The following is a 72089-nucleotide window of genomic DNA, read 5'->3' as shown; positions in this document are numbered from 1 at the left end:
AGAATGCTGAAGAGCTGGTGAAGCAGACTTTAATACTGGAAAGAGCACAAACTTCAGCATCAAACAGAACAGCGTTTGAGGCCCATTCTGACACCTCCTGACTGTGTGAGCCTGTGGAAGTTACCTTAGTTTTCCAGACCTTCTTTAAATTGAGTTAATCAGGGGCACCTGGGTGGCTGAGTCAGGGAAGCATCCACCTTCAGCTCTGGTCATGATCCCGGGGTCCAGGAATCGAGGCCTGCATTGGGCTCCCTGCTCCATGGAGAGCCTTCTTCTCCCTCTCCCCGCTGCTCTTGCGCTACCTTCCTCATTACCTCTCTCAAAGAAATAAATAAAATCTTTGTTAAAAATTGACTTAATGAGACTTACTTATAATCTCGAGCTTAGCATATAAGTAAATGCTTAGCATAATGTCTTGCACACAGTAAATGTTCTAAAAAGACCTTTTTCTTTTATCACTGTCGTCGTCGTCATCACTGTCGTCGTCGTCATCACTGTCGTCGTCGTCATCACTGTCATCATCATACAATTCACTGGACTTTCTAGGCTCTCTCCTCATCTACATAGTGGAAACAGTTACATCTAATTAACAAGAGTGGTGAGAATGAAATGAGGCATTATGTGTAAATGCTCTTTGTAAATCTGTGAAGATCCACATCAATTTAAGATAATTATTTCTGTGACTCTATTGGTATAATTACCAAACTGATCATTACTACAAGTGATTCTATCGAGCTCCCTCATACCATCATTTCTAAATCCAAAGGTTACTTAGCAGTTATGAGGTTATAACTCTCTGCTGTTGAGCCCTCTTGGCTCAAAATCTGATTTCCCTTTTGCTTCTGGTCCCCGTACTCTTATTCTCCTTTTGCCTCCCTGGATGCTCATTCTTGGGCTTTCTGCAGCTTCCCTTCCGCTGGAGTTCCTCCATAAGTCTGGGCTCCTTGGGATGTTGTCTTCTCGTCTCCTTCAACTCACTCTGCATAGATGAGACCCCTGACACCTTTGGCTTTCACAGTTTCCCTGATGTTCCTGACCCCTGTGTCTTAACCTTCAGTCCAGACCCCACTGAGCATCAAAGCCACACTGGCTCTCTCCACCTGGGTTTCCCACAGATATTTCAAGCCCAGCGTGTTCAAATGTGCACCATCATCTTCCTCTACAGCCCATTCCATCTGGGTTTTGAAAAGTTATCGCTTCACAAATTTGCCCAAGCTAGACATTCAAAATTGTTCTTTAAGTCTCCCTTTCTCTCCTCATCTATATCCGATGATGTATTAGGATTTGTCGGTTCTTCCCCTGACAGATCTTATTTATATTTATTTATATAAGTAAATCTTTTTTATATTTATTTATATAAACAAGTCTTATTTCTATTTTTATATAATGAAATCTTATTTATATATTTTATATAAATAAATCTTATATTTTTATATAAAAATCTTATTTATATTTATTTATTTTTATTTATAGAAGTATAAATAAAACTTAGAGATGTAGGGAATTTTGTCCTATCAAAAGAAGCTTGTTTCTCCTTTAAATGGAAATGTTAGTAGTATTAAAAGTAAAGAAACAAGAACTCTATTTTTTATTTAAAGATTTTTTATTTATTTGAGAGAGCGAGAGAGAGCATGAGCGGGGGGGCATAAGAAGAGGGAGAAGTGGGCTCTTCACTGAGTGGGGAGCCCAGTGTGGGGCTCGATCCCCAGAGTCTCAGACCCCAGGATTCTGAGGTTAGACCGAGCTGAAGGCAGACACCTAACTGACTGAGCCACCCAAGCATCCTGAGAAGCATGCACTCCTTAAGAAAAGATCCTCTGATTACCAGGGAAGAGGAAAGGGGCAGTATTAGTTAAGGGCTCTAAAGTCTCGCTTATATAAGAAAAATAAGTCCTAGAGATCTCCTGCACAGCATGGAGCCTATAGTTAACAATATTGTGTTATATTCTTAGACATTTTCTGGAAGAGTAGATCTTATGTTAATTGTTCTTGTGACAAACAATAATAATTAATAATAGTAAATAAGGAGGGCAGGAGTGAACTTTTGGAGGTGACTGGTATGTTTATGGTACAGACTGGGGCCATGGCCTCACAGGTGTATCTTTTTCTCCAAGCTCATCAGGTTGTACACATTAAATATGCACAACTTTTCGTGTGCCAATCATACCTCAATGAAGTGGTCTAAGAAGAAAGAAGAAAAGTTCCCGGTGGGTTGGCCAATTCTAAAGACTGTTAAAAATACAAGTATCAAACAATGTCACTCGCATCTCCAGGGATCAGAAAAGCTCCCCTTGCAGCTGGCTGTGATGTGTGCATCAAACATGCCACATAAATAAAGTGGCCGAGGTCTAATCTGGAAAAAATAGGTGTGAATCAAAGGGGCTACAGAATCCAAATGGGAAACGCAGCAAATGCTTTTTACTGTCACTTTAGAACGGCAGTGGATTAACACACACTTCTCTTATTTCACTTGGCCATCACCCGCTAAATGAGAATAACACACTTGACATCAGAAGGGAAGTGCCAAAATATTGAGAACTTCTTTTATGACATCAACCCTAAGCTCATGGTCTCCATTATTCAGCCTTTTATTGTTCCTTGCAAAGAGATTTTATCCAGAGTCCACGACCTATAAATAAATGCAAAGGGCATGTGGCCTTCAGCTTGGAAAGTTCTGTACAGAGTGTCCTAATTGACTTGGATCCTTGAGACTGTCCACATTAGTGGCTAATTAACTTAAAAAAAAAAAAAGAAAAAGAAGGTAAGAAATCCAGGTTTGGCTTTAAGGAAAAAAAAAAAAAAAAAAACTCCACCAAGTCTACAGTTTATGTTCAGTCTAAAATCAAGGACGCACTTTTAACCTTTCACCTTCTGACTCTGCTGTGTACGGACGAGGTCAGTCTCCAGACAGGAACTCTTCCAAGTGGCTGGTATTTTTTATTGGTTTTCAGTATACGATGTTGAAGAACTTTATTGTCCAAAAGTAATTATATTTATTTAAGACTGTTACCAGAGGAGGGAAAATAAATATCCAGTGGGCCTTTTTAAAGTTTTTATGTAACTTTCTGTAAAATATTAAAAAGCTATACTTATCTCCACTTTCCATACTCTTTCTTGCTTACCAGTCATGTAAGAAATATTTATCCTTCCTATTTACATGTGCTAAAAATCCTTATGGTGCTAAGACAACAATCATTCTCTTTAAGAGATACTACTTTCAAAGACTTAAAAAAAAAAATCTTTCTTTAATCACCAATCACTCTTTCTGGCTCTCCTCTGGATATATCAGGCCTGGACTGAGCTAGATCAGACTTCATGATTTAGCTGCCTTAGTGAAAACAAAAAATGCTTAATAAAAACAAAATGTATTCTCTTTTCTTAGAACCTGTGTATATTGATCTTCTTACATAGTAATTGCTCCGAGCCTCATTTTTCTCATATTATTCCTATAAAGTAGGAATGAGAAGAGTGCCTATGTCAGCAGATGGTAGAGGAAACTCAATGTGTGAATGTGTGAAGACTCAGAGCCCTGCTTGGCACATGGTAAGTACTCTGTATATAAGCTATCATTATTATTGTTATCTTCCCACAAGGAACCAGTGATCTTGAATTTGGCTATATGCTAATACTGAGCTTTATAGGTCCCTGTTGGTACCACAGTGCTTGGTGGCTTCATTAATGGCTATGCCCTCGGACTGAATGAACTTCTGTACTCTGTGTGTCTATCCAAAACTTAACTCATCTTGAAACACTCTGTTCAGCTTAAAGATCACCTCTTCTGGGAAGGCCTCCTTGATACCATTCTCCCATCCCATGTGGAGATCTCGATCTCTTCCCACCAGGCTATTTCTTTACTTTGAGTCTGTTTCTACGATTGTTCTTATGATACTGAATTACGATTTATTGGTTCACATTTCTGTCTGCTTTCTTGAAGTTAGGGACTATATCTTATTTGTTTCTGCATCCCTTTTGCTTGGCACCAGGACTGCCTGATTCCTCGTAAGTTTTCAGTTTATACTTGCGGAATTGAAGTATTGCTCAAGTCACACAAGGTTCACATGAAGGAAAGAGAAATTAGATGCCATATGTTTTACAAAGAGTTGGATTTCAGAATGCCTAAAATTACAAATCAAGACAGGGAATGCCAGCAATTTGCAAAACTCTCACTCATCTTTAAAGTCATCTCATTTTATTCAACAATGTTGGCTACCTTCTCTAGGCCTAGCCCTGTCCTTGGAGTACAGAAGTGGGGAAAAAAAAACAAAGGCAATCCCTACTTTCATGGAGCTTATGTTCTGGAAGGAGGAATAAGACAATAAACAATAAATGTAAATTAAAAGTAAATTATATAATGTTAGAAGATGATAAATGCTATGGAAGAAAAGAGAAGGCAGAGAAAATCGTTAGGAGTCTAGGGATGCTGGTGTTAGGGTTCTGAGGCAAGAGAGAAGCAGTTTGTTAGATTAAGTAAGGTAGTCAACACTGGCCTTATTGGGAGACAAAATTTAACAAACATTTGAAAAAAGTGACGGAGGGAGTCAAGCGTGTATCTGTAGGAAGAGAGTTCTAGGCAGAGGAAGGCAGCCAGTACAAAGGCCCTGAGATAGGAGTGTGTTGGTATGTTCAAGGAGGCCTGTGTGGCTGGGAGTGCAGGGGGAGTGCAGGGGACCAGAGCAAAAGGTCAATGTATTTTTTTCATGAAAATTAAGTTTATGAAGGCTCAGAATGTTGTTTTGAAAAATACACTGCAGTTTATTAGAGCACTCAAGATTCCCAAAACAGTCTGGAGAAAGAGAAACACAGAAAGCAAGTTTAAAGGAAACAAGGCAGTGAAGGGAGAAATTTAATACACCACTTCTGTTATCTTTTTATCAGACCTGAAGGAAAACTTCGTTCATAGGGAGCCTTGTGTAGTTGTCTGTTGATGAAGTTTCTATCCTTGAGGCCTAATGGCTTCAAAACCAGAGCAAAAGCCAAACATAAATTGGAGGCTCTCACAGTCACACTTTGAAATTAGCCAGGCTGGGAGATGTCTGTTAGCCTAGAGATACTTCTGATTTTCATCCTGAGTCTATCAGTAGTGTGTAACAATGCCTGCATTTGGATAAGAGTAGTGGGCAAATGATTCCTCTTTAGTTTGAGTCGTGGAGACTCAGAGAACTCAAATAATATCTTACAATGAATTATTTAATCCATTCATTCAACAGTATTTATTAAGTGCCTACGATGTGTCAGGCACTGTTCTAGCCACTGGGGTTATGGTAGTGAATAAAATAACCCCCAATCTCCTTCCTTGTGGAATCAGTTAAAAAATGTCATATATATATATATATATATATATATATATATATATATATATGATGGTGGTAAGGCTGTGGAGAAAAATAAAGTAGGGTTAGAGAAAGAGCCAGAGCAGGGGAGTTGGGAAGCTTTTGCTCTTGTATACTAGAAAGCCAGAGAAGCCCTCTCTGTTAAAGTGACATTTGGCAAACATTTGAAGAAAGTAAGGGAACAACCATTAGGATAGCTAGGTGAAGAGTATTCCAGGCAGAGGAAAAGCTAGTGCAAAGGGCCTGAGGCAGAAGAGTGTGTGAATGCATAATGTTTTATGGTTTATTGATCACTTTCATATCCTTCCTCTTATGTCATCCCCACCAGATCCTTGGAAAATAGAAAAGATAAATATTTTTGGTTTTCTTTTACCAATGAATAAATGGAGGGAAACAACAGTGATTTGGTCAAGAAATGCTGAATTGGTAGTTCCTCCCCCTTGTTTGCAGAAGGATATGTTCTAAGACTCTTAGCACATAACAGAAATTATGGGTCTCATGTACACTGTTTTTTCCTAAACATATGTATGTACGACAAAGTTTAATTTATTATTAGGCACAGTGAGAGATTAACAACAATAACTAAGAATAAAACAGAACAATTCTGTGAAAAAAGTTATGTGAATGTGGTCTTTCCCTCTCAAAATATCTCATGGTGCTGTCTTCACTCTTGTTCTTGTGAGGAGGTGAGATGATAAAGGGCCTTCCTGATGAAGTGAGGTGAATGGCAGGCCTTGTGACACCAGATTAGGCTGTGACTAACCTGCCCATGCACCCAGAGGAGGTTCATCTGCTTCCAAGTTGAGGTTGGGCCCCAGGATAGGCAAAACCCCAGAAAGGGAGATGGTGGATAAGGGGGACCACGTTAAGTGATGTGAGTAAGAACTAGAACCCAAGGCCTTCCTAAATTAATGCTTGTGTGCACCACCTCCATGATGCTCTGGTAAAGCCAAACCTGAGGCAGGACCTCTGGTGGAGCCTGAGGAGTGAGGAAAGTTTGACGTGACTGTGATTTGTGTGTCCCCAATGTGTGATGTCAAAACTGCTTCTGCCACCGCACCAGCAATGCCCACAGACGCATCGCTGGGGCATCCGGCCTTCAAGGAATACCCTATTTAATACCCTCTTCCCCCGGCACATCCCCTGTCCCAGGAGCCAACCCTTACCAGGCCGCATGCAGTCCCCGGGCCCCTCCCCGCAGGCGAAATCTGACCTTTCCCCCACCAGAGTGTGGTCCCCCTGCTCTGACCCACCCTCACTGGGGCAATCACGTGAGATCGCAATATTCCAGCGGCAGGACCGCTCCCGAACCCTGGGGGACTGGGCCTTAAATAACACCATCTGTCGGCCCTGACCGGACAGTCGCGCGGCAGCTCGGCCCAGCCCGGCCCGTTCCCTTTTTATAGCGGGTTTGCCTGCATGAAGGGAAGGTTATGCCTGCACAGCCCTCCTGCGGCTTTATCAGTCTCCGGTCCCCCGCTCCTGTCAGCAGCTGCTCAGACAAGAACACACACAGATGGCCACGGCAGAGAGAGAGCGGGAGCGCACAGCAGCGCCGCCAACCCCAGGTACCGCCGGCTGAACCCGGCTCAGAGTTTCCCTCTCTGGTATCTGAGCGTGCGTCCAGGCACACGCGGCCCTATGCGCGTGCACGCCCGTCCACACGGACTGAAGGCGCCAAGCCTGTCTTACTGATTACATTTTAATGACTTAATATGGATCCTGTTCTCATGATTGGCATGGCGACTTGCTGATTTATGTGAAGGACTGTTTAGATGACCAAAAAAAGTCTTAAAAAAGAATTCTTGGACAACTTGCATTTAACAGGGGAATAAGGATATCAAAAATAGCTGAAACTGGGGCGCCTGGGTGGCTCCGTTGTTAAGCGTCGTCTGCCTTCGGCTCAGGTCATGATCCCAGAGTCCTGGGATCCAGCCCCTCAGCAGGCTCCCTGCTCTGCGGGAAGCCTGCTTCTCCCTCTCCCACTACCCCTGCTTGTGTTTCCTCTTTCGCTGTATCTCTCTCTCTCTCTCAAATAAATAAATAAAATCTCTAAAAAAAAAAAAAATAATAGAAACTCCCCCAACATGGACATTGGCAGCCTGGCTTTCCGTCCTCCTCTGGCTCTGGGGTTGTTTGACTCTCTACAGTGATTTATAAATCGGTTTTGCAACAGTGATTCCTACAATTCCCCTGGTGAGACTTAGGCTGCTTCATCTTCATATCTTTTAAATTTGTTTATATATAAATAAAAGTTTTATATATAAAGTCTTCAATTTTGTGGGACGAGACCCACAACATGATAATCAGAACACCATATGTTCTCAGACCTCGGTTTCTAACAGTAGACCAGAATATTTTTCTTTTCTTCCTGCTAGTTGCTCCTGTTTTTTACTGATACACCATGAATCTGACCCAGCTAGCTTTGTGGCGCACAGAGAAGAGCTGTAATGGTGGGAATTTTCGGTTAGATGAATACAGTTGTTCGACGTGATCTAGGAGCATGCTGAGTCTTCAGTGGGCCCACAGGCGACATGAGCCTGCCCCTGCCCCCCCCATCCCCGACATACACACCGGTTTTCCTCCTCAGATGATCACTTTTACCTCATCAAATATCCAACCTAGATTTCTGGCCACAACCGTAGGACTGAGTTGTAGGCAGTGAAGATGACACTCAGAGCAACGGTGTAACATCTAAAGAGTTAAAAATGTTCTCATGTTTATTATTTGTCCATTATGAAGGGAACATGCCGCTCCTGTCATCTTAGTTTTGTGCTTCCTTATTTAGTATTTAGGAAAGCATTTATTTTTCAATCATAAGAAAAGTGATGATACTCATTTCTCCCCTAACCTAGGGAAACTCCTCCTGAAAGGTTAAGCTCCTTCCTCCTGTGTGTAAATTAATGATTTTTCCTGGACATTTAGGAAATAAAGGGGTGCTTTAATGGATGTTTATTACCAGTGCATTTACCACTCTGTTTTACCTCCGAGCCCTTAGTCATGGATGTTGACTGGAGCAAAGCCCCAAAGTGACTAGATACAGTTTACATGTGTTAGGTGGAAGGTGGTTGAAGGAAGGAGCAGGCGGACCATGGCACACAGGGGACCGATTGTTTCCAAAGGGTAGCGTTTATCAGGCAACTGCCTATGGGCTGGCAAAGGGAGACACTTGTTCAGCGTTGGAGCTTTATTCTAGCCAAGAGGAAAGGAAAGACTAAAAGATCAAGGATACAAATGAAAAACAAACACAGGGAGCTGCAAAGTTAAGAACACCGAGAGGAGGAAGCCACAAAGGAACCGGATTGTATTTCAGAGTTTAAAAAAAAAAAAAACCAACACCAAAAACCTACAATATGTCTTGTAAATTAATTCCACACTTAATTTTTGAAATTCCTTCTTATTTTTCCAGACTTGAGCCAATAGGAGGGAGATGAAATGTTATAGGGAAGTGGCAACGAGGCATATAGTAGTAAACTAGTTCACTTTCCGAATTTCCTTTCATATGTAGATTCAGCCCTGCCTTTCCCTTTGTCATTGCTTACAGAGTTCTAAGCTTCCTTCCTAAGGCATCATCTTTTATTAATCAGCTTATCCACAACAGAGTCCAAGAGACTGGAACTGGGTTCAGACAGATGTTGATAAATGTCTTAAGTTTCTTATAAACTAAATCAAGGCCAGCCATGTTTTATTAATCAGCTACCCTCCATACATACTTTGTCCTCTGTATATTGTATCACACTTCATATGCCATCCTGTTTCCACTGTGTGTCTTGATACAACGTAAGACTGTTAGCCTCTGCTTGGAAAGACAGGCAGTCCTGTAGAGGTAGAAGTACCTATACTTCATGGCTAAGGTAAACAATCATTTAGAGATGCACGCTTGCAAAACAACATTAAGCGTTAGGGAGGAAAATGAGCGTTGCCTGTTTCTGAACAATGTTTACTTTATCTACGGACCAAGATAAGAATATAAAAGTGGTCAACAACCTGCTAGTGGAAATATTTATGAGCTTACCTTTTAGTATCCTCCTGCCTCCACTCAGAAAACCAAGAATAAACATATTGTTATTAACAGAGCCTCACAGGGTCTAGTTTTGTCCTATATTCTCTTTTAAGGGGTTCTTACTTAGGGCTCCAAAATAGTAAATGCAGATTGCTTTCGAAGGAGGTCATCTTTCTGACAGTAGTTATAGTGGTCTTATTAGTTCAAGGCATATTACAAGGATAAGAAAATAACTAAGGAAGAAGAAGGAAATTCCCGCTATGGAATAAATTATGTACAGTAACAAATAAACTTCCAAGTGTAATCTGCAAGTGTTAGTCTGATCTTAATGACCAGTGCTTCTTAGCTAGAAGCTAATTTCCTGCCTGCCCCAACTGATATCTTTGCATTCTTGGATTGTCCCTCCTTTGGGTCTTCTCTGTGTGTTGTGTACATGTGTGTCCCACTCTGGTCCATTCTGTGCTCCATCTGGCAGCAGAACTGTTTCTGACTACACGGGAAGTCTTGTGAGCCACCATCGCTGCACGTTCAGGGTTTAAAGAGTAGAAATCCTACCCCAAATACACAAGGTTCTGGTCTGCATCGTTCCGTCATTTTTATTTTGGTGCCCAGTTCCTAGCTGCAAGGGTAAGCAAGAGAGGCAGGGCAGGCATCATGACCCCCCTGCCCCCTTCACCCTCTCTGCTATGTTGTGTGAAAGGATCTTTCCTCTGCACTGTGCTGGGAGGAGTTGTCTATAGCTTTTTCTTTGATTTTTGGATGGAATTAGAAAACATTTGGGACAAAGAAGTGCCTGAGAGACTCTGTCCTGTTACTTCAATGTCTATCTCTTTGGCTGTTTCTCCTCTTTCCTTGCTACATGAATACACATTACAAAGAATCTCTCTGCTCCAGGTCAACACTGGGTGTATCAGGGAAGGTAGATTAGTATTTTGCTTAAGCGCATGACCAGGGTTCACAAATTTATGAGAAGGATGCCTTCAAAGTGGAAATATTTGATTCTCATAGTATAAAAATATCTCCTGAGTTGGGAAGCTGATATAAAGTATAAGGAAGCTGATATCAGACACTAAAAACTAAGCCCTTTCTCATTTCGTTGAAGGATAATATATCAATGGGTAGTGAGCATTTATAAAATGCTACAGAGAATGTATGGCATCATGCTTGCTACTCGATTTTGGATATAAGCGTGGAGGTAGGAAAAAATCATTTCATCAACGAGTTTTTTACAATTTTAGAAAAGAGGCGTTAATGCGATACGTCTTTAAAATCTTAATCTGCTTTTTTATACTATTAGCCTGAGATAAAATATTTTCAGAATGCTTTAAGATTGATGACTTTTTTAGAAGCATGAATTTTTTAGAATTAGCCTTACTTTACACACAATAAAATGTACGGAATTTGCTTCCAGTTGGAAGACAATTGGACAATTATATCCATCTGTGTAAACCTCCACCCCAAACAAGTTATAGGGCATTCCTGATACCCTGTAAAATGTCCATGTGGCCTTCTACACTCAATTTCCACCTCGAGCAACTGCTTTCTGATGGCTATCGCTTTAGATTCCTCTTGACTGGATTAGACTGTCTAGAAATGAAGTTACGTGCCACGCTTTGTCTCTTGTCTGGCTACTTCTACTGAACAATGTGAAATTCATCCATGTTATGGTTGGTAAGTCTGACTGCTTTTTGTTTTCAAAACTATTACGAGGATTGTGGCGGTCACATAATACTGAACAATTGGAAAGTATAAAATACCAAGTTTGTCAGAGATAAAAATTACCTTGCAGAGCCTCCTGCCCTAACTTGCAGCCCAGCTTGTGAATGTCCTTCTTGATGCTCCTGTTACCTTGAACTTTGGTGTTTGTGGGAAGATCTCTATTACAGGAACCCATCATATCATGAAGTAGCTGAACTACCATGAGTTCATGCTTTAAGAAAGATGTAGGAACACGACTTAAGTTTCCCTGATAGGAGAAATGGTTCTTCATCATTTTAATGTGCGGAAAGGGTGAACACTAAGAAGGGAGAGAATTTTCTTGAACAAATATTCTGTTCAAGTTTTTAATTTAGTTTCTGAGTTGGAACATTGTTGAGTCCTAAAAGAGGGCTCCATTTCAAATTGTTTTCTTCCTCTAAATGATTTGCAAGTCCTGATCATATTTCTTCAAGGAAAGATTTCTGTATTTGTAAGGAAGTCTACACAAAAATCCATCAACTTTACATGTTTTCTATCTCCTTTCTTATTTTATTAGGTCGCAGAAATTCCTTTCAAGCCTGATCTATGTCTAAGTTGTGTTTAATCTTTCATGTCATCAATAAGACACTTGATGTTTTGTTTTCCCAAGTAAGGCCAGAATCAGGATTATTCATGGTACCAATAGATCACACTCAGCTTTTTGGTTTCTTCCGTGCGTGATAAGCCCTTGAAGGAATCGCTATAAAACTTTTTATTCTGGACTTTCTATTATTTATAGTTATACTTCCATTTGACTAAACTTGTAGTAAACAACAGCAACATGAGTGATCATGTCAGGGATACATTACTCATTGAAACTTGTCAGCCAAACAGATGAACACAGGAGAAGGGAAAGAAAAATAAAGTAAGATTAAAAGCAGAGAAGGAAGCAAACTGTAAGAGACTCTTAACTCTAGGAAATAAACTGAGGGTTGCTGGAGGGGAGAGGGGTGGGGTGATAGGGTAACTGGGTGATGGATATGAAGGAGGGCACGTGATGTGACGAGCACTGGGTGTTACATACAATGATGCATCGCTAAACTCTACCCCTGAAACTAATAATTCACTATACTTAACTAAATTGAATTAAAAAAAATTTTTTTAGATCTTGTCAGCCAAAGATTACCTAAACACTTACTTATTTTCAATGGATTGAAGAAATTTGGAGACTATCCAAAAGACAGAATTTTAAAAAAATAATGTTCATTTTACTATCCATATTATATCAGGACAATTATATCATGTTTCCTGAGGAAAGGGGCTTCTTCTCCTTTCCCCCCTTCTCTCCCCTCCTTCTTCTGCTCTTTCTCCATATGATTCTTGGTGAACCCGTCTGGCTCTAGTTTGGTGCTCAGAATGGAAGTTCCCTGTCTGTTCTCTGAGTAGGATTTATAGCCGATGACTGGTAGACATAGGAGGAAGCTTGGCTTCTGTCAAGATCTCTCTCCTCATAACCAAATCATTATAGTTTGTTGCCAAGGCTTTTGCCTTTTCCCCAGCAGCACCACTGTTTTATTCTAGACCTTACTGGGTTTGGACAATTTGTCTATAACTCAGTCTCCATCACACCAGCCCTCAAAATACGTCTTCAGCATAGTCCCCAGAAGAGCTTGCTGAAACTCAGGTCTGCCCATCTCATCTTCCTGCTTGAACCAAATGATGGTCCTCATGACCTAAGGTGAAAGGCTAAACTTGGCCTTGGCCTACAATTCCCGCAGCTTCCCACCCTTTCCACCTCTCCAATCTCATTTTCCGTCTTCCTCCCATTTACCACAGCAACTCAGAACTGCTCACGCACGTGAGCCAGGTCTCCTAATGGAACTTGGGATCTGCTTTGCTGTTGCTATTAGTTGTTTTCACCCTGAAAGCCCATGATCCTGTCTCCACCTAGCTGATCACTATTCCCTCATCCTGGACTTCCAGAACCTCCCCCTGCAGCCCTCCTCTTGGGCCAAGTTAGTCTCCCGCAGCAACCTGGGCCCTCCTCCTTCTCACCCTTCCCCACCGATACCAGCTCAAGAGATGGCATTAGCTCCTGGCTCTGTCTTCTGCTTCCCCATCTCTGATTTTCCTATGGTCACAGTGACTCTGTATGGTTGATCTATTCAATAATTTTAGCTTCAGAATTCACTGACCATTCCCATCCATTTCAGCAACACGTTACTAAGATGCTTCCTTGCCTCTAATCATTACCGGGAACTCACCAGGCTCTAAAATCTTAAACTTTGTTGTATCAACAAATGAAACCTTCAACTCCTTTGACCCATTCATTCCCTCACTCTCATTACTTCTACTCTCTTTTCTTAACATGTCTACTTACTTTGGTGGCAATTTTCCTAATAATCTACGCCCCCCCCCAATTTGCATAGTTCTCCACCGAAGGCATTTTATACTCACTGAATCCACTCCCACAACTCATTTGTCCACCAATCTGCAATTAAAATTGGGCCTCCATTGGCTGGCTCAATAGGAAGGGCATGAGAATATTGATCTCAGGGTCATGAGTTCAAGCCCTACATAGGTTGTAGAGATTACCGAAAATAAATAAATACACTTTAAAATTAGGCCCCCATTGCTTCACTAAAGTCATGGAGCAAATCCAACCAATTCCTTCTTTTTTTTTTTTAAAAGATTTTATTCATTTGATAGGCAGAGGTCACAAGTAGGCAGAGAGGCAGGCAGAGAGAGAGAGGGGGAAGCAGGCTCCCCACTGAGCAGAGAGCCCGACTCAGGGCTTGATCCCAGGACCCTGGGATCATGATCTGAGCCAAAGGCAGAGGCTTTAACACACTGAGCCACCCAGGCACCCCCAACCAATCCCTTCTTGACTAACGAATCCAGTGGGCTCTTAGTCAGTCCTGATACTTCCTCATCTTTCTGTGGTATTTGCCTCCACTGACTCTTGTCTTGTTTTTTTTTGTCACTGTTGTCCCTGGTTTTGTCTTCCCAGTCTTCTTTACACATTTATGTTCCCAGGAGACTGTCTTCAACCCTCTCTTCTCGCCATCCTCTCGTCACTCCCATCTCTTGAACTATGGTTTGTACCCTGATGACCCCAAAGAGTCTGCCTTTTACTCAGCTTTCTGTCCTATGCCCGGACTCCTATAACCCAGTGCCCCCTGTACTTCATTATAAGAAACTCAAGCCCCACAAATCCAAAATTAAGCCTGTTATCATTCCCCTAAAAAGTTATCTTCCTCCTGCATTTTTGTTGTTGTTGTTAAACTGCATTTCCCTTAATAACTCGAGGCAAAAGTGTAAGAATCTCCACAAACTCCTCCATTTTCTCATTTCCCACACGGAGTTAGGAAGCAGATTCCTTCTTTTCTACATATGAACATCTCTTACTGTCCCTCCTCCGTTCCCACCGCTGCGTGTTCACACCCTTCCTGCTCTTGCCACAGTCTGTCCAAACTGCTCTCAGACCCCTGGGCTCACACCCTTCCAGCCCTCTCTTCTTATTGCAGTCAGAGTGAGCCTCCTAAACGAGATCTTCCTCTGGTTAGGCTCCAAGATCTCCACACTTTACAGCTATGGCTCCTACCTGCAGCTTCACTTAGAGTCACCTAGGGAGATACTTTTGAAATATCATCCCCTCAGATTCAGATTGAAGTGACTGGGGATGGGATTGGGATACTGGCATTTTTTTTTCAAAGCCCCAAGTGATTCTATTGTAAAGTCAAAAATAAGAACAAGTGTTCTACAGAATAAAACCAAGAGGCCTTCATTTAGACACACAAAGCCCTACTCATCGCTCCATGCTCCTATCCCCTCTATGCACAACCATACAGAACAAGGCAGTATCCCTCCCCACCAGCCCCTGCTGATATCATTTCCTCTGTCCAGAACTACTGCATGACCTCTGTGCCCGAGAACACTTACTCATCAAGTGAAGACTCTAGTCGTGTTCCCTGTTGTAGGCTTAATTATATCCCCTCAGATTTGTATGTTGAAGCCCTAACCTGCAGGACCTCAGAATGTGACTATATTTGGAGTCACTCTTAAACAGGTGAATACGTTGGAATGAGGTCATTAGGGTGGACCCTAGTTTAATTTCCCTGGAGTCCTTATAAACAGACAAAATTTGGACACACAGAGAGACAGCAGGGATGCACACATACAGAGGGAAGACCATGTGAGGACACAGTGAGAAAGCAGCCATCTGTAAGCCAGGAGAGAGTTCTTAGAAGATGCTTAGCCTACTGATTTTGAATGCCTACCCTCCAAAACCATGAGACATACATTTCTGTCATTTAAGCTCGTGGCACGTTGTTAGGGCAGCCCTAGCAAGCTAATGTATCACCTAGATGGAACCTTTTCTGATACCACTTCTTCTCGTCAGGTGGGATTGGCCCTTCCTTTGTTTCTGCCTGTATTATACACCCTTACAGATTGGCAGATAGAGCTCTGTAGCACTTCCATTTTGTTGTTTTTAGGGGGTCTAGACTTCAAGACTCTGGAAAAGAGGGGTCTCATCTTAGTTGACTATAGTAGGTGCCAAGCTTAATAAAATTCACAGAAGTGAAATGCATTGATGAGATGCCTCAAGGGGAGAAGTATTCTTCTGGCCTCATGTCTTATTTGGTCTCTGGAAAAGTGTGAAGTTCCTCAGATACACCAAGCCTGCACATGCCAGGGAGACCCTCCCATTGCTGCTTCCTCTATCAGGAATGCTTTTCTCTCCCTTCTCTACAAGGCCAACTCCCCATTTTTCTTTAGACTTGTCCCAGCAGTTCATCCCCTGTAGGTCTTGAACTGACCATCACAGACTGGATGAAGAAAGCTCCCTGTGCGCTTCCATGGCAAGCCTTTTTCACCCAATGAAAGCCTATCTCATTCATTTAAATGTCTGTTCACTCACACCCAGCCCTAGATTGTGGATCACTGAGGGAACAGAATGTATCTTTTGTCTCTTGTTTTTGTGTCCTCAAAGCCTGTCACAGTCTTGGCATGGAATGACACTCAATGAATAGTTCTTACGTGAAGAAATCCTGACATTCTCTTAGTTACATGAGCATGGAATAAGACTAAGAATTAGACAGAATTAACTATTTAATGGTCTGGAAACTAAAACCAATCTCTTCCTTATAGGATGTATCAGACAGTGTCAGCTACACAGCTTGCAATAGAAAGGTTCAAGTCTACCCTGGGTTATCTGATGTTCTATTTCACACTGGGACCCAAGCTGAAGGAGTCACCTAAATTTGGGACAGGGGCAGTCATTTTGGCAGAGGCAAAAGAAAACATGGTAAACCACATGCTGACTCTTAAAAATTCTATACAAAAGTGACAATGACACTTCCATTCAAATTTCATGGGCACATGTCACAAGGACACACCTGAGTTCAATGAGGAGGAATTAAAATCCTCTCAGAAATTAAATTTAATTCCTCTCAGAGGAATTAAAATCCTCTCTGTACCGAATACAGAGAAATAGTAGTAAGATCTACTCTACAATGATTACTCATCTTTAGCATGAGCTAATTTTATATCGAACAATATTTTCAAGATACTGAACATCAGGAAAGCAGGGAGAATGATTCTTTTGATACAGGTAAAAAATTAGATGCGTCCCATGATTGCCCTAGCTTTCTGGCTTAAAAAAGTTTTTAGGCTGTGATGCATGGGGAGAGAACTCATCCAGAGCCTGGCAGACTTCCTGGGTTGAGGAAATGGAGTTGAGTATATGGAAAGAAAAGGGGTCTACAGTTCAGGGGGCAGAGTAATGGAAAGGAGAGGGAATTCCAGAGGTCTTCAGAGGATTGCACTTGACAACTGAGCAAAGTACTGAGCAACACATGCTTGTGAGGAAACTTCCAGAGTCCAGGGAAAGAATTGCCCTAAAGAATTAAAGGGAACAGTGCCTGAAGCTCTTCTAGGACCAGGAGGAGTGTCTGCTTCCATGCATCAGACTGGAAAAACCAATGTTTTATAGCATATTGGGTAGAGTAGTCAGAAAGTTCTTGCCTCAGTAAGGCAGAATCGTTAACTCTAGAATAAATGCCGCTGTGGCCCCACAACAAATCTTGAAACTGAGACTTTAAAGGGTCAAGCTGTTTGCAAGTAAATTAACTATCTCCCATAGCAAAACTCGAGTACTTCAAGATTCAAAAATATCCAGCATTCAACAAGGTTAATTTACAATGCCTAACATCCAGTCCACATTTCGAGGCATGAAAGGAAACAGAACAGTATGACTATATTGGATAAGAGAGATCTCAAAACAATGACCTAGTTTTCACTTCAAAAAACTAAGAAAAAAAAAGAAAAAGAAAAACATTAAATTCAAAGTAAAAAATGATGTGATAAAAATCAGAAAACAAATAGAGAAAAATATTGAAACCGAAAGCTGATTCTTTAATTTTTTTTTAAATTTTTAAAGATTTTATTTATTTGCTTGAGAGAGAGAGTGAGAGAGAGAGTGTGAGAGGGGAGAGGGTCAGAGGAAGAAGCAGACTCTCTGCTGAGCAGGGAGTCCAATGCAGGACTTGATCTCGGGCCTCCAGGATCATGACCTGAGCTGAAGGCAGTCGCTTAACCAACTGAGCCACCCAGGCACCCAAAAGCTGATTCTTTAAAAAGATCTTTACAATTAATAACCCAGTCTGGGTAGATCTATCAGGAAAAAAAGAGAAAGCAGAAGTTATCAGTATCAGGAACGGAGGAGTTGTCAGTACTATAGATGTCACAGGTATTAGAAAGATTATAATGAAATATTATGAACGCCTTTGTGCCAATGTATTTGACAACTTACATGATTTGTCATACTCTCTGAAAAACAAAATTACCAAAGTTTACTCAAGAAGAAATAACCTGAAAAGCCGTATATGTATATTAAAACAATTGACTTCATACTTAACTTTTCCACAAAGAAAACTCCAAGCCCAGATCACTTTACTACTGAATTCTGCCAAACATTTGATCGAGAATTAATATTAATTCTAGAGGCACCTGGGTGGCTCAGTCAGTTAAGCATCTGATTCTTGGTTTCAGATCATGATCTCAGGGGTATGGGATTGAACTCCTCATCTGCTCCATACTTCACCAGGAGACTGCTTGGTGGGAAGTCTGCTTGAGATTTTCTCCACTTCCAGCCCACTCATGCTTTCTCTCTCTCTCTCTCTTCTTCTAATATAAATAAATCTTCAAAAAAAGAATTAATATAAATTATATATAATCTCTTCCACAAGATTTAGAAGGAGCTACTTCCCAATTTATTCTGTGAGACTAGCATTACCTTGATACCAAAAGCAAAGAAATCACAAAGAAAACTACAAACCAATATTCCTCATATACACAAATATCAACACTCTTAACAAAATTTTAGCATATTGAGTACAACAATATATAAAGAATACTTTCAGACCAAGTGCAATTTATCCCAGGAATGCAAAGTGGATTTAGCACTCAAAATCAATGTAATCCATTATATGAACAAACTAAACAAAGAAAAGCCACATGATCATGTCAAAGGACACAGAAAAACTGTTAGATAAAAGTCCAATATCCACTCTTACCAAGTTGACTTATATATTGAATACAGTCTCAATCAAAATTCCAGCAGCCTTTTTTTAAAATCAAAATGACAAGCTTATTCTAAAATTTATACAGAAATGCAAAGGACATGTAAGAGCCCAAACAACTTGGAAACAGAAAAAAAAGTTGGAGTACCAACACTACCTGTTTCAAGATTTATTATAAAGCTATTGTTATCAAGACAGTGAGACACTGGTGTAAAGACAGATAAATAAACCAATGGAAGCAAACAGAGAAATTTTTAAAAGTGCAAAGACACTTTAGTCAATAAAAGATAGTTTTTCAGCAGATGATACTCCAACAATTGGATATCCATGTTAAATTCATGTTAAAAAATGAGTTTCAAGCCATATCTCATACCATGTACAGGAAACTTGTGGACCAAAATGCAATACCTAAAGCTAAAAATCTTCTAGAGAAAAACATGGCAGAAAGTCCCTGTGACCTTGAGTTAGGCAAAATTTCTTGCATCCAATACCAAAAAACACAATCCATATAAAATAAAAATGATAAACAGAGCTTCATCAAAATTATAAAATTCTGCTTTCAAAAATAGTATTAAGAGAATGAAAACATAAATCACAAATTGGAAGAAATATTTGCAAATCATGTATTTGATATAGGACTTCTATGTAAAGTATATAAGGAATTCTCAAAACTCAATGAAATAAACCAACTTAAAGTTTTGAAAAATGGAAAAACATTTGAACAGATTTGTCTCCATTAAAGCTATACTGAAGGCAATAAAGAACAGAAAAAGATGGTAGCCATTAGGGAAATGCAAGTTGAAATCATGATGAGATATTACTACATTCTCATTAGAATTGATAAAATTAAAAACATTGACCATACTAAGTACAGTTCAAGATGTGAAAAATTGGAACTCCCATATACTGCTGCTGGGATTATGAAATGGCACAATCATTTCAGAAAAGATTTTGACAGCTTCATATGTATATATATGACGTTCTCTCTCTCTTTTTTTAACTTATAATCCTTTATATTTCAGACACTTTTATTATATTATTATATTATATTATAATAAATAAACTTAAGAACTCAGGTTACAAACTGCCTTTTTCCTCCCCAAACTGCCCAGCAGATTTATTTATTTTTAATGAAAAGCCTATAGATCTATGTGACTATATATGACTATATATTGAGATATATGACTATCTCTCTATCTATCTATCCATATATCTTAGAAACCAGCCATTTCACTCCAAGTATTTGCCCAGGAGAAATGAAAATATTTATCCATACAAAGACCTGTAAGTAAACGTTCATAGTAGCTTTATTTGTAATAGCCAAAAACGGATGCAAACCTAATATTCATCAACAGGTGAATGTTTAACTGGTAGATCCACACAGTAAAATGTTACTTAGTAATAAAAAATTAATGAACTATTGATAAACACAGTAACATGGGTGGACTTCAAAATAATGCTGAGTGAAAGGATCTAGACCAAAAAAGATCCAGATAGATCAATTCCATTTATTTAAAATTCTAGAAAATATAAGCTAATCTACAGTGACCGAAATCTAATCAGTGTTTACCTAGTCTGGAAAGGCAAGGTGGGTGGCAAGCAGGAATTGTACTAGACGAGAAGAAAATTTCTGGGACTGATAGATATGTTGACTATCTTGAATATGGTGGTGGTATTATAAATCTATATATATGTCCAAAGTTATTAAATTGCACAGCTTACCACACATTAATTATACCTCAGTAAACTTTTAGTCCACAAGAAATGAATGAATCAATTCCGGTTATCATAAATATAACTCTAGAATACTGAAATCCCCTTTAGCCTTTATCCAGCTCTTTAACTGTCTTGGAAAGGACATTTGCACGTACAACTGAGAAGACAAGTATGAGAATACTAATTGTGTCTTGTATGAAATTGCAAAAAATTGGAAAAAAAATTGGAAATTCGTTTAATTCACAAATTCTAACTTAAGGCCCTTATGTTTTTGCATTTGTAGAGGAAGGATTGCTTAGTGATTAATAACATGGGTCCCAGGGGCACTTGGGTAGCTCAGTGGATTAAGCATCTGCCTTTGGCTCAGGTCATGATCCCAGGGTCCTGGGATCGAGGCCCACAGTAGGCTCCCTGGTCAGTGGGGAGTCTGCTTCTTCCTCCCCCTCTGCTGCTCTCTTCCTTCTCTCCCTCTCTGCTCTCTTGCTTTCTGTCTCTCAAATATATAAAATCTTAAAAAAAGAAGGAGGAGGAGGAGGAGGAGAAGGAGGAGGAGAAGGAGGAGAAGGAGGAGAAGGAGGAGGAGAAGGAGAGTAGTCCTGGAGGCCCCTGGGTGGCTCAGTCGGTTACTAAGCATCTATCTGCTTCTGGATCTCAGCTTGAGTCTTGATCGCATGATCAACCTTTTTTTTTTTTTAAAGAACACTGGTCCTGATATTAGACTGCCTGGTTCAAATCCAGGTACTAGACTATTAGTGACATGATTGTGTTAGTCACTCAATCTCACCAAACCTCTGTTTCTTTATCCATAAAATGGAAGTAGTAACAGTGTCTTTCCTGTAGAATATTATAAAGGGTAAAGGAGATGTGGATGGAAAGTGTTCAGTAGAGCCTGATACATAGAAAGTGCTTAATAGTTCCTGTCTCCTTCATCTTCCCCAAAATAGGAATAAAGTCTCTTGCCAGTGACCTGGAAATCAGACTTCAGCAGCCTCAGTTTTAGGTACCATCTACCTGTGAACGTGAAAGTAATTCAAAAAACAGTGTGACACAGTTTTTGAGTATCAGGGAAAAGTGTTGTTATCCAGTCCATGCCTCTTATTCACTGACAGGACGGAGCACGTCGGGTAAAGCCTTAGTTCAAGTCCATTGGCTGAAAGGGTGTCTTAAATACTTAACGTAGAGACAAATAATATTACAGTGCAATAAGGTAGCAGACGTTGAGCATTAGAACATTTAGGTGAAGACATGTTCAAGAGCATCTTCTCCTGGACCCTTGTTTACAAATATGTATTCAAAACAAAACAAAGCAAAAACTAAGGACCAGGGTGGTTAAAACCTTTCACTGCTACTTTCTGTGAGCCAGGCTGGACCTCTGGTTGTCCTGACCCTGTCGTTCAGAAGTCTTTCCATACACAATTCTGCAGCTCCTATCATAATTCTGTACTGGGATGTTAAGAAGACGAGGATTGGAGTAATGCCATTTAAATAATTCTCCATTAAAAAGGTTGAAGTTAAAAAAATAGAAGAAATCTGTGTCTGTTGCGTGGCTTGCATTATCTGGGGAACTGACTTCTCTGGAACAGCTTGTTCCCTGAAGCTAATGAATAAATGAGGCATCCTTGCTCAATAGTTTATTTACAAATGAATCTATAGGAGCATGAAATTTAGAACTGTTCTCGATTAGTTATTCTTTCATGTTTATTCACTCAAGTATTAAATCTTCCACAATCATGAGTTTCCTTTGGGATCAAATCTTCTGGCTTTGATAGTTCCTGCTATTGGAAAGTTTTTGTTGATATTTGACCTATTTTTTTTTCCTTACTTTTATCCCACTTATACTACTTATCCTGTTTAGATCTGGCCCCATCGTTTTCCCCAAGAGCTTATGCTTTTCCTATATGTTATGACTCATCCAAATCAGCGTCAGGTCAGGCTTTCCACGTGCACAACTTCAGCATTTTTATGCATCTTACTCTCTTTACTAGAATAAATCTTGTAATGAGATACGCTGTACCGTATCAGTAGAGAAAGGGGCTCGCTGGCCTTGTGTCTTTGTTATCACGTGTAAAATGTGGAACTTAGTCTTAAAAAAAAAGTTTGTTTGTTTGTTTGTTTTTCCATTCACATGTCTGTCAACGTTTAGCAAACAAATTTCTGGGGTTTGTTGATTAGTTCGTTGGTCGGTTCTATCAGATACCAGCTGTCAAAAGCTTTTTATTTTCAGATAGTATTTAACCAAACAAATAAGTCGATGTATTTGTTAGTATTCTTATTTAGTGTCTTTTGTTGTTCTTAATTTCCTCATTTGTTAAGTGGAAATAATTCCTACCTTGTACCGTTATTGTGGGCCTAGAAAACGACACATGGGAGAGCCTCGTGTAACACTTTGCACTACGTAGGTGCTGAAATTTTAGCACCCCCCACCCCTATCATTCCCATTTTTACTTCCCACCGGTGCCTTTTTCTGTTTTAAATATTCCATGTGCTCTCTGGACTCTGCCTTTATTCCCTCAGGCCCACTGCTGACTGACACTAGGACTCCCCTTAGCATCTCCCTTCCTCAAGTCATTATTTCCTTTTGTTTACAGACCGTCAGCCCTAGTTTTTAACCAAGTTCAGTTTCTCTGATCCTAACAGATTTAAATTCATTTTGTCAGTCAAATCTCAGGAGACCATATCATGTCCTTTACTAAAATTCCAGTATAACATCTGCTGAATCTTCTAGCTCAAGCCAAAAAGAAACTATTAATTTTGTTGTTTGATTTGTTTTGTTTTGTTTTGTTTTGTGAACCCTGTTTAGATGCAGCTGATAACTTGGTGTCTAATAGGTAGTAAATTTACCATCATCTAATAACCCAATTTTTTCTAACACATAGATGCAAATTTATTTTAAAATAATTTTTCTAAGTTTTCTAATTACAAAAGTTGTGCCACCTCACCGTACAAACTGTATATATAATTACAAAAGTTGTGCCACCTCACCGTACAAACTGTATATATAAGACCGAGCAAAGTATAGAGAAAAAAAGAGAAAAATGCCTACAGTCACATCACAGAGATAACTCTCTTGTTGACATTTTTGTGTATTTTGTTCACATATGTTTTATCCAAGTTGAATAAATGAAGCTATGTGTATATTCTTTTTCTCATGTAGCAATACAGTAAATTATAATGAAGACTATTTTGTGTTTTCATTTTTCTATTGCACAATTAATTTTTTCCATATAAATTAACAAATATTTACCTCTTAAATACTGTATAACTTTAAGTCATAATCCAGCAGCTGAAATAAGACAGTGTATGTAGCCAATGCAGCAGCATATACTGTAACTCCGTGGACTTCAAAAGAATCAGGGAATCATTAGAGATTTTAAACAAATGTGATTTGGGGTTTTTTATTTTCTAAATTTTCTGCTTTTCATTAAGTCTGTCTTTGAAACACATCATTACATCCTAATGATTCTCAATTTCTCCATTGCCTCTTTCTGGTTGTAAATCACCAGATAGCAATAAAGAACAGAAAATTCAAAAGTAGATAACAGAAGGGACGATTTTGTTTTCATCATCTCTCCACGAACTACATCACACTGATTTTCTTTACTTCTAATACAAAGACCCATCCATACTTCGGATTGACTTTAATCTCCACCTCACCTCCTTATCCCTTTGCTCCCAATGCTTTGTTCATAAATTTTTATTCTGCTGAAATGTTTGTTCATCATTGGTAGAAAGTTTTCCTAATAATTTCATACTTCCAGTAAATTCCATCTGGGTTGACTGAATACAGATGCTGCTGCTTTTTTCCTGACTGGTCAAATTGGTCTATGTATAAATCTGAAACATTCTTGAGAGGCTGTATTTTAGCTCTAGAATGATCAGCAAGCTTGTAAAGAGAAGGGTAGTTTTCATTTGCGGGGAGTGCCTACATGATTGCAAGATTTAGGCCGTCTACTTGCAGGGAGAAGGCTGAGGCAGATTTCCCTGGAAACACGCCATTGTTGGGTATCTGAGGACTTCACCACTGCACACTCCCTGTCACCCAGCCTTGTGCCTACACTCATCCGTGTTCTCATTCCAGGGGGGAGGATCTTTCAGGGCTTTGAGGTTCAGAAGAATAGTGACTGACTGCATTTTGTTCTTTCTGTATGTCCAGCATCTGATCAAATGCCTGGCATCTCATCAACACTTAGACTGAAAAGAACGATCAGGTCTGGTAAAACTTAGGCACTACCAATCTCCTTCATTCCTTACAGATCATTTCAAATGACTGGGCTATCATCATTACACAAAGGTCAGCAGTACAGTATTGTGATTAAGCTAGTGGGCTTAGGAGGTTTTCTGCCTACATTAGCTCCCCAGCTCAATGATCTACTTGCTTTGTGAACGTGGACAGGTGACTGAACTGCCTCCAATTTTCATCTACAAAATGGGAATGATCTTAATACCTAAAAGATAGGATTTTGCTTAATTGCACATTTTTCAAGACAGTGCTTTGCATGTACCACATGCTCAATGAATATTAATACTAATTATTAGTATGGAAGATCTCTAATGTAGCATAAGTGAGCCCTCATTTAGTATAATGTAAATCAATATAGTCTAAAAGCACTGGAAATGGAAAAAAAAAACCACAAGCATCTCAAGACTATTTCAGGGCATATGAGCTTTGATCTGAGAGGAAATGTTGAAGGAGTTCTTTTCTGGATAAGAAAGTACAGAGAGGGGCGCCTGGGTGGCTCAGTGGGTTGAGCCTCTGCCTTCCACTTGGGTCATGATCTCAGGGTTCTGGGATCGAGTCCCACATCGGGCTCTCTGCTCGGCAGGGAGCCTGCTTCCTCCTCTCTCTCTCTCTGCTTGCCTCTCTGCCTACTTGTGATCTCTCTCTGTCAAATAAATAAAATCTTAAAAAAAAAAAAAGCACAGAGAGATCACACGTATTAAATCTTAATACCACCCACACATATTTGGTTAAATTATCTTCCTGGATTCTTCTTTCATCGTATCTCAAGACTAAGTTCAGACTCCCCAACAAGAGTGTAGGCTCCTTGGGTACTTTGGCTGGGTTGTAAACTTCTGGGTGAAACACAAGTGGTGGGGTTAATCAATAAAAAGTGAATAGACTTAGGTGACTCTTAAAAACTACCTTAGATTATTTCCATACATCAGTCCCATATTACTTTGAAAAAAATAAAAAGAGTAAAAAACTAACTTTACCATCAAGTTAGCCCCAGGGTTTTCTTTCATCCTCAAATGAATTCACTGGCCATCCTCCCTTACTAGAAATCACCAAGATTCCTTGTATATAAAGACTTCTCTGCCTTTGGTTTTAGTTCCCACTTTCTTGACCTGGAAGGTAAAGAACACAACAGCTACTGTTATATTTTTGAAACCTTCAGAAACAGGAGGGGACTCTAGCTCTTTGAGAACAGAATGGATAGTCTACTCTGCAAACACAGAAATTGAAGTTTAGGTGCCCCCAGGATGCTCTCCTGAGCTCTGTGATCTCTGAGCCCCATGAGTAGCCTTCTTGAATGAATGTGCTTGGTTCAGTAAATAGTTGTGGAAGAAACAAACAATTCTTCTAGTTTTTTTAATTTAATTTTATTTTTTTTCAGTGTGCCAAAATTCATTGTTTATGTACCATACCCAGTGCTCCATGCAATACACGCCCTCCTTAATACCCACCACCAGGCTCACCCAACCCTCCCCACCCCCTCCCCTCTAAAACCCTCAGTTTGTTTCTCAGAGCCCATAGTCTCTCATGGTTTGTCTCCCCCTCTGATTTTCCCCAACTTACTTTTCCTCTCCATCTCCCAATGTCTTCCATGTCAATTCTCGCAGTTGAAGGAGGCCATTGTCTTTTGAAATGTTATTATTCCTATAAAATATAAACTAAGACAATATTTTCTAGACAAATGTTTGACTTGGTGGTTCTGGGTAAGATGTGTTGTCCTGAAAAGCTTGGTGAACCCACAGCGCTGTTTTCATTGAGAATGCTGAGAAAAGGCAGCAGAGAAGGTACATTTGGATATAATAACTACAATTTTAACTGCAAGGTTTGAAGGAGATTTCTAAGGTCACCAGGGTAGGCTCTCTGCTGGAGAGCTTTAGTGGGCTCAGCCTCAGGCTGAGGGAAGAGTAGATGGTTCCAGAAGGGTTTTCCTTGGATGCAGTGGAGATTATTGGTTATTTGAGATAGTAATTTGTTCCCCATCCCCATTTTTTCCTTCAGTTTATCTACTCTTGAATAACATTATCCTTTTTTATAGCTGGAATTGCATCTTGTGAGTTAAATAAACTCTTCTGTGGTCACTGTCCCTGCTACCTGGCCTAAAGGCAGCCTGAAATCCTCTCTGATATATAACTCTCCTTTGCTAATTTGAAATTTATTTGGCCATTTTCAGCTCATCAAGGATTCCCTCTGACTCATGAATCCATGTTCTCCTTAGCTCTCATTCACTGAATGGATCCATTTTTCTCCTCAGAAATCAGATGAATATTTTTCTTTTATGAAAAATAGTCATCCAGATTGAAAGGGCCGTTGGTTGTTAAGCCCTAAAGGAGCTGCCTTGGTATGGTATGGCCTTGGCTCCAGAGCACTTCCTCAAGTCCCAGAGCCACACCGGGGGTGACTTATATGTCCTCCTGTCACAAGGCAGGGCTGGTGGGGGGAGCCTTCCTAGGCAGCACGGTCCAAGCTTCAGGTCCTCAGACATCACTCTGGAGATGAAGAGCGCCAGAGCCAGGAAAGGTCCAGGAATACTAAGGCAGGACTTCATTTGTAATTCTACAAAGCGTTGTCCTAGTAAGTCCAAGAAAATGGGCTGAGATTATCTCTGAACCGAATCAAACAAATGTATTCCATGGGATAATGGTGCCGAAACATCAGACTTTCCTTATTGCTTTGTCCCTGCCTCTTCCCTGGTGCTCCCCAACATGGACTGATGGCTTTTCAGTTAGTTCACATTTCTTTAAATCCGAACCCTGATCTTTGTAAGTTCTGCTTACGTGTGTTTGTTTTTCACTTTGATAGTGATAACATTTACCTAGTGTGCTTTTTAAGTACAATAATTTTATCCATTCACTTTTGTTCTCAATTTTCAGAAGGTACGCCCTTACTCCCTCCCCACTCCCTCTAAGTTTGGATTATGTTAACAGGTCATTCCAGAGTAAAGCACTCAGGCAGATGTTTTCTTCAGGGGCAGACTGTGTAGGAGGAAATCTCTTTTGATTCTTTTCTTTATGTTTCTCTCTCTTATGTCCATCCGCCGCTTTCATTTTCCCTTCTATTTCTTCTTATCATTCTTTCTTCATAGCAGGTGGGAAATGACAACTTGGTAGTCACCCTTAAATGTAACCAATATAAAGCTAAACAAGATAACCCAGGCCCGACAGAGGAGACAAAAGTGAGCTGGCTATAACATGAAGAAGTTGAATTCACGACCTAACCACTGGGTGAGCCCCTGATTCCGCAGAAACTGGCTCTCTTGAGCTATGGGCTGTAAGTCTTGCTTCCTGGAGGATGATCACTGTAAAATGGATAAAAACACTCCTGCAAAACAGGGACACTCAAATTATTTTTTAACCCTAGTCCTATTACTTTAATATATTTTTTTTTAAACCTACTCATTGTTAGAAAGCCAGAAAACTCTCCACCGTCATTCACGTTTTACCTCCTCCTCCCCCGAGAAGCCATGCAGCAATAATTAAGAACATATAGGTGTCAAATAGGGCAGTGAAAGAGTCAGAAATCCAACCTGCAGAACGGGGAAAACCTGCACTTGGTTTACATAAGGACCCTCTCTTTATTCCTCATTTTGATTAAATATACCAGTTTCAGAAAGCATTCCCCATGAAACTGGTTTTACAGCTCTAAAAGAAAGTACAAGAATTAAATGTACTCTACTGGGTACTTCTTTTTCCTCTTCCTCTTTCCCTCCTCTTCTTCCTTCTCCTCCTCCTCCTCTGCCTTCTTCTTCTTCTTCTTCTTCTTCTTCTTATTATTATTATTATTATTATTATTATTATTATAAAGTTCAGTTCTTAGGAAACAGGATTTGATTATCAGGGCATTTTTCCAAAGATCCCGAGTGAACAGAAAAGATCGCAGAACACCTTTTCTTTCTGTCTTTCATAAAAGCTGCTTTGTTGTGGTTATTTTATTAAGACTGTGCAGAAATCTTTCTTACTTTCTCTAAAAGTAATTCAGTTATAGTATAAAGCTTGAATTAGAGCACACTAGTACCCATTTCATCTCTATTTGCTTCTATGTGTGAAAACTGTCTCTATAAACATTTAAGAGATTCACTTTGCCTCTCCCATTGGGCTTGAGTCCCCTGAAAGTTAAGATGAGCTATTTATTCTGATAGAATTGGACATAAAATTGGTAAGCCTTTTCCTTTTATCACTCACAGTTGTCTTTTTTTCTCTCTTAAATTTACGAGGTCTTTATATCCGCTCTGTTTCCTTTCCTTTTCCCTTACAGTTCCTCTTCCAACAGGGTTCGCCTTTTAGCTGTCCCTGAAGAACTTCTGTTGTCATCATTTAACATTTGATTGGCAATAATATTTTACAAAATGGTTTACAGTTGCCTTTTACAAGTTATTCTCATGCCTTCAATAACTCTTGCATTTTTATTCATAGTCCAGCATAGACTCGTGCTTCTCTTTGTAAGCACATAGACATGCCTCTTGACTCAGCCTTTTCCAGTAGGCTTAGGAATCTCTCACTGGAAATCATGCTCATTTTTAAGCTGCACAGGTTTTGAATACATTAATTGTAGGAGCCTTAAGACTTTCTTGTGGTTTTTTGTTGTTATATAGGAAATGCCATTTTGGATCAAAAGGAAACTATTTTATTTTGTCTCTTCAGACTTTCTGAAATATACAGGAATATGGAGTAATTTGATGCAAATGGTATTGAAAGTGGAAAATCCTCAAATGGGAGATGAGATAAAAAGTACAGTAGCCCTAAGAAATATGACTTATTGGAACACATATTTAAAACTTCAGACCTATTCCTGTATGGAATTTTAAAATAGTGTATTTTTAAAAAGATTCTTTGTGTCTCTACAGTTAAAACAGAAATTCTGATAGGCATCACCACTTGCTGAGGAATTTAATACAAATGTTGATTTATTGATGTACGTTATTTTAAGAGGATATACATGCTTCTTCCCTTCCTGTTCCCAGATAGTCCCCAGAAGAGTGAAGCTTTGAAGCTCTTTTCCCAAATATCGAAACTCTTTCAAGTTGTGTAAGATGTAGTCACTGACTATAGCTTCAGAGAATCTGTACATGGTCTTAACGAGAAACCGCAACTGACACCCATACGCGTTTCTATCATTAGCACATAAGGAGTTCCTTCGGAGAAACTCAGAGGGGGTCACTGCTTCGCCTTTTGGAATATCTCTATGCTCTAATGTCTGAGAAGACAACATGTTTCCTCTCATAGCTTCTTTAAATCTCATACATAAGAAAAAACTGGAACGAACATTAACAGATTTTTCTCCTTGGTGATATTTTTGACTTTTGGGTAACCTTGGACGTATTTCTCACTGCTTCCCTGTACTTTGCTTAGCAGTCAGTTAAATTCATTTCTCACAGGCAGTTGGTTATTCCCAAACTCTTTCATATCATATCAAGTCACACATAAAATGATTTTATTTATATAGCATACCAGACTAAACTGGAGAGGATTTTGGAGTTTCTACATGGGGCTTGGTGAAAAAAAAATTATTATATTTTCTTTACTTTATATAGTATGTTAAGAAACATAAAACACAAATGTTCAGGAGGATATTACATATTTGAATTTATGCACAACTTCTGAGTAAAGTTTTAAATTTTTAAGTGGGAAAATTTGCTTTAGTACACATAACATTTTATTATACAGTTTTATGACTTAATTGACTACAGATATATCTCAATCAAGATTTCTTTACTGATGATCTTGTCACAGTCTGGATAGAAATCATCTGTGAGAAAACTTGGTCACATGAGTAGGAAGTAGTAAATAGGAAAAATGTATCACTTTTTCTCTATTTGACAGACTCCTTCATATCCATCAAACAGATCTCAAATAATTCAAACTCTAAATTAAACATAAGTAGTACATTCATATTTAATATCTAACAGCTCTTTCCTTTCATTCACTGAAAAATAGATTTGAATTTTGTTATACAACAGAAGTTTCCAAATGATAAATTTTTTAAATCAAGTACTTCAAAATACTGAAGATTTTCCTCAACCATACACAGATGCTACTCGATCTTAATGAAGTTCATTTTATTTTATTTTATTTTCTTAAATATTTTGTTCATTTATTTGAGAGAGAGAGAGAGAGTGAGAGAGAACACAAGCGGGGACGAGAGGGAGAAGCAGGCTCCTCCATGAGCAGGGAATACGATGTAGGGCTCAAACCCAGGACCCTGGAATCATGATCTGAACCAAAGGCAGACGCTTAACTGACTGAGTCACCCAGGCGTCCCAGTAAGTTTTGTTTTTTTTTAATATCCAAATCATTACATTGATCAACATCACTAGTAAATCATTTTAACCTTAATTTTCTAAAATTGAAAATTGTGCTCTGTCATTACATATTAATGGATTTTCCCATAATCTTTTCAAATTTCATTAAGTAAGCCATTTTGAAGACAAAAACTATATTTCAACAAATCTGCAAAGTGAAAAACAACCATTTTTTTCAACTTTTCTTTTAGTTTATAAACTCTTGACAAAATTCTTTCTTTGGACAGCCAGTGTAATTAAGTATGGAACAGAAGAAAGGGGTCTTCTTACAGTATTTTTTACAAAGATCTGAAAATAGATAGGATTGTGGAGGCTTGGATTTTTTTTTAGATTGCTATTTTTGATAATACGTGTAATTCAGATTATAGATTGACATTTATACCGGAAAGCATCTTTCTGAGGAAAACAATGTATCACTAAATCTCTACATATTCAGAAGGAATTCTTGATGTAAAGTCTTCCTACAGTGCTATCCCAACATATTACTTACTTCTAATGACTATTGCAACTCCAGAGTAAATACTGTCCTTCCAAGTATTTTTCTTCAGCGTTCCAACAGGTGTCATTACTATTGGTATTACTCAGCAAGAGAACTTTCTTGATTTACAATCTTGTGGGACAGTGTTGCCTCGAAGTCACCTAACATGCTATCAATGAGTCTACAAATTGTTATTGTTCAAATGTAGACCCCTCTGGGTTCCTTTATCTTATTGGCTCCACACACAGCACGGTTATGTCTCAAGCATTGTGGTAAAATGAATGATAATTCTGTGATTGTGTGAGATAATTGGACTTCGGTTGCTAATTGTGCCACCTTGTAAGTGGGTTTTTGAGTTCAGCTTGTTGCTACTCTTATAATTAATCTCTTTTTATAAATCATGTGTCTCATTTTCATCTTAAAAAGTTCAATTTGTTTTCTGTGTCAGGATGAATCTTTTTTTTTTTTTTTAAGATTTTTTATTTATTTATTTGTCAGAGAGAGAGAAAGGGAGAGCGAGCGAGCACAGGCAGACAGAATGGCAGGCAGAGGCAGAGGGAGAAGCAGGTTCCCTGACGAGCAAGGAGCCCGATGTGGGACTCGATCCCAGGACGCTGGAATCATGACCTGAGCCGAAGGCAGCTGCCTAACCAATTGAGCCACCCAGGCGTCCCAGGATGAATCTTTTACACTAAAATGTTAGAGTTTTGTTATATTGGCTCTGTCATTCCATTTGGTAATTTTTCTAGGTAAACAAAATATTTAGGCTGAGAAAGAGAAAATTTACCAAAGCGTATGAATCTATATTTAAAATAATAACTTTCTTGTTGATTTAGTAACTTAAACTTTTACTTGGACTACTTGGTTTGTTTTATGCATGTGATGATATGTTTGACTAGTTGTGCATTTGATATAAAATGAATATAGCTGTAAAAAGTAAATCGATTTAAATATAAAATTTTTGACTATGTGTCTTTATGATTCATGTTTGATTTCTCAAAATACATTTTTAGATTATCTACATTTTTAGGAAATTTGTAAAATATCACATGAAAATGAAGAAAATTTCAAGTAGTAAAACATTAATTTCATTTAATTCTATAATTAAAATTCTAAAAGTTAAAAAAAGTACAATTGTCACTCTAATATAGAACAAAACACTTTTGAAAGTTTGATTTTTCCGAAACTGTAAATTCTAGAATCCCCTTAAATTGATTTGATAGAATGATTTTTAACATTTTTAAAGAAATAAACATTTTTTATTTCTAAAAGCAGAAAATAATTCATTGTGAAATCCATTTAAAAAATAAGTTCTCAGTCAATTGTTAACACCAAAATCCAATGAAAAAGTTAAAGAAAAAGAACTGAGAAAATTAACAAAATCACTGAATCCTTTCCTTGGCCTTCTCCTCAGTTACCCCTGAGCTATAGAGAATTTATTGGTTCTATTTTTCATAAATAGAAAATTCCAAGAGCCATTATGGTATTAAATAATTGAGAAGTGTTTCTTATATATTTGAAGTTACTGATTTTCTCCTTCTATGTCTCCTTTGACCTCTCCTCTTTCTCTACTCTTCCCACCACTATCACCTAAGGTCAAGTATTCAAAGTCTCCCACGTTGTTCCTGAATCCCAAGAAGACTCCCAGGGTCACACCATCCTATGTGTGTCTGTCAGTCTGGGGTTAAAGCTGATCATAGGGCAGGGGTGCCTGGGTTGCTCAGTCAGTTGGGTATCTGCCTTCAGCTTAGGTCATGATCCCAGCGTCCTGGGATCCAGCCCCACTCCCGGCTTAGCAGAGAGTCTGCTTCTCCCTCTTTCTCTGTCCTGCTCATGCTCTCTCTCTTAGATATATAAATAAATAAATAAATAAATAAATCAGTAGAATCTTATAAATAAATAAATAAATAAATATATAAACAAAAAGCTGATCACAGGGCAACTCCAGATGGTTCGGAGGCCTCTCTTTTGTCCGTAGGGTTAGCGCTGCACTTAGCCTGGACCCTCTGTAGTGTGGATCCAATTTACCTTGCTAGCCTGGATTCTTGTTGTTCCTCCATATCTGCTCTTCACATAGGTAAGTTCAGTAATTTTTGTTTGAATCCTTGTAGGAAAAGTATCCCTAGTAGCAAGTGATATGGGGAAAAAGAATTCTAAAGACATTAACACTGGCAGAATTTGGGTCAATTTCAATGTTTCTAATACATCCTTACTTAGCCAGACTTCAGACATTTGGAATACTTTGTCCCCATAGCAACCTCTGAAAGGAAGTATTAACAGTTAATTTCAAATAACTTCTTCCAGGGAGTCCTACCTAATCAACCAGCCAGGTATTGTACTTCTTTCTTTGATTCCCAGGATGTTGTGTTTTGGCATTTATTGAATTCTGCTTGTGCTATACCTATTTTGGTTTCCTTGGTTTATCTCCAACTATGTATTTTTTTTTTGTTATACCAAGGTATAACCCTTAAAGAATTGCTTTTCATATGTCACCTAGTCCCTGATACAATGTTTTTTTCATAATAAGAGCCTTACTACATACTTATTGAATCAAATAAAATTTGTTTGTAATACTTAATTAAACCAAATTTTTATGTATTTTATTAAAATAGCCAAACATATTTTGGCTATTTTAATAAATAGCCAAACAGCAGTTTATCTGTTAAGGAAATGGTATTTAAAGCAACTGGGACTTCTTAACAACCATAAGAGGGGAAATTTACTTCCTTTTTTGGAGAAAATATCTGGTATTCCACAAGTTTAATAACAATAATGAAAACAATTTAGAGAAAAAGCAGAAAATCTTTATTCTCAAAATAAAATGTGAATCTATTTAATGACAATTAAAATTGTCTGCTACAAAATTAGTGCAAACTTCAGAAAGATCATAGTTTGCATGCAAACCAATTTTACACATATCAAGTTTGAGAAAACATTTGTGAAATTGTTGGTCATCAAAGGTAGATTCTGAATCACAACCCAAATGCTCAAAATTTTTCCATGAAGAAGGTAAAAGAATTGCACTCTGGATTTTATCAGAAACTAATAATTGTTTTATTCCTGATATTTAATATTGATTTTGAGTATGTATCAAAACAATGGCTGCAAATACCATATTCGACTTGACAACTGTGTCAGATAAGTTGCTTATTCTAAGGAGCAGGAAAGCCAAACAGAGTGAGTCTGTGTTGTTTTATTGTAACAACAACACTAGATGTATGATTTCAACTTCGATTTTACCTTCTTGGGAGGTTGTAAATGAATTTACCACTGCTTAGTACTCAGTTCTATAATATGAGCCCCCTGGAAAATAAAATAAAATAAAATAAAATAAAATAAAATAAACGCATCCTTACATTTGGAGAAATTTGGTTTTCCTTCCTGTGCAGAAGGCAGTCAAAAGTACTAGCATGTAGGCTTTGTGAAGTCGTCTTCAAGAATATTTTTATGAAGAGATTTAATGACAAGTCTCATGGCAAATTATATTGATATCACTGACCAAAAAAATTATCTTAGTGAAGAAGAAAAATAATAATTTTTAAAGATCTTTTTGTGAACAGATTTAGATTTGTAGACCACTAAAGGTTGAAAGAGCACACCTAGCACAACTGTTTTATTTCTTTCAGAGAAGAAAATGGACGGACAAAAGATTTTCTTTAAATCGCCAGTTTAATGACCAGACTCATGGATGAGAAGATGGAAGAATGTAGGTGTCCTGATGCCTGGGATAGTGTTTTCCACACCTTTCTTTCTTTAATTTTGCTAGTGGCATTCTAGTTGTATTTGTAATCCTTGGGAGCATGAGTTTGCCACACTGTCTTTTACGAAACTAATAAAACTTCAGCCATATGAACACCTCTCCATAGTTAGCTGCTCTTAAATATTTAATGAGGAGGGGAAAGCAGCTGTGGAGGAGGAGCAAAGATTAATACCAGAGAACCATCAGAAAAAGAAGCTGTGTGAGGTTTACAGAGAATTGTAGTTGCAAGTCAGGCTACAGAGCAAAAGCCTTCTAATACCCAGTTCTTGTACTTAAACAGTTTGCTCCAAATTATCACCAGAAGGAGTTTTGCTTGACTCATGAGTTTGGATGTGGGGTCAAGTTGGTGATAAGTTTGGGATCAGGATTTGGAATCACTTGATGTCGAGTCTACTTTACAAAGGAGAATTCCCTCAGCAAAAGATCCCGTTTTATCACCACTGGGTCCTGTTTCCTTGAGTCAACACAACTCAGGTTATTCTTCCTCAGCTCCTTCATTAAAAACCTCAGAGAATGTTCGTGTTATTGTTTTTAATATATGGAAAACAAACAAAACCATTCTATTCATGGAAGCCATGTTCCTCTAACTTATAAATTCAACCTGAAGAAAACTCCCACTATTCCTGAGAATGCTTATAAAAGAGAAAAAATCATTTTTCATGACTGAGAAAAGATTTACTGTTGACTGGTTGATAAAGGACTTTGGCCCAAAGGTTTGATTCAACCTAAAGAAAATCTGTCACACTGAAACAGTCTGGGAAAGCCCTTCCATTTCCAGAATAAGTATGGGTGAGAATAAACTTTCACTCTTCCAGAAGAAATAGTTTCTGCAAGTTAATCATATCCTTATGTTTCAAGTTAAAGTTGGGAGCCAAACTGGCAAGGCCAACATGGCACAACCTTTTTTTGATCTATGATCTATCTTATTTATCCTCAGAATTATTAAAAATTCAAATTGACTTCCCTCAGATATCCAACATATTTCTATGTGCCCCCCACAAACTCATCCTATTTTCAATGGTCAAAAACAATTTTATATATATATACATATATATATATATATATATATATATATATATATATATGGCACATTTGTTGAAAAATTACATCATGTGTTGCAAGGTGCAAAGGTAATAATAGAAAGTTTTTTACTATTTACTGTATGTGATCATCTCTACTAATTCTTCTGTTAATTAAGGTAGTCAAGAATAAGTTGTATGTAAAGCCATGAAGCAAAGTTTGGTGAAATCTTGGCGTTTTGTGTTGCCCTTCAATTCTGATGAGGTAAGTCCTACAGGAAGAACATTAAGCAAATATCTTCTTGATTCCAGTTTTCCAAACCCAAGAACATTTTAGAAAATAGTCTCTTAAATCCATCAATAAACATCTATAAAACCGTATGCAATTATACACATTTTTAATGTTTCATTTTTATATCTATTGATCACCATTCTAAAAATGTAACTGCTAGTTGTCATTTCGATGAAATCAGTGCAAATGGAGCATTTTATTTTTTTTTTAACGATTTTATTTATTTATTTGCCAGAGAGAGAGAGAGAGCGCGCGAGAGTGAGCACAAGCAGATAGAGTGGCAGGCAGAGGCAGAGGGAGAAGCAGGCTCCCTGCTGAGCAAGGAGCCCGATGTGGGACTCGATCCCAGGACGCTGGGATCATGACCTGAGCCGAAGGCAGCGGCTTAACCCACTGAGCCACCCAGGCGTCCCGCAAATGGAGCATTTTAAAAAAGAAATTCCGAAAGATGACTTTAAAAGTACATTAACATTACCCTATACAATTATTAAATGCTCCCTCTTGCTGAAGCGGCAGTGAAAAGAAAATGACATGAACATAAATCCCTGTTGGAAATGCATATTTTTAGAAATTCCAGAAGAATTTCTAAGCACTGCACAACAAGCCTCAGTACCATAGCCTAAGAAAACCATTTTCAATACATACAAGTAGCTTTAGTCTCAAACTCTTCCTTGTAGTACTGTTTTGTGAATAGACTTCCTCAAATAGCAAAAATAGTATTTTTTTAATTAAAAAATAAACTAAGATAAGGTAGCCTGTATTCCCATCACCCAGAGAATTACTATTACACTAGTTATGTAGTAATGTATCTCTTTCCAGATGTTTTTTCCTGATATATCCTAAAATGTGAAATGTATTCCATATAATATTTTGTAATCCACTCTGTACATTTGTGTATAGAACATATTTCAATATCACTAAATATTATTTCACAAGGTAGTTTTAGACTTTACTTACTGTGAACAGTCAGTCCTCTGTTACTGGATCTTTGTATCATTTTCAAGTTTTTGTTTTCCCTGTTTTGTTATCTCAAACAATGCTGTAATCGATCCTTATCTGTAAGACTTTGAACACATCCATAACTATTCCCTTAAGAAAATGTCCCAGAAATGGAATTTTGGGGTCAAAGATGGTTACATATTTTAAGGCTTCTAATACATATCACCAAAGTGCCTTCCAAAATTGTTACACAACATATCCTCTCATTGTCTGTTGAACAAACGTCCCCATTTCTCCTTTTCTCCATTTCTCCAGTCTTTAGCAATCTCAAGTGTTACAATTTTTAATTATTCTTTGTCAATTAAATTGGCAAAAATTGTATTCCTTTATGATTTTAATGTGTACCACTTTAATTATCAATAAAGTTAAATATTTTGTCACATTTGTAGCTGGCCCATGGTACCTCTTCTGTCCGGTTGCCTTCTTGTGGTCTTCTGCTCATTCCTATTTCTATCAGTGTGTTTATCTGAACATCCTGATGGCTAATTGCTCTTTTTTTTTTTTAGATTTTATTTATTTATTTGACAGACAGAGATCACAAGTAGGCAGAGAGGTAGGCAGAGAGAGAGGGGGAAGCAGGCTCCCCGCCGAGCAGAGACCCCGATGCGGGGCTCGATCCGAGGACCCCAAGACCACGACCTGAGCCGAAGGCAGAGGCCCAACACACTGAGCCACCCAGGCGCCCCGCTAATTGCTCTTAAGATCTTAACCTTTTTCCAGAGATGGGGCACATCTTTTTCCCAGTGTGTATCTTTCCTTTAAATTTTTTTTCTAAAGAAAATTATAAATTCAATGCCAGTCATCTGTTCAGAGGAAAAAGTCTCTTCAGGCCAAGGAAGAAAAGAGGAGTAAGCATCTGTAGTCGTGAGTGAGGCTCGTTCCCGCAGGGCTGGCCTCGGCCACTCCTGTCTTCTCTCTGCATCAAGACCCTGTCCTTCCAAGCCCCAAACTGAGCCCATTTCCATGAAATAATGTCTTACTCCACCACTTGGCATGGATCAATGGACTGTCTTGTGCTGCTCCTGGGCTAATTCCTGTAATTGTTCATGAATTCTCAACCAGACTGCAAGCAATTTAAGGACAGGAACACTTTTTATGTTTCTTTTCCATTCTTCATGGTTCTAGCACTGTGCTCAGCAGGTAATAAGCCTTGAACAATTACTTGTTCATTGAGTACAGATGTGCTCCCTCTCAGCCTTCCATGGCCAGATCTCTCTGTTGTTCCTTTCTCACAGGTTTTATTGCGACTACATCTATGTGTGAAAGTTACTGAGCCATTTTAAATAAAATGATTTCTGTTCTGACAAATTACTCGTCAAACCTGTATTCGGAGTAAGTGACTTCCTTAAGTGATGGGTAAGTTCAGTCAAAATGGTTGCTTCAAGCCTTCGAGTTGACCTAGTGTGTTCTGCATGAGTGAGAGCACACTACAACCCAGAGAAACCTGGGTTTTCCTGCGGTGCCAGCCACTGCTTGCCTAGGGAATTGTGAGGAAAAAGGGCAGGAGGTCTCTCCCAGAAGAATACTAAAATACCCAAAGAAGCTACACGCAAGGATACATTCAAAAATGCTTCTAAAACATCTTTTAAAAAAGACACACAATTTTACAATTTTAACAGATGAAATACATCTTCTGAATTTATTTACAATGGTATGTGACCTATCATCGTTTTATAATTTTGAAACAGCAATATGAATTCTATCCAAAACTTGGTCTTTTAAAAGTGAATATTGTAGGTGCACTAAAATCTTTTGAGAGATTCTGGTCCAGGTTTGCTGGTGGAAAGCAACGTCCTACCTGGTAAAATTGGTATGTGTGTGAGGGGGAAGGCAGTATGAAAATATACACACATCAGTACACATGTCACCACATAAAACTCTCGAAGCAGTTGCCACTTAAGGAAAATAAACTGCCACCACTTTTTAAAAATGTGATAGATCTGGCCTTAAAAGTAAATATTAATTTGGAAAGATGTTACTCATTGGACAAGGGCCTTTTTCTCTGATATGACTTTGATTACCAATTAACATATTTAAAAGGTAAGTATATATGAGACTTAAAAAAAAAAGACTTTTCTAATATTTAACTGAAGAAAAGACTAAACTTCGCTAATCTGGAATTTGAAACTAACTTGGTGCACAAGTCGGAGTATAAGCAGTAGTAGGCCTTTGAAGCTTAAAGTTTAATCCTTTTTAGATCGTCAGGAACCTGAATATGTTCGTGTCTGTTTCTCATAAATGCACATTATAAACACTATCTGTCATCATCGCATGAAGTGTGGTACAGTTGATAGTTTTAGTGAGCAAGAAATCACTTTGGGGTAAAAGTCATTCTTGAGGACCAGCCATGGGGTGTGCTAAATGGAAGTTCAGAGGAGAAGTTTGCACCATCGGGCTTGTGAATCACGCAGACGCTGGGCTGCATTCTTTGACGCCACCTATTACTAACTTATATTTGGAGTTCCTTTTTTTCCTTCTTAGAAAAAAAAAAAAAGAGGTAGTTCCTACTACCACCCAGTAAAAAATGTACTCTGCAATCTTTTCTTGTTTTGCATATGATTGGTAGCATACCTTTTAACTGCTGTAAGTAATAAAAATATATATGTGCAAGTTGGCTATAAGAAATGCCAAAGTTTCACCTAATAAAATTTTGGTATGCCTCAGTTTTCAAAGTAAATTTGATTTATTTGAGCCACCAGCCGTCCGATGACAGCCCTGTGTTTTTTATATGAGTCATGTCCCAAGGGGTCTAGAATATGCCAATGGTGTACCTTGGATTGGGTCCAGTGTCCGCAAACAGGTTTTCATTAGACTTTGATGCCAGTCGCATTTGGGAGCAGAGAGGCTGCTGAAAACCAGCTTTGCTTTGGGATCGCTTCTTTCTTTTAGAAAAAACAACAAAGATCTTTTTTAGCAAAGCTTTGCGCCTCCACATTGTAGGTGTATGGTAATATTTTAGAGAGCCAGTAATCTGTTATTGCAGGTGGTCGGGCTTCAAGCACTTCCGTATTTTGAGAATAGATCAGACGAAGTGCAACAACTTTTATTGAAAAATTGCCGAATTTGAAAATTAGAAACACATTTTCTGTGGCTAAGATTAAGTTAGCATGTATTACAGTCACTTGGACTTTTCTGTAGCACTAAGGGGAATATAATTACATAGATTATTCCACGTGTCATGAGATTGGAACCTTAATCACAGTTAGAAACCTTTATCATGCTGACGCAGACCCTTACAGTTGACTCTCGTCGGTAATTAAAGGACTTCTTTAAATTTGTGACGAATACGGAGGGGGCAAGTCAGTGACAAATAAAACAAATCCACCTTTTATTTTTATGCATTAAAGCAAGTTTTGTTCCTGATTTTTTTAAAAAAATGTATTTATTCATGCTCTCAGAGAAAGATGTGAGGATGGAGCCCAAAACTATCCTTTAAAAATCTACTTTTACACACACCTATGTGTCCATGAGAGTGCATTTATATGTGTATGTGTGTCTGTATACATATATATGTGTGTGTGTGTACATAAAGCATTTATATGGAACTTAATTTAAAAAACGAGTTTTGAAGTCTAATTTATTAAATCAAAGAGAGAAGTAGATGTATATTATTTACCTGGTAGTAAGAAAGTCTAAGACTGGGGCGCCTGGGTGGCTCAGTGGGTTAAAGCCTCTGCCTTCGGCTCAGGTCATGATCTCAGGGTCCTGGGATGGAGCCCTGCATCAGGCTCTTCGCTCAGTGGGGAGCCTGCTTCCCCCTCTTTCTCTGCCTGCCTCTCTGCCTACTTGTGATCTCTCTGTCTGTCAAATAAATAAATAAAATCTTTAAAAAATATATTAAAAAAAAAAGAAAGAAAGTCTAAGACTTTTATCCAGTGAAAATTTGTTACCACCAGAAATCACTGGATCAAAAGAATGAAGGGTTTGAAGGGGCAGGGGGTGGGAGGTTGGGGGAACCAGGTGGTGGGTATTAGAGAGGGCATGGATTGCATGGAGCACTGGGTGTGGTGCAAAAACAAGGAATACTGTTATGCTGAAAATTAAAAAAAAAAAAAAAGAATGAAGGGACCAAAAAAAAAAGAGAATCCTGGAACACCTATGTCAACAGAAATATTGCCAAAAGATCCAAAGTATAAACACGGCATTAGCTGTTGTTCAGGCATTTTTTTTTTTTTTTTTTGCCCTCTTTGTTGTTGTTGTTATCCAAAGATTAAATGGCCTTATCTTACAACTTGGTAAATCTCTCTTGTGTCATTCTAAATACGGCAGAAGTATTTTATTGCTCTTTCTGTGATACAGACTAAGGTGTTGCATCTTTTTGAAAGAAAAATGTGTTTGGAACCTACTTGTTTGGATCAAAATCAAAACTACAATGAACTTCGTCAATCAACCCAACAAGTATAAGTGATCAGAATGTGTCTATTTTATCAAATATAATAGAAATAGAAACTCAACACGACAGAGTAAACTATTGTATAATTAATGGTCAGTGATATGGCACAGGTTATTGATCCTCACTCATTTTTGCTTGGGTAACCCCTAAATTTTTTTAATATGCCCCCCCAAATTCTTATGTTATTTTCTAAAAATTTTTATTATTGTTTTACACAGTTACATAGGATGCAATCTCTGGTGCATTGTAAATATCAACATTTTCACTCTTTTAGACATCTTTAATAAAATCTAAATACCGTAGCAATTTGATACCATCATCATCTATTTTAAAAATATGCAAACAAATTGCAAATGGGCTCCAGAGTACCTCTGGGATGATGGAAATGGTCTGAAGTGGAATTGTGGGGATACTGCGCAATTGCATAAACTTACAAAAATCTGCAATTGCACAATTACAATGGATGAATTTTATGGCATATAAATTATATCTCAAAAAAGCTGTTAAAGGGCGCCTGGTTGGTTCAGTCGGTTAAGCGTCCCACTCTTGATTTTGCTTAGGTCAGGATCTCGGGGTTGTGAGACCGAGCCCTGCATGGGCCTCCGTGTTCAGTGCGGAGTCTGCCTGAGATTCCCTGTCCTTCTCCCTCTGCCCCTCCCCCAGTTCACTCATGCACATGCATGGGCAAACAGGCACATGCTCTCCCTCTCTCTCAAATAAATAAAATCTTTTAAAAAAAAGTGTTGTTAAAAAACAGACTAGTTGGAAATTTTACATTGTTCCTTTTCTTCCTTTGACCTGTTTTTTTATCCTACTTCCTCCACAGAATCCCATCCTAGTATAGTATATTTTCAAGATTCAAAGTCTTTTGTTGTTTTCTTTGCAACAAATATGTATATATAAATTTAAATTTAAATATGTTCTATATTCTATGACATAAGGCTCTAAATAGTAAAACGTTTCTTCTGTATTGATGATTATTGTAAGTAGCACAAATTGATCAAAGGCAATATTAAAATGCAATAAATTTTATAAATAAACTAAAAAATGAACATTTATTAGACATGCATAATTTGATGAACTAGATGGAGCAGTTCTTTTTTCATTTAGTTGTTTCTTTTCTAATTATTCATTGCCAAATGAGACAAAATTCGATCATTTCTGTCCAAGTTTTTGTTTTTATAAAGTACCAGCTAACTTTTTTTGAATAAATCACAAGATAGAGTATAAGATAGTTACATAAACAATATAGCTTAGGTCTTCCAATTCCTTCAGAGACCTAAACCCAATGGGGCCCTCTCTCAATTTTTAAGAAAGCAAAAAATTTAAAACCACTTGACTTGCAAAAGCTTGTCATTTCACTTTCTTTGCATTTACATCAATATTTTGAAATTTTCCTAGATGTGGCACTGTGAGGGTATTTACAATTTTGTAGGATTTTGGTTGGGCAAGAGGTGTGCCATACTTCTGCAAACTGGGAGAGGGCTGGTTGTTAAAGGAACACCTTTATGCTGGATGAGTTCTCATGCTGATCAGTGCTATGCAGGAGTACACATGGAAATCAAGGACCTGGAAATTGATTTCATTAAAGCTATCCTCAACTGTGTGTCCCTTGGGAAGTTCTGTCTATCTTGAAGGGTATCTGGATTCCAGTTTAAAGATTGGTACAGCCAGCCAGAAGTCACAGGCAGGAAAAAATATAGTTGGATGCCCTTGGGGCTGGGGGGAAACAGAGGCACTGAGGCATCCAGAACTGAGCCAGGCCTGGGAGAATGAATAGGCTTTTGATATTCAGAGAGAAGCCAGGAAGGGCCTTTCAGATGAGGGACTCAATTGAACAAAATCGTGGAAACAGAATTGACATGTTCTCTGCAGGAAAACAGAAGGGGACCGCCTGAAACATATGTGCTGTGTGGGGCCAAATAAAAATCCAATTAAATGAAATCTAAAAATCCAATCCAAAATAAAAATCCAATCTAAATGCAATGTGGTTAGAAGGGCCCTCAAGAACTCTTTGTGTTCCATCCCTGAAATCTAACTCCATTAATTCAAAATGTCAATGTACATATGTGGTTTAGAGCCTTCTAAGAGAAGACCAGCACTTGAATTTAACTTCATGCTCAGAAAAGGGCTTTAGAGGAATCACTTTACCTTTTATGAAAATAGGTACATGGGTACCTGGAATCAAGTCATGAATCAAATACCTACGTTAAGCCCATTATTAAGTCAGTGCCATGTGCCAGGCCTCGGGTGGCCTTATGGACATCATTTCAGCCCATACTCCCAAAATTTGGATTACTCGACATACTGGACTACTCGGAACTCTCTTGTTGAAGAGTTTCTGGATAAAAAATGCTAAATTTTGTGTGGATGTAAGAGGCAACCACAAAATCTCCTTGGTACTGACTGTGTCCCGCTGGTTGGGCCTGCTGCCTCCCCAAAGTCTGGAGTTCCTGTGTGCACGTTACCTAAGTTACCTGGACAGGATAAGAGATTATCTTTCCTCATCTGACCAGTGACCATGTTGGTATCAGCAGTGTAAAAAATTTCTTTAAAGCTTAAACCTATATATACATAAGCACAACACACAGGATGTCTGTGTCCAAGTTTGTTCACCTACAGTTGGTGAAATAAGCCATATCCGAAATATAGACTTGCTATAAGAATTTCCCTTCAAATTCATTTCTGTCAGAAATAGTCCCCAAGTGGTTTGTGGTTTCTGATCTTATTTTTAGGGTGAACCATACTCAGATCAGCCCAAAGGCTTTTCAATCCCTTTAGGAGGATAACAGAAACAGGAGGGAAAGGTTTACCTAAAAGTCACCCCAACTCCTGGAAGGATTTTGAGCCCAGTTGTCCCCTGTACTCAGCTTCTACCCTGAAGCCCAAGTCTCTCCTCTAATTTCTGCTTTATGACTTGGTACCTTTGTATACAGCCTTGCCGCTTTCAGGATGAGACCCTTAGCTACTCTCTCCCGAAACCCCTCTAGCACCCAATTCTAGTGCCGCCCTGTTTTCCTGATTCCTTCAGGCCAGGCTGCACTCAGGCCCTTCCTGTGCCCTCTCTCAATCGTATGTTCTAAAATAACCTCTGTAACTGCCTGTTCCTCAGGTGACACAGTTATGGACGTCTTCCATTCTTACTCATCTTTGAATCCTTGGTACATCGCAGGGTTCTTGGCACATGGATATTGCTCAATATGTGTTTGTTGAATGAATGAACAAACTACCAAGGCCCTAGGATCCACGATGTAAATCAAAAAAACTAAATAGCCCTATAGTAACCATGGGTCAGTTTTGCACAGGTATATTCTTTAGGATTCATGAGTCACAGCGGGCTTATGATGTTCAAAATGAAGGGTTTTGTTTGTTTTGCTTTGGCTTGCAACAAATTGTGTGTGTGTGTGTGTGTGTGTGTGTGTGTGTGTGTAAATACGTGACTCCATATATATGTGGGGTGGGTGGTCTAATGATGAGATAGCCTTCACTGTCACCTGGAAATTCTAGAGTTAGGTCTTACTTTTCTACCTTTATTATACCCACTCACAATTTTCTCTTCCTTTACCATAATCCACTTGCTGCCCCCTCCACACACACACCATCTCTAAAGTCAATCATAAGAATGGGAGCTAAAATACAGAAATATGGAAACATCAAAGTCTCCATTCATGTTTTGGTGACTCATCTAGCCAACTCCAAGTGAGATTTGCCATTTTAATTGCCTCACCCAAAAGTCTTTTTTGGTTTCCTTGATCTTCGGGGGCAGTCTGTGGGTTGGGCTGTTGGACATTAAACATAGCGATGTTGGAGGTAGAGACTAAGCTGGATAAACATGAAGGACCCTCAGGGTCCTCAGGCATGTGGAGACCCTCTGGTGGAAAATGAACTGGCATGTCTAAGATTCCTGCTGATGTGGGGTAGGGACTAAGTAATGACCCAGCTTGTGAAATCGGCCCTCTGGGGCTGGCATAGAGTCATAAACCAAGCCAATTAAATTCTTAGAGGAAAATATAATTGTGTAAGCTTCAAATGTTGAGTTAAACTGTTCAGCAGTGAGTTGCTCTTTTAACTGCCAACAGCGCCTGAACCCGCCTCTTCCTGTTAGGTCAGCAGCAAGGAGCAGCTCCAGGCTTGGGGGTCTGGGTGAATGGAAGTAACAAGGATTTTGCCCAGAGTTTTACTATCACAAAGGCAGAGCTGAACTCATAGTGACAAGACAAGTAAGATCTTTGACTTCCAGTTGATGATAGAATTGGTTAAGACTTTCGGACAGTTGGGATGGGGTGAATATATTTGTATGTGAAAACTCCATGATTTTTGGTGAGCTAGAGGGTAGAGTGTTATGGGTTAAACTGTGTCCCCCAAATTTCACATGCTAAAATCCTAACCTCCAGTACCCCAGAATGTGACTGTATTTGGAGATAGGGCCTTTACAGAGGTTGGCCCTAATCCAATTTGACCGCTGTCCTTATAAGAAGAGGAGACTAGGACACAGACCTGTGCACACATAGAAGAAAGACCACATGAGGACACGGCATGAAGATACCATCTGCAAGCCAAGGAGAGAGGCCTCAGAAGAAACCCATCCTGCCAACACCTTGATCTCGTATTTCCAACCTCCAGAACTGTGAGAAATAAGTTTCTGTTGTTCAAGCCACCCAGTCTGTGGTATTTGCTATGGCAGCCCTAGCAGACTCATATAGTCACCTAGTCCAGAAAATATTATTTTCTAAGTCTACTTATTTTTTTTTAAACTCAGGGAACTTTGTCAGAAATAGACAGAATGGAGAGGAGAAGATTCAGGTTTTGAAAGGTCTGAGGTGGATATAATTTTGGAGAGTCTTCTTCAGGAAAAAGAAGAGGTAAGAAAGTGAATATTTATAGAAAAAGACAAGCGATCACAACACATTTTAAAACTGTAAATGGGTGACAAATTCCAAAACACATATCATCTGATCACATGGGTCAGGCCTCACTGGAGGGCCCAGTAGGTCGGGGCGCTGAGGTTTACATGAGATTGACTGTGTGTGAAAAGGCCTGCCTAAATTAATAGAGAAAGAATGGATACTTATCTGGTTAGATTTTCTGTCTTCCCATCCTCTTGTTAATGCCACTACTGCAATCTGTAGACAGTGTTTCTTTCTTATGAGCCTCCCCCAGGCCCTTAGGTTATGTTTTCTGTCTAGCCACGGGATCTTTTTGCATATATATAGTACCTTCTGGAAGAATCCTTGCCAGAAAGACTACCCTGCCCTGTATAGTAATTAGTCATGGTTGGCTACTCTTTTTCAGCAGCATTTTAGGCAGACCCCCTAGAAGTGGGTTTTCGGGGCTGTATGCTGCAAGTAATAGAGCAAAGAGTGGGGTTCGGTGCCTCAGGGCACAGAACAGTGCCTCTGAAGTTGCACAGAAAATCTGAGAATTTTGGTGAAATTTTTCAGTTTCAGAGTTCATTGGACCTCCAGTCAGGTTGCCAGTGCTTAGGTCATTGGTCTGACCCTTTTTCCATTTTCACAGGCAAAGCTTTCCTCTTGCTCAAGACAAAATTCATAAAACTGTGCCAGAAAAATATGATTTTTTTTTCACACTTCACAAAGCTGTCAAAAAGCCTAGGTTTGCCAGTTTTGCTTTTAATATGCAAAACCTTTCACATGGCTCCAGACACAGCCCAAGATCTGGTGGCCAACCAGTTGGATTTCCTTCCAAAGGAAACAGTAGAAGCATTGTTGGAGAAGAGGATGGCATAGACTTCACCTGGAGCTGGCAGAGATGCTGTTCACATTCAAAAGAGCAGAAGCATTGGCTTCTGCACCAATGACCTTTATTTTAGAAGTAGGTTTAAGAGCTCACAGGCATAGTGTGTGTGTGTGTGTGTGTGTGTGTGTGTGTGTGTTTGTGTGTATTTACTCGCGCATGATAATTTTACCTCTGCCACACAGGCCACATCTTCTGGGTCCATTTTGTAAATGGGACATCTGAAGAGCACCCCCATGCCATGCCTTTTGATCAGATTTTCTTTGACCCTCTTATACGTGACTTTCTGTCCTAATAACTTGTCCTGGAATTCTTCATGCTTTCCATTTTTATACTTTCCATGCCTACTGTGAGGATATTCAGATAAACTTCCATTATATTTGGCCGTGTAGTTTCTCCCTCCTCTCTTCTGTCCTCTAACCTGGTGATTCTCTATGGGTGGTGGTTAGAAGTGCAGATTCTCAGACCTCACCCCAGACTTGCCGTATGTTAAATGGGGTTCAGTAATCTTTGTTTGAACAAGTCCTTGAGGGAATTCTGATACTCACTGAAGTTTGAAAAGTATGGCTCTTCATCATTTCTGTCTGTCCTGGGAGGTAGATAGCATAGTCTTCAAATGCTTAGCCACAGTGGGCAACGTCCTGAGAGAAGGGATTCAACACTAGTTGTGCTAAGTGTTTTGTACCCATTAAAGTGCTGAGCCCTCACAGTGAGCCTGTGAGGTTGGTGTGATTATCCAGCTTTGACGGTTGACAGACTGAGTCTCAGGGAGAGAACCGCAGCCAAGATGGCGTCAGAGGATTGCTTAGAGGAGCATTAATATGACTGCCCACTGGACCTCCTCTGTGCTTGCTACACCATGTGAGACAAACTCCCAAACATCTTTACTCCCTATGAACAAGCTCTTCCTGATAAAAATTCTAGAGACATTACCTCTAAGGGCACACAGCTGGTGAGGGATGGCACTGAGGTTCAAAGGCAGTGTGCCCAGACTTAATCATTGTGCTTTGGCCGGTATCTTGAGCTTTCTCAGAACTTATTTCTCCTAATATGCATTACTGGACTCCCTGGACGATACAGAGTTAAATAATAGAGAGTCCTGACCTGTAAGAAATTTAGGGTGTAGGTGGGAACTTTGGTCTGTGGCTCTGCTCATGCGTGGAAGGGCAGATCCAGATGACCCAGTATGGTGTTTAGGAGAACACCGAGACCTGGAGTCAACAGTCTGGGTTAGAGTCCTGGCTCCCCCAGACCACGGATTGTGACCACGGGCAAGTTGCTTAGACTCTCTCAACCTCATTGTCAACACTAGTGCAATGGAAACAAAATTCATGCTCACTGTGAGCTCATTGTGTGCTCACTGTGAGACTATATTGGGATTATGTATTTAAAAGTTTTAGCACAAAAAAAAAAGGACTGATTTTTTAAAACAGTTTTACTATAATGCCTCTTCATGAGTATCATTCACATTCTCATATTATTTACTTACCAATAGGATCATTGGCAGAGGGAGAGTTAACAAAGGTAAAATCCCAGGCACACCCCAGAAATGATAGCTATTTTTATTTTTATTATTTTATTTTTTATTAGTAAATGTACATTCAGAAGTACCAGTGTAATGTCATCTTCCCATGCCCATCCGTGGGGACAAGGCTGGCAGAGCGAGAAGCTGGGAGGAAGGACAGTGGAACAACCGGGGTTCACACCAGATTATACTAAAAGCAATTCAGGGAGTTTTAAGGTGTGCTGTGGGTTTGATCACTCCAGTATGAACTCTTCCACTTTCTTTGAAACATTGAGTTCAGGGAAAAGAGTTGGTGAATGGTCATAGGATGTGGGAAATAGAAGACACTTCATAGAGACCAAATGATTCTTGCATATTGTGCGAAAAGGGATACAGCCCTCTGCCACCCCACCCCACCCCCATAATCCAAAAAGTCAATCAGGTATGGAATTTGTTGCCTCTATTCTGTTTTAATCACACTGGACTATTTTGGCATGCACTTGTCTAGCTGTTGGTTCTTCACTGTGGAGCCCAGTCACAGGCTGCCTGGAGACTACAGCAATCCCCCACCATCTGGGACGTGGACTCAGGTGCAGATTCATTGCCCAGAAACTATGCTCATATCTATTTTTTTTTTTTCAGTTTGGGTAAAATTTTACCAAAAATCAAAATCCAAGTCTCATAAAATGCAAGAAGTAGCTTTGGAGTACAACTCTTTACGGAAATAGAATCTATTTATCACAAAGCTGGTTTGTTTCCCAGACAATTTATTTTCCTTTAGAAAAAAATATATAAGACTAGAGTATTTTGAGTTTCGAAAACACTTTTTTTTTTTTCCTTAAGGAAAGGATGGAACATGTGAAACGCCCCATAATCTCTAGAGAGATGAGGCAGGAAATACCAGCTTGAAGCTTACAAAAATGGTAATGACCAAATTTCCCCAGAAAGTGATCTTAAAACAGTTTATGGTCATCAGTTCATTTTATACATGAGTAAACAGTGATAAAATGGGGTGATACATAAGCAAGTTTGTAACCAGCTGTGCCCTTTATAATTATATAGATGCCCTAACTCTTGATTGGACAGGAGTTAATTTTTACGGTTGAGGACAATTCCCACATTTATTCATGTAATTCTTTGCAAGGGAACAATCCTGTGTTAGCTGAAGAGTTGAATGTGTAAACTTTATTTATTTATTTATTTTTAATTCTCTGTGTGTTGTGATGTTTTGATATTTGAAAAACCTGTCTGGGAAGAAACTGCCCCTCTAGGGCTAGCCAATTCTTAGAAATAGCATAAGGCCAGCTGGGAACATGCTTTTGATGTACAAACAAACCACTCAAAACTCATCCATCCTGTATCTGGCCTGTGTACTCCTGGAGGCAATATTCCTTTGCCTTCATCATCCCAGAGCCAGGTGCCAGACAACTAGAGACCCCTACTAGAATTTAGAGCCTGCAGAAATTAGTTAAACTAGCCAATCCTAAACTATTTACCCTGCCCTGCCTTGTCTTTCCCACAGAAATTCCAACAAAGGGGGCGCCTGGGTGGCTCAGTGGGTTAAGCCGCTGCCTTCGGCTCAGGTCATGATCTCAGGGTCCTGGGATCGAGCCCCGCATCGGGCTCTCTGCTCAGCAGGGAGCCTGCTTCCTCCTCTCTCTCTGCCTGCCTCTCTGCCTGCTTGTGATCTCTCTCTGTCAAATAAATAAATAAAATCTTTAAAAAAAAAAAAAAAAGAAAAGAAATTCCAACAAAGACTGCGGCTTAGACTCTCTTCTCTCTCTGACCACCCCCGGCCTCCTGACCACCGCTGATGTTTCCCGATGTGGTCCCGTGTGGCTTGCCTCCCTGCTCTCGGACTTATAAGTCTAGTAGGTTCTGTCTCCCTGGCTCTCTCCCGTGTCTCCTCTCGTGGCCACAGCTGAAAGATCACCATCAAGCCCACAGAATCACATGTGACAATATTGCTTACATCAGGTTCTTGCTCCCAGGTGCCAAATGCTATCTGCTCTGATCGGCAGAAGCGACAACGTTGGGGCCAGGCCACGGAGATTCAGAATACATCTGAACAAAGACGAACACAGTTTTCTCTTGGTTCCCGGTTTCCCTCCCTTTGCCCATCCTTTAGACCTTGATTTCAGCTTGATGACCCCTGTATACTCCCTGTGTAAAAGTAGCTACTCACCAGCTGATGCAGGGTTCTTGACCTTGAAACTCTTCTTCCTCTACCTGACCTCAAGGATATTCCTGCCCAGGTCCCCTCCAACAGCTCATATCCTTCTCACCTTGCTGCTGACCTGAGTCTTGCCATATTGCTTCTCACCTTGTTAAACACCCCTTGTACACACTCACACATACACTAAGCTGTGCCATTTGCTAAGCAGTCTAAAAAAGGCAACTAAATTCATCTGTTTCCACATAATTGCTGCGCTAAAACATAAAGCAAATCAGTAGCACTGTGTTCTCTAAAGCTAAACGGGTCCTTTGAAATCTTTTCCTACGCTGTTAAATTGTTTGCAAAATATTTACTTGTCAGACGCATAAGGATCAACCACAAACAGAATGAATAAGCAATCTTCGCAATATCGTTTGTTAAATCCTTACTTAAATGTAGGGTGAAGATAAACTTGTTTCCAATAAGCACACACAGAATTAATAAAGGAATCTTGCAATACATATTTTCATACACAGACCTGCAAACAGTTTTTAAAAGCTTGACCTGGGTTACATTCATCACTGCCACTATTTATCCTCTAAGGGAAACTCACCTTCTCACACACTAATCGGAACAGCAGCTGTGATGTCTCCTATCGATGAAGGACACACTGCGTTGCCCATTATGGGGGGTTCATGTACGTGCCAGTGACTCCTTCAGTTACGTGCAGTATGTACTGTTCTTGTCTCTATTTCACATATGAAGAAACAGACAGGAGGAAAGGAACTCACCCCAAACCACACCCTCTATAAGTGGTCAGGGAAGTGTGAAGCCGGTCCTCCTGCAGAGCGTGTGTTGGAGCCTCTCTGACAAGTTCAGAATCTCACCGCTGGGCAGGGCTGCAGAGGCCACCGAAGACCAAGGGAGAAATGTCTGGGCAAAGGCAGAATCAAGTAACTACCTTCACTCTCCGCCTCAATCCCAATAAAAACCGCTGTAAAGGGATTTCTCTTAAAGACAAAGCCAGAAAGAGGGGAAAATGGGAAATGAAATGACAGCAACAAAATTAAGGAAGCAGGAAAGCGAAAGGATGAGTGGGACTGAGCATTCTGGGCTCTTCTGGAACGCTGCAACCTAAGCTAACACTGGGGAACCTACTGACAACTAATTAACACCCCAGAAAGGTCCAAAGTCTCAGGACTTCACCAGAAATCTCTGGGCGGGGAGTGAGGGAGGGAGGGTGGGGTGAATTCTACTGAGAAACAGATGCTCAGATCCCTGCCGTGCCCCACCAGCGTTCTCTCTCTATTTTCCTGAACAGTTAAGAGTTCCTTGATGTTTGGGGTGCCTGGGTAGCAGTTGGTTAAGCCTAGGAATCTTGGTTTCAGCTCAGGTCCTGATCTCAGGGTTGTGAGATCGAGCCCAGCCTCAGGTTCTGTGCTCAGCATGGAGTTAGAGATTCTCTTTTCCTCTCCCTCTGCCCCTCCTACTCGTCCTCTCTCTCTTTCTCTCTCTCTCAAATAAATAAATAAATCTTAAAAAAAAAAGAAAAGAAAAGGTTCTGACTCTTGATTTCAGCTCAGGTTATTATCTCAGGGTCATGAGATCAAGACCTGTGTCAGGCTTTGTGGGCTAGACATAGAGCCTGCTTAAGATTCTGTCTCTCTCTCTCCCTCTGCCCTGTCCTCCCATTGCTCCTCCTCTCTCTAAATAAAAAGTGGAGGGGGAGGGACGTTCCTTGCATGTTTGATAGAGTGTACAAGTGAAGCCAGCTGAATCCAGAGTTTCAAAGTTTTAAATTAATAGACACCATTTCCTGCTCTTGAGAATGGTTAAAACATCCAAGACTGGCAAAACCAAGTACTGGTGAGGTTACTGGATAACCAGAACTCTCAGACACAGCTGGTGGAAGTATGAAATCGTCTGACCACTTTGGAGAACAGTTGGAAAGGGACATTTACATTTATCCCATCACCTACCAATTCCACTCCCAGCCACTTGTCCAGGAAAAAATGGAAGTGGTCCTCCACAAAGTGATTGACACAGCAATGTTCCTATCTTATTCAGACTTCCTAAAAGCTGGAAACATTCTGAATTTCCATTCATAGGAGAACGAAAACAAAACAAAACAAAACAAAAAACCCTGCAATGTGACCACACAGTAGCAGAGTACTCAGTAATAAAAAAGAATGGAAAACCAGTATGCTCAACACCATGGATGAAGCCTGCAAACTTGTGTTGAACTACAGATCCTAGACACAGAAGATTTGTACACTGTGTGTCATTCTTTTTATCTGGAGTCTAAGGACAGGCAAAGCTACTCTAGTCATCTCCGGTGTCAGTGGTCCCCTCTGGGAGAGGAGTGAGAGCATGACAGAAAAGGCACATGAGGGAAACCCCAGGGAAGACAGAAACATTCTGTGTGTTGTTTGAAGTAATACCTATGAGTGGGCAAACTCACCAATCTGAACACTTCTACTCTGTACACTTTGTTTAATGTAACAACTTCATAATGTTCATAAATGTTCATAAATGCACAAAAATGTGCATTTTTAAATTTGTTTTAAAATAACAACAAAACTTTATGTTCCAGGCACTTTTTAGAACTTTATACCTACAAATTAATTCAGTCCTGGTGGTATCTCAAGGAGATTTTATTTTATCAGTTTTACAGATACAGACTGTGAGGCCTATAGTGGAAGAAACTTGCCCGAAGTTGCACAGTGAGCCGGTGGCAGGGCTGGGGTTTGAACCCGAGTAACACGACCCTAGAACCTAGACACTATTCAATGGTTCCATGCTGTCTTCCACTAATTAAAAAGAGAGAGGAGGGTAAAGAAAGTATGGTAGAGAAAACATGATAGCTAAGTCACAAATCTGAAAAGAGGAGCTCCTTTAAACAAATTTTGCTCTAGCACAAGGTAAAGTTTAGGGTAGCTCTTGGGGGCTTGGTTCTTGACACTATGACTAAGGATAAAAAGGCAGGGCCTTTGCCTCTCCTGGTGGGTCAGCTCCTTCGTTCAGGTTGGGGTGGCCCAAGCTCTTGGGCTGGCATTGCCTCCACAATGGTAATTGAGGGGCTGCCACGGGACCTGAGTCTGTGTGAGCTTATTGCTGAGGCATGGCCTGACCCACTTATTCCAGAGCATTACTTTTAGCCTCAGTCAGACCTAAATTCCAGCGTGTGCCTATGGTTTTATATTTGTACGACCCTCTAAGCCTCACAGTTTTCTTAACGGTGACCTCGGGATGTTGACATCTATGCAAGAGGGAAGACACGGGCAGCAGCTCCATCTAGGAATATGCCCAGTGTTCATTCTCTCCTTCCCCCTCCTTAACAGATACCCCATTTTGTTAAAAGGGGCACTATGCCTGGCCAAATACATTTTCAGATGCCCCCACAATGAAGGGTGTCCTGTGGCACAGTGTAGCTCTGACTTAAAAGAAAAAAATCTCAGCAGAAGTCTGTCAGGATGTCTGAGCGAATTTTGGCTCTCTTGCTACTGGTACCTGTCTGTCCTCCTTCCTCTTGCCTGGAACTTCAGTGTGAGTCTGGAGGGGAAGCCACCATATTGCGACCATGAGGATGAAAGCTGTATGCTACGGACGGGAGAGCAAAAATATGAAGCTAAGGACGCTGCTGCCCAGTGGAGCCCCCGCCCAGCCCAGGATGGTCTATTGCCAGACTGCTTGTCGCCAGTCTGGCGGTAAGACCATCTTGCTTCTCATCTGAGGAAAAGATAAATCCTTCAGTGGCCAAGCTACTATATTTGGGGTTTATGTTACATAGAGCTGAACGTCATCCTTAACTGACCTTACAGCCAGATGGCTGGTAAGAACCATTAATGGGTGGCAGATAATTTCCCCCCAACTAAGCGGAGACTACGCCAATGTTGTTTCTACATTTGGTATGTCCTAACAACAAAATGTATCAGTGGGATGACTGTACATTTTATCTCTATCCATACATGTTGCTGGTTTTCTAGGGACGGACATTAATGTAACCATTCTCACGTGGTTTCAAGAGATCGTGTCCGTCAGCACTTTATTTCTGGCACAGTTAGGATACATGGTTGGCTTCCAGTGCCAGGCACTTGTCTTAAAGACATTCGAAAGACGAAACTATCCCTGTCCTCCTTTCCTTCAAAGGCATTTCTTTAGTATGACGTTATCATGCAAATAAACCACACTTGTTAGGCATTTGCCGTACTGATCAATGTTTTGAATATTTAGCAAGTCAATTTACCTGATCATCAGAAAAATTATTCAGAGTGATTCCTCTTACAAATATTTAACAAAATCAAGGCTCCATTTTAAGTATTTTATGGAAATGAAGCACAGAGGGGTTAGGAAGCATTGTAGGGGGAAGAGCTAGGATTTGCCATCTGGCGCTCTGACCCAGTGCCTTCCGAACATGACTCATGCGCTGTATTCTTAACTGCTGTCTAAAGTGACATGGAGTCAAAACTGGTCAACAGGGTTTGGAACTATTCAGTAAGTATGCATGCAAGTGTGTGCATGGGGGCGGCGTGCGAGACAGAGAGAGAAAGAGAGAGAGGAAGCGAGGGAGAGAGAACAAGAAATGAGAATAGCTGGTAAGAAGTTTTGTTTGGGGGTCAGAGGGAGGAAATCATAAAAAAGGGGAATTTTCTTTTAAATGTCACTTATTAAATGCAAAATGAAAACATCATGTTTGAGCCCCTTGTGCATAGTCTCAGGATGTTAGAAATTGAAAATTGGTGGTCAAACACAGGCTGAATTTTCAAAACTAAAAAGAAGGTTGAATAAAGTTATCGTTCGATACAGTAAATTCCTAGGCTGGACATCTCTTCTCTCATTTAAGGGAGAAAATTAGATACCCACACGACACAGAAAATGAGACGTTATGCAAAAAGAATGGTGCAAAAAAATGTACCTCTTGTCTAAAAATAATGAATCTTTCTGTTTGCTTTTAAGATTTTATTTATTTATTTATTTATTTATTTGACAGAGAGAGAGAGAGGGAGAACAAGCAGGGGGAGCGGCAGAGGGAGAGGGAGAAGCAGGCTTCCAGCTGAGTAGGGAGCCCGACACTGGGCTCAATCCCAGGATCCAGGGATCATAACTTGAGCCGAATACAGATGCTTAACTGACTGAGCCACCCAGGTACCCCCAAAATAATGTATCTTTCGATGAAGAGGAATTATTATGAGATACATATTAGCATCCTACTAATGTATCTAACATAATATGGGCATTTTTTCCCTGTAATTCAATTTATGATAGATTTAATAAGATTGTTACATGGAATGAGACTTAAATAAGAAGTAGAAACAGTATGATATACAACAAGCATTATTCTTTATTTCTTTTATTAAATAATAATATAAAAGGCTGTGTTATAGGGCATAAGGAGAAACCTGCCTTTATATTTTATTTTTTTAAAGGGAAGTAAATGGTGAATTACCTGAACCAGATAGATTCAGCACTTCAAACTGAAACGATGTTATAGAAATAATTTTTAAACCTCAGCTTTTGATCTCTGTTTGAATTGTTCTGGACTATTGCATCATGTTATTTCTGGCTGAGATTTTTTTGAGACTATGAATATGCAGGATTAGTCCTGGATAACACCAAGTACAATCAAGTAACCACGAGGTAGTACTGGAAGAAGAGGGAGTGGCTGTTGGCTAGCCAAGGTCAATACCGGAAAGTCCCGAGGACATCTTGAGTGCTAAGCTAGAAAAGTGGAGCATGTAGCCATTGCAGGTAGTTTCCAGAGAAACTGAAATGTCTTTTAGCAGATTGGAAATACACGTATCTGCTTTTGCCATACCGTATCTTAAATATTCTCTCTTACTTGACCCGCTGTAGAGTTGTTGAGTCATTTCTGTGAAATATACCAGAATCATTGACATATAAAAAGTAACCAATCATGTTCTTCACTCGTTTCTAATTAGAAAACTACGAATGGGATAGAAATATCAACAAGATAAAAAAATATCTACATTAGTTCCATAGCTAATACCATACTTAATGGTGAAACAATGGCAGGGGGCCCAAGAATCACCAGAAAAAACCAGACCCTGCTCCCTGTTACTACTGGTAAACTTGGGTTTAAGTTTCTGGCTGATGCAATAAGACAACTCTGAGAAATAGAAGGCGTGCCTAAAGAGAAGAGAAAAATTATCATGTGCGTGTTGATTGTTTTAGGCTTAAAACTAAAGGGACTTAGCTAAAAATTCTTTTTTTAAAAAAGATGCTATTTATTTATTTTGAGAGAGCGAAAGAGAGAGAGAGAGCAAGAGAGCACACATGAGGGGCGGAGGGTCAGAGGGAGAGGAAGGGAATCCCAAGCAGATGCGGGGCTCGATCTCAGGACCCTGAGATCATGACCTGAGCAGAAATCAATAGTAGAAATCTTAACTGACTGAGTCATCCAGACACCCCTAAAATTCTTGAAATAAGGAAGACAATTCAGAATAGTGGTGAAGTATGAGATAAATATCCAAAATAAATTTTCTTTATGTGAGTAATAACTAGTTAGAAAATTCCATTCATGATAGTAACCTACAACATGAAATAGCTAGGGGAAAAAACTAGCAAAAAGTGTGACTTTTATGAAGTAAACCACAGAAGTAATTCAAAAGATATGAAAGAAGAGAAAGACATGCCATGTTTCTGAATGAGACTAAATATTCAAGATAAATTACTTACCAATAAAAATGTACAAATATTTTTAGCTTATCAAAAATGATTTTAATATTAAACTAGGCCATAAAAGTAGAGATATAACAATGGGTTATAAAATCCTGAAAAAGGAAATATTGAAGTCGCACTCACACTACCATATAATAAAATGTAATATAGAATTCTGGTGATTAAAACCATATGATATTGGCAAAGAAGTGACAGATAAATGAAACAAAATGGATAACTTTAGAACAGACTAGTATATAGAAGAACATATTCCACAATAAAGGAAATGTCATAAGCCAATGGGGAAGGCTTTTTCATCTGACAAATAAGATGGAAAACACTAATAAACTTCAGAGAAAAGCAAGATCCTCAGAGAAGAAACAGACATGGAGAATACACATATAAAGAGATGTTTAATCTCGCCAGTAATTCAGGAGATGTAAATTGAGGCCACATTGATTTACCTTTCAATACTCCTTAGATTGGCAAAAACTAGCAAAACATACCAAATATTGGAGAAATGTAGAGCAAGGCAAAATCATGAACCTTGCCGCTGAGAATATAAATCAGAATAGTCCCATCGAAATTTGCATTATCCTTTACATTTAATGGTTACATCCCCTACAACCTAGAGTTTTGAATCCTAGATACACACTTCACTGAAATTGTTCCATATGTGCTTAAGGGGATTTGTGTGAAAATGTTTTAGAAGCATTGTTCATACATGCAATGAACAAGCAAAACAACATACTCATTGATGACAGAATAAAAAATACATTGTGGCATCTTCACACAATGAAGTAGTATACACCAGTGAAAATAAATGGGTAAAATTATAAATGAAAACTAAAGAAAACTGTTGAGAAAAAAAGCAGTCACAGAATACTACATACAGTATGATACTATTTTTATAAAATCCCAAACCAGCAAAAAAATTTTTTTTAAGATTTTATTTATTTATTTGACAGAGAGAGAGAGAGAGAGAGCACGTGAGAGCGCACAAGGAGGAGGAGGGGCAGAGGGAGAAGCAGGCTTCCCACTGAGCAGGGAGCCTGATGAGGGGCTCCATCCCAGGACCCTGGGATCATGACCTGAGCCAAAGGCAAACACTTAACAGACTGAGCCACCCAGGTGCCCCCCAAACCAGCAAAATTAAATGACAAATTACTTAGATCATTTGTGTGACAAAACTATTGTTTTAAGCAGGGTCGTGATAAATCCAACACACAGAAAGAGACAGGGTTTCTCCACGTTAGTCCCATTGACAACAGAAGTGGTAACCTGGTTGTCAGTGATTGACCTATGCCTTGTTGGATGTTCAGCGACAGCCCAGGCCTCTACTCATTAGACGCAGGTTGTAAACCCCACTCCTCTTTCGAAAACCAAAAATGTGTCCAAAATTGCAGAAAGTCTCTTGAGAGATAAAATTATCGCCAAATGGGAACCTCTGGATAAAGGTTACCCTTAGGTTTGGGACTAGGTAGCAAAGCAGGCAAATAGTAGGGGAGGAATCCAGGGGAAAGTGCCAAATTAGCAATGACTCTTTGGTCCCTGGTTTGAGTTTATTTTCAGGGATGCATTTTATTATTACACCTCATGGCTTACATGCTTTTTAAATATCAGATAGTGTATACTTATGTTTAACATTAACTGTATATGACAATCTATAGTAAAAATACCAGAATAGAATATCTCAAAATTAGCAACATACATTATTAGAGACAAAGGTCATCAACAGTTTCTAATTGCTTCTCTGTATTGTCCGTTTTCAAAAGAAAAAAAAAAGAACAGGCATTAGTTGTACAAAAAACGCTTGTAAAACCTCTACAAATGAGATGACCACACTCCTTGATAATCATGGTAGAAAAGGACACAAGTAGAATCATTTCAGAACTCATGAAAAAGTTCATTCCTTATTTTGTTGCTTACATTTATTATACAATCTAATGTTGAAACAGCAGCATTTGATCTAGCCAGATAACAGGGTCTTCTTTGGGTTGTCCTGCATCTCGGAGAGTGCTTGTTGATCTAGTGTGCCCCCAGCTTTATTTTCACAAAAGCTCATAAAAAAGGATTTGAAATTATTTGTGACTTTGCTCTATTGGAAGCTGCTGGCTGGGTTAGTCCCAGGCCCGCGATAAACCCTGGGGTTTGTTTCATCTGTTCTCTACAGCAGCTGACGCACAGCGTGTTCTGCTCTCTGTATTTCTAATTTTTGTGAACCCTTTGATCAAAATCTGATGATGTAAAAAACAAAACAATAGGATCAGTGGCAGCGGCAGCTAAATGAGTTCAAGAAGTTGTTTCAAGCATTGTCACAGTTGAGAAAATGATTCCTTTTCTTCAAATTCGATCCAAATTCTGGATGCTGAGGGAGAGAGAATTAGGTATTATTTTATTTATTCCTGGTAGAACATGCTCCCAGAGCCCCACGGATAAATATTTGATGTGAATTCCACCGAGTACATAATCCAAGGGTCACCTTAGGCAATACGCACTGAAACTTCTTCCTCCCTCACAGGGAAAGAAATGCTTTTCTTCCTCTGGTCGTGGGATACATAATTAGATATATTTACGGCCCAAGCATATGCCCCCTGTTTCTATTTAACCTTCATTTTTTAAAGGAGACGGAACAGTAGAAATCAGGGATTTGAAACAAACTCTTCTCTACAATCTAGAAGAACTTACCTAAACTCTCTGAGACTTGGTTTCCTTAGAGGAGAAATGAGAGTCACCAGTACACCAGCCTGACTTAATAGGTAGTTGAGAGAATCGCTTCAGGTTGTGGAGGAAAGCGCTTCAGGAACTGTTTGTGTCTGCCGACCTATACCTGTATCTATGTGACTGCGGCTCTAGAGAGATGGAATGTGTAAGAATTAAATAGATGCGCTTATTATCGCCAGAATATTTCTATTCCAGGGAAAACCAGTCATTTTATTTGGGGGAAGAGGGAGGTCAAAAGGAGTAAGGGAAACAGTTGGTTTGCTTGTTTATTTTGTGAGTGGCCCCATTCTAAGGAGTTCACAGCCTCTCTCTCTTTTCCCAATGGTCAAGCATTCTGGTCACTACTCCTACAGTTTGAAACTGTTGCTTAAGCGAAAGGCCAGTCCCTGGCCACTCTGTTCAAAGACTCCAGACACAGACATGTCCAATTCAGTGTTTCTCAACCACAGACCATTTTGTTCTCCTTCTCCCGGCGACACGTGGCAATATCTGGAGATATTTTTGATTGTCACAATGAGGGTGGAGGTCCTACCGTCAGCTTGTGGGGCAAGGCCAGGTTTGCTGCTCAACACCCTACAATGCGCAGGGCAGCTCTTCATCCCCAACAACAAAGAATTATCTGGCCTCGATATCAATAGTGCCAAGATTGAGAAACCCCCATCTAACTCAATATTGGGCAACTGTGAAATGGTTCAACTTTTTTGAAGCTTATTCTCCATCCCACTCGGGTATCCAGGGTTAACTGGTGATTAGAATGAAATTCAAGTTTCTGACTTGCTTTACACCATTGTATCAAAAAGTTTGAATAGGTGTACGTAAGTCTCTCTATTTACACTCTGTCGGTCTCCAGGGAATTGAGCCAACTGAGCATTTTAATGTTGGATTCAACTGCAGTAGAGTAGAATTCTTCTTGGTCGAATAAATATCTCTGATTTTCTTTTCATTGGGTCTCTACAACTGGTTCCTCACCTTTTGGTCTGATTCGGGTGATTTATTCTAAGTTTAGAAAAGCTCATGCTTAAGGTTGAATCACCGTACCCCATCTCTTAAAACCATTCGATCAGACAGGTCCTCCATTATATTGGAAGGGATTCTAGGCAGCCGGAAGTCAGGAAACAAAGCAGACAGTGAGGGGCATCAGATGGTTTTCTAGGCAAATGAGGAGGCAGCTGCTAAGCTGGACTGACAAGAGCAAACAATCAAGGGGCCAGGGACACACATATCCATTTAATACCATAGATAAGAACCTTGGAGGATTACCATTTTTTTTTAAGATTTTATTTATTTATTTGACAGCCAGAGATCACAAGCAGGCAGAGAGGCAGGCAGAGAGAGAGGAAGGGAAGCAGACTCCCTTCTGAGCAGAGAGCCCGATGCGGGGCTCCATCCCAGGACCCTGGGATCATGACCTGAGCTGAAGGCAGAGGCTTTAACCCACTGAGCCACCCAGGCACCCCGGAGGATTACCATTTTTTAGTCTAATTAGAAGAATATGTCTTCCTTCAATCACCAATACACAATATAGAATAATAAAACAACTAAAAGGGTCAGAGCTATATAGCAAATAGGACACCACCCAAAGCAGTCTTCCTTTAATTCTTACTTACCATCACATAGTAATGTTTTTATCAAGCTGGTAAAATAACACCACGAGATTACCTACTACAGATGTCATGATGTATTTTAAGATAGCTCTCTTAAATTCCACTGGAATTTAGGAAACAATTTGGAATAAATGTATCCAAAGAAAAAATATTACTGATTCTCATAGGAAGATATTTTTTCCCCTTTTTCTTTTATATCTCCTGAACATTGACAGTGTGACTAATGTACTCGGTGGTATGGGAAATCCTCAAGGCAATGACATCACAATATGTGATTTTTCCCTTGTGTACTCAGGAAAGTCAAAGTTCTCTTGTACACTTAAAGAATCAAAAAGCCTAACTTGAAATGGGAATAGTATCCAAAATAAACAAGTAATATTCTCTTTCCCCCTCAACCCAGCCTTTGCCCCTGTAGTTTTAAAGTTTGGAATTAGGTTGTCATAATAGTCTGACTTTCATTTTTAATTAACTAGTTATTTAGAAAAGAAAGAATGAAAGAAGAAACTTGCTGTGTATTAAAATCATTGATGTGTAGTTTTCTTTGGGTTCTAGTGTTTGATGAAGTGCTTTACGTTGGGTTTTTTTTGTTGTTGCCAGCAGCTGAAATACCTACTAATGCTTTCTGGCTCTAAAAGAACTGCACAGCATTGGCTACATATGTTTACCATTATCCACAGAACTGTCAGACCCTTTATTCCAGTGGAGGCATGCATGGAAATAGGCCAGGATGCAAGGAACACAGTTCCGGTAGTGAAATTAGCAACTGGACAACATTCCCAGAGAAGCGGCTGAGTTCAGTTCTGGCAAAAATCCCACTGCTGCTGGTACCAAAAAAAAAAAAAGTAGAAGAAGAAGGAGAAGAAAAGAAATTATAAGATAAAGAAACACAAAAGATAAAATTTATCTAGGGAATAAAGGGTGGGTGGATATATATGATTTGCACAGCCGATCGAAAAGTAATTCTGATAATTCTTTCCATTTATGCTAAAGTTTTGGTTATTGGGTGATTTCTGATTTTGAAATGGCAAAATGCTTTTCTGAACCTGGATTATATGTGACAGTTTAACACTTAAGACTGGCAAACTTTTCACCTATGAAGAGAATTTTAAAAGGTTATGCCCTTACTGTGGTCACAGGGTTTAAAAGCCATCATCGTGATTGAACTAAATTGTGACCATTATTTGTATTTCCCCCAATCTGTATCCATTCACCACAACAACTATGGTGAAATAGAAAAAAAGTCAATTTCTCAGTATAATTTATAAAATATTGGTAGGGGTAACTTGAAATATGGATAATCAATACAAGATACGTTACCAATAATTTATGGTATTTCTTTAGTGTTTAATTAGAGGTTACTAGGTAACATGGATGCATTTGTAACATATTGCTGAATTTTCAAAATATTAAGGAGGGCCTTCTGATATCACAAAGCTTGTTGGGGAGCAGGTAAAAATCCATAAATTTACAGATCTGTATCACCATAATACAAAATGTATCTCGGCCTTTCAGACGCCACTAAAAATACTATGTGCTAATCATTGTAGATGTATTATTTTATTTAAGCTTAGCAACAATTGCTGAAATAGGTTTTATTATCCCTTAAAAGGTAAGGAAATTGAGGCATGAAGACTTACATAAGAAGTATTTGCAGAGCTAGAATTTGCACCCTGGTCTGTCTGACTCTGAATCTACATTGTAGACTCAATAAACCCATTTCCTCTTTTTTCTGGACCCACAGCTAGACTATATTTCCCAGCCTCCCTGGTATTTAGATATGGCCTTATGACCAAGTTCCAGGCACTGGGACGTAAACAGAGGATTTTACCATTTCCTTGCAGTACCCTCTTTTACACTATTGCTTTGAGGCAAATATGTGTGGACACCTTTGATATTTTGAATATGACAGAGGCACAGAAAAAATGGTCCTGGGCCCCTATGTTGACCCTTGAAAAAAAAAAAGAAAGGCATCTGCCAGTCAGACACATCTATTTTGGAATTTATGTCAATGAGAAATAAACTTCTGTTGTATTTGAACCATCATACATGTTGGCTCTTTGTTATAGCTGCTACATTGCTTTGCCTGTATACAGTATTGCCTGTATATGATGGTAATAGGTCTTTCCTCATACTGAAAGGACTCAGAGAAGTCCATACAAATGGGCAAACCTGGAAATAACTTTTACATAGAGACCTGAAGAAAAGAGATGTGAAGGAACAAGGAGAACCTTCATCAACTCTTTTAAAGAAACTTGTATTCAGAAAAGACATCTCTTATTTTTCCAAATAATCAACAAACAACTCAAGAGTCATAAAAACAACTTCTGGATATTTGAAAATTGGATATACTGTGTGAAGACCAATACTATGTACATATTTCTATGTACATAGAAATACTATGTACACAGTGATTTTTTTCCAACTCTCCCCCCTTGGATAATTTTTTTTTTTAAGATTTTATTTATTTATTTGATGGAGAGACAGCTAGAGAGGGAACTCAAGCAGGGAGGGGGAGGAAGAAGGAGAAGCAGGTTCCCTGCTGAGTAGGAAGCCCGACAGGGGGCTCGATCCCACATGACCTAAGCTGAAGGCAGATGCTTAACTGACTGTGCCACCCAGGTGCCCCTGGATAATTATTTTTATATGATAGATTTTACTTGAAAAACTCAGAAGGCAAGGGAAAGGAAATCAAGAAGCCCCATGATCCCTCAATGGGATCATTTAATTCAGGCAAACAAGAGTTGCTTACAATTAAATAAAATTTTCAAGCTCTCAGGGATATTATACTTCACTTTTATAAATTCTGGTGATCAGGCATGAAATTGAACTTCTCTAAAAATCAACATTAATGAGCTTTCAGGGTTCTTATGTTTGTATGAAAAAACATCCCTAAAAACCTACATTTTTGTGCATCTATTTTAAAATGTATTTAAAGAAGCCCTTGGGATAATGCTGGAGCTTTATAGGATTGTCATAAAAATACTGTATGATCTAAAGTGAAATCTTAATGTCTGCAAGGAGAATAAAGCTGTTCTAGTTGGAGTTGAGACAATGGAGCAAAGTCTGCTTCTTCCCCTGTTGTCCCAATCCAGGTCCAGTCTGGTCTGGCATTGATCTCTGACTATCCCATGTGGTGGTGAATGAATAGTGTCAAAGTTCCAGACAGGAGGCAGTGAAATAGAGTGGGAATATCATAAATTCTAGAATAAGAGACACCTGCCTTTTCTACTTGTTAGCCATTTAGCTTTGGTTAAGTCATTAGATATCTCTAATTCTGAATTGTGATTTATCTGCAAAACAGAAAGATGCTACCTACCTTGGATGGTTTTGGTGAGACTTACCAATAATATAAAAGGAGCCCCTGGCAAAAATAGATAATAAGTAGAAGTGGTTGCTCTCATTGTGGGAGCACAGCCCATTGTTAGAGCACTGTTCTGTCTCACGGGGAAGGAAGTCAACAAGACTTTCCTGGAAGGCCCCAATCTTTGGTCTAAGGGTCAGACTCGGGTTTTAGTCCAAGTAGGGAAAAGCTGGTACACAAACACATAGAAAACAGATGTTCAGTCATAAGGATAGAGAGATTATTTCCGGGAGCACAGAAGCCAGTCCAGGATCACCAGGTACTAGGTTTATGACAGCATAACTGCCTCCAGATCTTAGTCACTAGAATGGAGCACCTTGTGTACGGACAGATGTGGACAAGTTGTCTCAAAAACTGGGAAGAGCTGACTCTCCAGGCTATAGCCATATTGTGTCTGCATCCACCTGAGCTTGAGACTGGCAGACTGAAGGTTGTTGCGAAAAGTGAGCTATGTTTCTCAATTTGTTTGCTTTATCTTTGCTTTATCACATTCAACGATAAACCTTTTCCAGATTCTTACTTGCAGTCATGAGAAGGAATTCTTCAATTCTTTCAAGTACAGACTTATATAATGAGATTTGAACTTCCATGTCTTCTAATTTCTAAATTATTTATGATTCCTCATTGTATTTCTGCTTGAAGATCCTGATTTGTGCATTTAACTTCACTGGCCTACTCAAATAACTCTTAGGGTAGAGAATGTGTCTTACTATCTCAGTCAGGGTCCCATAAGAAAGCAAATGGCACTCTCAAGCAAATAATGGAGTCAAATGAAATAAAGTGCTATTTACAAAGATATGAGCAAGGTTGAGGAAAATCAATAAGGGACAGTGTCAGTACTCGGGGACTAGCAATGTTGGGAAGCTGGTACCACCCATAGGGCTAAAGAGACAAGGGAAGGAGAGAGTAGGGGTCATCTGATAGAGACTGTGGCCTTTAGTAGAGGTTTGCTAGCAACTAAAGCAGAAGCTATATCCTGATCTCATTTCCTCCATGCCTTCTACCCTCTAACTTCCTCCCATTGTCTCTCATTGGCCAAATTCAACCAGAAACCAGAAGACAAAAGGAGAAAAAAAATTATCCACATTTGTCTTCTTTTAAAAATCTCTTACAGAGGACATCCACTTGGCTCAGTGGGTGGAGCATGTGACTCTGGAACTTGGGGTTGTGAGTTCAAGTCCCACCATGGGTGTGGGGCTTAATTAAAAAAATAAAATCTTGAAATAAATAAATAGATAAATAAATATCTTTTACAGATACTGCACATATCATTATTGAATTGAGCTTTATGCTTTACTGGTTTATAAAGACAAAACAAAAAACCTCTGCTAAACTGTACTGCTGACATTGTCTCTTCATTAAGCCTCTTCATATAAATCCTTTATCCTCCCTTTGCTTGCTTGTTTCCTTCCTTCCCTTCTTTCTTCCTCCAACTGAGACTCAGTCTCATGGGGGTCAGAGATGTAAACTGATGCTATTCATAGGATGAAGGCTTTAAATGGAGGTATAGAGATGTATACAAAAGGCTGTGAGAACAGTGAAGAGCCATCCTAAGTCTGCCACAGGGAATCAGAGAGGTTGATGCAGGACCGTCCCCTGAAAGAGTATTCCAGATAGGTCAAAATGAGAAGGAGGAAGACTGCTAAGGCACTGGCCAACCATGAAGAATTTCCTGCTGCTTCTCTTACCTCTGTGCTCAATCATGGGATGCGTCATCAGGGTGTGGGACAGCCCCAGAGACAATCGCTTCTAAGGCCCCCTTGCTCCAGTGAGAGGGAGGGAGGGAGGACAGAGAGATGAGTGTCTCGAGCTGAAGGAACCTCTGCTCCTGAAGTCGGCTTTCACTACAGACCTCCTAAGGTTGGATATGGATATGATTAGGGTCTGCAATAAGTGACATCTGTTTGCTTTGACCTTTGGGTAATGTGGCGTTTCTTTCTCTGGGGCAGATGCTAGAAAGGTGTTTATTGTGAGTTGACAGGGGTCTTGGTGGGTGGTGAGGTGTGAGTCAAAATTCGACTATGCATTTTGGCATTTTGTCTACAGATGTTTCTCAGATGTTTGTGGGCAGGCATGTCTTTAAATAAAGAAATACTAAATGTATGTTTCTTTTGTGGAGGAAAGGAAAAAACTCACACTTAAAAGCTTGGCCCTTTATGCCTTCTATGGTACTCTTGTTTCGTGGACAGATTAGGGTTAGTTATTGCACGTATTTTCCGAATGGAGATTTTGATCATTTAAGGAAAAATCATCTGTTAGTTTGAAATTCCCATATTGATGAAGAACTCGAACATTGCAGTGGGGAAAGTATGGGAAACTTCATAAGGTACCAGATACTAAATGTATGCAGTCTTGCTCTCCTTCATCCTTCTGATGTATTCTTCCCCCTCCTCAGGCCAAAAACTGGATTTGGTAAGGCTCATTCCTTACTCCAAATGTTCACTGCTCAGAATTCAAAATCTATACCCATTTATTATACCATGGAAGTCATATCTTCCATTGCAGATGCTAGTTTTGTAATATTAGAGAGAGAGATCTTGAAGGATATTCAACTTTTAATTTTTTCAGAATTACATTGATGTATAAAAAATTGATTCACAAAGGTATGGAAAATCAAACCATGCTTTTGAGACTATCTTTCTCTTTTTTTCTACCTTAAGAAAAAAAAAGTAACTAAAAGAAAAATAGTCTATTTGTTTTGGGTTCCCAGAATCAACAGTTTTAAAAGAGTTTCTCAAGTCTCTAAAGAAATTCTCTTTTAGTTTGAAAAATTTATTTGAAGGGTGCCTGGGTGGCGCAGTTGGTTACATGACTGACTTTGCCTCAGGTCATGATCCTGGAGTCCAGGGATCGAGTCCTACATCAGGCTCCCTGCTCAGCAGGGAATCTGTTTCTCCTTCTGGCCTTCCCCCTCTCATGCTCGCTCTCTCTCATTCTCTCTCAGATAAATAAATAAATAAATAAATAAATACAATCTTTAAAAAAAAGAAAGAAAAAAGAAAAATCTATTTGAAAAACTTGACAAACAGGGGTGCCTGGGTGGCTCAATGGGTTAAAGCCTCTGCGTTTGGCTCAGGTCATGATCACAGGGTCCTGGGATTGAGTCCCACATCAGGCTCTCTGCTCAGCAGGGAGCCTGCTTCCATCTCTCTCTCTTTGCCTGTCTCTCTGCCTACTTGTGATCTGTCTGTCAAATAAATAATATCTTTAAAAAAGAAAAAAAGAAAAACTTCACAGATGAAAAAACTCCTTACAGAGTTGATTAATCTGTTTAGTGAATAAATGGGAAATAGTGATAATGAAATGAGCCTGGAAACCAAGAGCTTAAACATTATGTAGAGTTTTCCTGCTTCATATCAAAACTTCTTGAAATAATGTTTTTGACAGATGCTTACTTTGACCTCTACTTATTAGCAGTTGTATGGAATTTACCCACCAAAAAGTTATTTTCAAAATAAGTTTGTTGTGTATGGTTAAGAAGACCAACTTCTTCACTTAAAATTCTTAAACATTAATGATCAGCTTAACAAGAAGGAAATATTTTATCTAACCCTTCTGCTTAAAAAACAAAGATAGCTGATGAATGATTATAAGAATAGTTGCAAACAAAATGATAAGACTTTTGTTGCCTTTTTTAGTGACTGTGTTCTGATAGGAATATAAAAGCTGCTTCTTCAACTTAGCTATTGTACTATACTGTGGGGCTTCTGCAAAAATAAAACCTAGAAATGTGAAATATGAAAACCCACATAAAAGATTGCTTACAGTCCTGCTTTCTTTCTCCCAACTCAGGATAGTGTGTTCCAGCAAATCTAGAGAACAAATCTACCTGAAAATATTTCTTCATTTAATTAATAAAATGATTTCTTTATTTTAACCCATTGTTACACTAATGGCTGACTTGTTTCAATGACTTATGGAAAGTGGGTCTGTCTTTACGGATATTGGGGGACCTCAGAGAGTCTAACTGTAGCCAGTCAGTAATAGTTGCTTGGTCAGAGAGCCACATGCTGTTTCTTGATTTCCTTTTCTCCTGGGTCTTATCCCACTTCTCCCATCCCTTTCCTCACTTCTCACCTACTTGGAGGGAAAAACGGTGGTACATACAGCTCTATTTTTTCTTTACCCAAAATATATTCAGCAGAAGGTCCTGAGAATGGCTGACTTGGCTTCCATTGCTAATGTAGCAAGATGGTCATCAGGGTTTGTGAGGTTCAGTATTTCAGGTTCGTCCAGTACCGTCAAGGCAAACGTGTCAATCAGGATAGGAGAGGTCGTGTTACACAAGCAAACAATGAAGCCATCGCAGAGGCTAGAAAGAACAAACGTTTATATCTCAGCTGCTCCATATGCTCAGAGCAAATTGGTGGGAAGTTCTGTTCCCCAGACCCAGGCAGACAGGTGCTCCTCGTCATAGAACACTTCCTGCTCATCCAGAGCTTCTGGGTTTGCTGCAGCAGGGAAGGAGAACATGGAGAATTGAAGCCATTGTCCTGGAAGAGATATCTATGTCCATTTCCCTCCATGGACAGAATAAGGGACACAGGCCTGCTTACCCTCAAGAGGACTGCAATTCTTGATATTCCCACAAGTAAGGAGAAATATTAATATTACCACAGAAAGTCTGGGATTTTTGTTTGTTTGGTTTTGTCTAAACTGAGCTCTCGACAGAGACATAAAATAAAATGATCTGAAATAAAAATGACTGCTTTGCATGTAATAAGCATCCAGTAAATACTTATAAGTGGCAGGTTATTAGTTTTCTATTGCTGTGTAACAAATTAGCATATGTTTAGCAGCTTAAAACCACACTCATTTCTGATGTCTGTAGTTCTGCAGATCTGACGTAGATCTGATGTCAGTTCCGTAGATCCAAAGTTCAGCCTGATGTAACTGGGTTCTCTGTTCATGGCATATGAGGCTAAAATCATGACGTTGGCCAGCCTGGTTTCTCATCTAGTGTCTTCAGAGAATTCACTGCCAAGCTCATTTAGGCTATTGATGGAGTTCAGTTCCTTCCAGTTGAAAACCTGAGGTCCCCATTTTCATGCTGGCTATCAGCGGGGTCTCTCATCTCCTGGAAGCTGCTAGAATTCCAGCTCATGGAGGAAAGTTTCTTCAAAGCCGGCAACAGAGAATCTCCCACGCATCAGATCTTTTTTTTTTTAATAATTTTTTTAATATTTTAATTTATTTGAGACAGACAGAGATCACAAGTAGGCAGAGAGGCAGGCAGAGAGAGAGGGGGAAGCAGGCTCCCTGCTGAGCAGAGAGCCCGATGTGAGGCTGGATCTCAGGACTCTGAGATCATGACCTGAGCCGAAGGCAGAGGCTTAACCCACTGAGCCACCCAGGCGCCCCATCGGATCATTTTTATGCTACAAATTTCTCTGACTTTTTCCATCTCTTACCTCTAGATCCATATCTCAAGGGCTCCTATGTTTAAGTCAGGCCCACCCAGACAATTTCCATATCTTCCTGTCAGCTGATTTGGGATCTTATTACAACTGCAAAACCCCTTTCACATAGAAAGTAACATAGTCACTGGAGCAATATTATTTCCAGGTTCCATGGATGCTCTAGGAGAGGGGACTTTATAAAGGTGAGGGTCATTAAAGATCATTTCATTTCATTTATTTTTATTATTTACTTTTTTCAAGAGAGAGAGAATCTCCATGCTGTAATGGGGCCTGACGCGGGGCTCCATCTCACAACCCTGAGATCATGCGGTAAGCCAGGATCAAGAGTCAGACACCTAAGCAACTGAGCCAGTCAGGCGCCCCATTAAGGGTCATTTGAGAATTCCATCTACCACAGCAGCCTGGTCAGAGTAGAGAAGGTAATACTGATTTGTCCAGATGACTTGGGTTTAAGACCCAGTTCTGCTGGTTATTAACTGCATCATTTGAAGCAAGCCATGAGGCTTTCTTCTCTGTATCAGTTTCCACAAGTATAAAATGGGACTATTATTCCCTGCCCTGCAAACCCTAGAGAGCACTTGTGAGCATCAAATGAGATTATGCGAAAGCTCTTTGTAAACTTTAAAGATCAACACAAATGCAAGTTATTATTATTTTGTTTGAATTTAATTTTGCTTCTGAGGACCTGTGAGACCGGATCTTTTAAAAAAAACAATGCTGGATGAGGAGGGAGGCAAGCATAGGGGCGGGGGTAGGTCTTGAGAGACACAGGCTTTTTGGCTTTGTGTCCTCACAGAACACAAATTTGATGAGCTAATCGTAAAATAAGTGAAAGCATATGCTGCACATTTCTTTTTTTAATGCATGAAATAGGTGTAAAATTTTAGAGGATCACTTTGGCAAGATGTTTTTGGCCTCTGCTCTATATAATGATAATAATACATTACCATATATTTATGTGGTGTTTTCTGCAGGAACTGAAATACTTTATAGAAAGCACTGTTCCTCTTCTGAATATGACAGTGAGGTAGCAGCAGATGTAAAGCATTTATCCCAGTATAATGTTAGCATATAGACAAGGCCATTCCAGAACACAGGACCCTGAAGCCA

The sequence above is a fragment of the Enhydra lutris genome, unplaced genomic scaffold (assembly GCF_002288905.1).
Source record: "Enhydra lutris kenyoni isolate GAN:26980312 unplaced genomic scaffold, ASM228890v2 scaffoldscaffold17, whole genome shotgun sequence".
NCBI lineage: Eukaryota > Metazoa > Chordata > Mammalia > Carnivora > Mustelidae > Enhydra > Enhydra lutris.
This window is presented reverse-complemented; position numbering follows the sequence as displayed.